The sequence below is a fragment of the Rhinichthys klamathensis genome, unplaced genomic scaffold, assembly GCF_029890125.1.
Source record: "Rhinichthys klamathensis goyatoka isolate OS25496 unplaced genomic scaffold, OSU_Roscu_1.1 h1tg000613l_1, whole genome shotgun sequence".
Classification (NCBI taxonomy): domain Eukaryota; kingdom Metazoa; phylum Chordata; class Actinopteri; order Cypriniformes; family Leuciscidae; genus Rhinichthys; species Rhinichthys klamathensis.
Genome location: NW_026607066.1, coordinates 493,029 through 557,929, shown reverse-complemented (window position 1 = coordinate 557,929; position 64,901 = coordinate 493,029). Strand labels below are relative to the sequence as shown.

At 37.5% G+C, this 64,901-nt stretch overlaps 1 protein-coding gene and 5 non-coding genes across 6 annotated transcripts; 3 read left to right on the top strand and 3 right to left on the bottom strand.

Moving 5' to 3' along the window:
• Positions 1-11,975: 11,975 nt before the first annotated feature.
• Positions 11,976-12,048, top strand: trnav-aac (transfer RNA valine (anticodon AAC)). The gene has a single exon. It is a non-coding gene; the product is annotated as a tRNA-Val (tRNA).
• A 1,061-nt stretch (positions 12,049-13,109) lies between these two features.
• trnav-aac (transfer RNA valine (anticodon AAC)) lies at positions 13,110-13,182 on the top strand. Its single transcript has one exon. It is a non-coding gene; the product is annotated as a tRNA-Val (tRNA).
• A 333-nt stretch (positions 13,183-13,515) lies between these two features.
• On the bottom strand, positions 13,516-13,588 carry trnav-cac (transfer RNA valine (anticodon CAC)). Its single transcript has one exon. It is a non-coding gene; the product is annotated as a tRNA-Val (tRNA).
• A 1,063-nt stretch (positions 13,589-14,651) lies between these two features.
• trnav-aac (transfer RNA valine (anticodon AAC)) lies at positions 14,652-14,724 on the top strand. The gene has a single exon. It is a non-coding gene; the product is annotated as a tRNA-Val (tRNA).
• Positions 14,725-15,242: 518 nt separating this feature from the next.
• On the bottom strand, positions 15,243-15,315 carry trnav-cac (transfer RNA valine (anticodon CAC)). The gene has a single exon. It is a non-coding gene; the product is annotated as a tRNA-Val (tRNA).
• A 10,270-nt stretch (positions 15,316-25,585) lies between these two features.
• On the bottom strand, positions 25,586-61,918 carry adamts9 (ADAM metallopeptidase with thrombospondin type 1 motif, 9). The gene is made up of 28 exons (XM_056240796.1): positions 61,566-61,918; positions 60,457-60,836; positions 58,317-58,476; positions 55,605-55,894; positions 53,603-53,686; positions 53,359-53,483; positions 53,103-53,143; positions 52,865-52,970; positions 49,859-50,005; positions 49,430-49,571; positions 49,069-49,173; positions 46,317-46,462; positions 45,859-46,040; positions 44,415-44,551; positions 44,159-44,276; positions 43,882-43,977; positions 38,928-39,094; positions 38,639-38,768; positions 38,317-38,443; positions 36,521-36,731; positions 36,242-36,403; positions 35,954-36,115; positions 33,301-33,420; positions 31,133-31,240; positions 30,870-31,037; positions 29,115-29,390; positions 27,750-27,911; positions 25,586-26,925 (listed from the first exon to the last, which is right to left on the bottom strand). Exons 1-28 carry the CDS (start codon positions 61,660-61,662, stop codon positions 26,737-26,739), a joined length of 4,338 nt encoding a protein of 1,445 aa, XP_056096771.1. The 5' UTR covers positions 61,663-61,918; the 3' UTR covers positions 25,586-26,736.
• Between the last annotated feature and the right edge of the window lie 2,983 nt (positions 61,919-64,901).

Here is a 64,901-nt window from a genome sequence, read left to right as displayed (position 1 = left end):
ACCAAGTTTGCTCATTTCCTGACCAATAACTTGTGGTTAAGACAATTAAAAGCTTAGCATTTAGCAATTTGAGGCTTGCCCTTTTTCTTTATTTCTTTTTATTTCTAGAAGTAAGAAATGTTCCTTGAGCATCAAATCAGCATATTAGAACGATTTCTGAAGGATCACGTGAAAGGAGTAATGATCTAAAGACTGGAGTAATGATGCTGAAAATTCAGCTTTGACAAATTACATTTTAAAATATATTAAAATAGAAAAAAGTTATTTACAATTGTAATAATATATTGGTTCACATTGTGTTTTTACTATGTTTTTGATCAAATAAATGCAGCCTTGGTAACTAGACTTCTTTTAAAGAAACATCTCAATCTTGAACATGTAAATATTCCTTTCATATTCAGTTAAATGGATTAGTCTGAGACCAAACATCCTTTTGAAAACTATAATGATGTGTCTTACTAGCACCAGTAATATTAGCACCACCGAATAGTCAGAATTCCACTTTCTTGGACACAACACGTTCCATTCCAAAACAATGCTAAACACAGAGACTGTGTTCTGGACTGGGATGTTTCTTTCATTTAGGCTCACTCTGCTTATATTGCTTTCTTTGGAATTTTAGAATAAAACAGATAAAAAAAATACATAAATAAAAGTCACTATTCTGCAATGAACATATCTTCTAATATGATGTGTTTAAAAAAAAAAAATTCTAACTCAACTTTGACTTTTGAGATGACTAAAATTCTTTTAGCATTAATATTTCCCAACCGTTCAAATGTTTGTGGTAAGTTATATTTTAAAGAAATCAATACTTCTATTCAGCAAGGATGCATTAAACTGATCAAAAGTGGCAGTAAAACATTTATAACGTTACAAAAGATTTCTATTTCAAATAAATGTTGTTCTTTGGAACTTTCTATTCATCAAAGAATCTTGAACAGCACAACTGTTTACAACATTGATAATAAGAGGAAATGGCAGCATATCAGAATGTTTTCTGATGGATCATGTGACACACTGAAGACTGGGGTAACACTGCTGAAAATTCAGCTTGCCATCACAGGAATATTTTTTTTTTTTTTTTTTTTTTTATCTTTACATAAATTACAATAAACTTGTTTTAAATTGTAATAATAGTTCTTAATTGTACAGTTTTGCCATATTTTTGATCACATAAATGCATCTTTGGTGAGCATAGGAGAGTTCAGTAAGAAAAATCTTACTGACCCCAAACTTTGAACAGTATAAACACATCCAGTAATGCCAAAGAAGGTAGGCCTATTGGTATGTCAAAACTCCTTGGTTCACAAATGAACTGTGTGGCACCTAAGAAATACACATAACAATTTCAAAACAAGTGTAGGTCATAATCTTACAGAAACTATATCGGTCTTATAAAATTTTAAATAAATAAAAAAGAAGATGTTCTTTGCTTTTTTAGCACCAATGATAGACATGAGTCTATGAGAGAACCACTAAAACTTACATTCACAGAAATTAAAATTGACAGTAATATTTAGAAATAGATCACACACTTACCTGTTGTTTGTCAGCAGACCTGACCAGTACACTTGCATCTTGAAACTTCAACAAGAAATCCTTAGCTAGAGGACGGAGTGCATTTTCCACAATAACCGACACATATCCCAAAAACTCTACTGCCATCCTATGGATACAAGAAAAACTGCATGTCAAGTTTTCTTATGTTTTTTAATTTATACTCATGCTAATTCTGCTAACAATGTTGAAAGAATCATTTAGAGATTTTTGTAACCCTATGTGCATGAAAACACACTCAAACTAAAGATAAAAAAGCTAAATTCTCTCTTGTGCATGACCTCCAAACCAGAGCTCTGTATTTATAACATTGGATCATTTTGAATTGGATTCTTAGTCTCTGCTGATTTCTATGGAGGGATTATTGGGTCAGATTGAAAACTAAAAGTCTAAAACTAAAAGTCTTAAACGAAAACCAAAAGTCTAAGTTTGAAACTAAAAGTCTAAGTCGAAAACTAAAGTCTAAGTCGAAAATGAATTTGGTATTTAGGATTGGGCATTTGGTATTTAGGATAGGGCATTTGGTATTTAGGATTGGGCATTTGGTCATTTAGCCATTTAGGATTTAGGATTGGGCATTTAGGGATTTAGGATTGGGCATTTAATCATTTAGCCATTTAGGATTGGGCATTTGAGGATTGAGGAGTGTATGCAAATAAGGAGGCGTGGCCCAAATACTGGAGGCTGGGTTTGAAATGGCAGGTGCAGATGCACCTTATGGACAGCAGAGGGAGCTCCAGTCAGTCCAGTGCTAAGGAGCACACTGTAATGAAACCAAACAGAGCGAGTGAGCAGGTCTGGAGCGAGGACTGTACTTTATAATGTGATAACTTCAACTTAATGACAGCGTTGTATAGGGGTACTGGAACGGTACATGTATTCCTATTGAACCGAACCGGTAGCCTACGGGCGTCACGGTTCGGTGCACGAATTTACACGGAGAATACACGGTATAAAAATAAATAAAACTCTAAATAGCGATACATTTCGCTCTATTCGCGTTTGGTGTGAACGCAGCATAATAAACAGGCTGCGATATCAAGATTGCAATTGTGGAGTGTGTGTGTGCGCGCGAGAGAGAGAGGGGGAGGCGTGGGCGCGAACGAACTAGGTGTGTGTGTGTGTGTGTGTGTGTGTGAGAGAGAGAGAGAGAGAGAGAGAGAGAGAGAGAGAGAGAGAGAGAGAGAGAGAGAGAGAGAGAGAGAGAGAGAGAGAGAGAGAGAGAGAGAGAGAGTGTGTGTGTTTGTGTGTGTGATTTTGGTTGGGTGACAGTTGTAGGTTACAGTTTGACAAGATTTTAGAGTGTGACAAAAGCACAATGTTGTATTTTATTGCGAGTGTACACAAATATACTGTAGGGGTAAAATCTCTGCGTGGCAGGGGGAGCTGCCACTCGACCGGCCACGGAATTATGCGCCTGCCACTGCGTTATATGCGCCTGCCACCCGACCGGCCACGGATATATGCGCCTGCCACTCGACCAGTCACAGATATATGCGCCGGCCACTCGAACTTACACAATATGTAAGATAGGTTTTCAAACCAAATGCAGCGCATAACCCCTGAAGCCAGCGGGAGACAGAACGGTATGCACTATAGGTCAATATTCACCATTAACCAAACGCTTTTCGCCTGCCTTACAACTACTGTAAGCTACTCGCTTTTTTTTAAATGAGCACCAATCTCGTGACATAGACTTATGCGCCTGCCTTAAAATCTCTCACTGTTTTAATATACCAGACGAACCCACAGGCAGTGCAATAATTATCTTATTTATGTCTAATTGTATCTCTTTTTTATTCGCTCTTTTTGCCCATATAGAGCGCGTCTCTTGGCTCCCGCCTGGACTACTAAAGCGTCACACCTAGGGTTGCCACCTGTCCCGGTTTTACCGGGATTGTCCTTCTTTTTAATAACCTGTCCCGGGAAATTTACGCACTCTCCCGGGACACTGAATGTCCCGGTTTTCGAAAGGCTACGTGAATATGTATGTTCAAACTGTGTAGCGCGCGCAACGGCAGAGAGCGAGAGACCTTGCGTGTGTGTGCTAGTGTGAGTCGAGTCTGCCTCAAGAAGCGCATAAGAAGCGCATGTAATCTGAGTGTGGAGCGCGCTTGCTGCACGAGGCGCGGGCGCGAGCACTTCCGTTTTTCTATCAACAGTGGAAACAACTTAAAATAGGCCTACTACTCTATCATTTCTGGTCATAGAAAATAAACATCATTCGCAACAATACATCATTCGCAACTACTTTTATTTGTGTAAACTCACAATAACAAGAAAACGTTGTGCTTTTGTAAAATAAAATAAAACAATCAGTCGCGCTCTTTTATGGTCTCCGTGAACTGGATCGCGTCTCAAAATAAACAAGCCCATAGGCTAAAGCTTGAAATGTCCACTTTTAAACGAACAAATTCGAATCAAAAGAAAATACAGTCTGATTATGTAATCCATATGAATTTCTTCTCTAAAGGCGCATCTGCTTTACAGCGGAGATGGAGATATGTTGCAGCCGATTTAGAAAATACTAGTTTATTAATAAACAATTAAAATGCCTCGTTACTTTTTCAGAAACATTTATAATAGCCTATAAATCATCTATAGCCTTAGAAATATAGTGTTTGGCCTTAGAAAACCATTTTATCCATATAATTTGTGAATATTTTAAATGCTTATTAAAGGGGCAAAAAAAAAATCATGAACAAAAATCTGAAAATACGCGAATATAGGATATATTTTTGCGCAGCATTTGGTGTATAGGCGGGCCTACAGTTAAAATTTAAATTTTGGTGTTCAACCGTTCATTTTTGGTCTTCAAACACCCCTCTCTCCCCCCCCCCCCCCCCCCCCCCCCCCAGTTGGGCGGGTAATATGTCCCGGTTTTTTATCAGACATAGGTGGCAACCCTAGTCACACCAGCCAAACGATCACACTACCATACGCATAAAAAGAGCGAATAAAATATAAGATCAGATGATAAATAGGTAGATAAGATCTGTATTGCACTGTATGTGTGCTCTCATGTGCCATTAGGAGTGTCTGATAGGTGTAAACAGTTAGAGATCGTGTGGCGGGTATGGCTGGAGCGACGCTTAAAAGAGCCTTGCGAGCGCACTCCCATACGCATAAAAAGAGCGAATAAAATATAAGATCAGACGATAAATAGGTAGATAAGATCTGTATTGCACTGTATGTGTGCTCTCATGTACCATTAGGAGTGTCTGATAGGTGTAAACAGTGAGAGATCGTGTGGCGGGTATGGCTGGAGCGACGCTTAAAAGAGCCACGCGAGCACACTACGATACGCATAAAAAGAGCGAATAAAATATAAGATCAGATGATAAATAGGTAGATAATATCTGTATTGCACTGTATGTGTGCTCTCATGTACCAGTGTCTGATAGGTGTAAACAGTGAGAGATCGTGTGGCGGGTATGGCTGGAGCGACGCTTAAAAGAGCCACGCGAGCGCACTACGATACGCATAAAAAGAGCGAATAAAATATAAGATCAGATGATAAATAGGTAGATAATATCTGTATTGCACTGTATGTGTGCTCTCATGTGCCATTAGGAGTGTCTGATAGGTGTAAACAGTGAGAGATCGTGTGGCGGGTATGGCTGGAGCGACGCTTAAAAGAGCCTTGCGAGCGCACTCCCATACGCATAAAAAGAGCGAATAAAATATAAGATCAGACGATAAATAGGTAGATAAGATCTGTATTGCACTGTATGTGTGCTCTCATGTACCATTAGGAGTGTCTGATAGGTGTAAACAGTGAGAGATCGTGTGGCGGGTATGGCTGGAGCGACGCTTAAAAGAGCCACGCGAGCGCACTACGATACGCATAAAAAGAGCGAATAAAATATAAGATCAGATGATAAATAGGTAGATAATATCTCTATTGCACTGTATGTGTGCTCTCATGTACCATTAGGAGTGTCTGTTAGGTGTAAACAGTGAGAGATCGTGTGGCGGGTATGGCTGGAGCGACGCTTTAAAGAGCCACGCGAGCACACTACGATACGCATAAAAAGAGCGCATAAGATCAGATGATAAATAGGTAGATAATATCTGTATTGCACTGTATGTGTGCTCTCATGTACCATTAGGAGTGTCTGATAGGTGTAAACAGTGAGAGATCGTGTGGCGGGTATGGCTGGAGCGACGCTTAAAAGAGCCACGCGAGCACACTACGATACGCATAAAAAGAGCGAATAAAATATAAGATCAGATGATAAATAGGTAGATAAGATCTGTATTGCACTGTATGTGTGCTCTCATGTACCATTAGGAGTGTCTGATAGGTGTAAACAGTGAGAGATCGTGTGGCGGGTATGGCTGGAGCGACGCTTAATAGAGCCACGCGAGCGCACTACGATACGCATAAAAAGAGCGAATAAAATATAAGATCAGATGATAAATAGGTAGATAAGATCTGTTTTACACTGTATGCATGTTCTCGTGTGAGTGTCTGATAGGTGTATACAGAGAGAGATCGTTTGGCTGGTGTGACGCTTTAGTAGTCCAGGCGGGAGCCAAGAGACGCGCTCTCTATGGGCAAAAAGAGCGAATAAAAAAGAGAAACAATTAGACATAAATAAGATAAGTATTGCACTGCCTGTGGGTTCGTCTGGTATATTAAAACAGTGAGAGATTTTAAGGCAGGCGCATAAGTCTATGTCACGAGATTGGTGCTCATTTAAAAAAAAGCGAGTAGCTTACAGTAGTTGTAAGGCAGGCGAAAAGCGTTTGGTTAATGGTGAATATTGACCTATAGTGCGTACCGTTCTGTCTCCCGCTGGATTCAGGGGTTATGCGCTGCATTTGGTTTGAAAACCTATCTTACATATTGTGTAAGTTCGAGTGGCCGGCGCATATATCTGTGACTGGTCGAGTGGCAGGCGCATATATCCGTGGCCGGTCGGGTGGCAGGCGCATATAACGCAGTGGCAGGCGCATAATTCCGTGGCCGGTCGAGTGGCAGCTCCCCCTGCCACGCAGAGATTTTACCCCCTCTCCAAATATACACACTTTGCAGTTTGAACCTTGCAGCACACACTCCAACATTGCAACCTTGACGTCGCAGCCTGTTTATTATGCTGCGTTCACACCAAACGCGAATAGAGCGAAATGTATCGCTATTTAGAGTTTTATTTATTTTTATACCGTGTATTCTCCATGTAAATTCGTGCACCGAACCGTGACGCCCGTAGGCTACCGGTTCGGTTCAATAGGAATACATGTACCGTTCCAGTACCCCTATACAACGCTGTCATTAAGTTGAAGTTATCACATTATAAAGTACAGTCCTCGCTCCAGACCTGCTCACTCGCTCTGTTTGGTTTCATTACAGTGTGCTCCTTAGCACTGGACTGACTGGAGCTCCCTCTGCTGTCCATAAGGTGCATCTGCACCAGCCATTTCAAACCCAGCCTCCAGTATTTGGGCCACGCCTCCTTATTTGCATACACTCCTCAATCCTCAAATGCCCAATCCTAAATGGCTAAATGATTAAATGCCCAATCCTAAATCCCTAAATGCCCAATCCTAAATCCTAAATGGCTAAATGACCAAATGCCCAATCCTAAATACGAAATGCCCTATCCTAAATACCAAATGCCCAATCCTAAATACCAAATGCCCAATCCTAAATACCAAATGCCCAATCCTAAATACCAAATTCATTTTTGACTTAGACTTTTAGTTTTCGACTTAGACTTTTAGTTTCAAACTTAGACTTTTGGTTTTCGTTTAAGACTTTTAGTTTTAGACTTTTAGTTTTCAATCTGTCCCAATAATCCCTCCATAGATTTCAAGAAGAACAGCAGCTGCTCAATTGTTTAACAGGACATTTGTACCAAATAAGATGGATGAGGTGGATGAAGTTCTGTACTTGCTTGAAAACAAATAGTAAGCCAAAAGGGGTACTACGGTGCCACAGCCAGAAACAGCACACGGTCTGGTGAACTTTCACACATTTTACTCTTATCATTAGTTCATCTGATGTGCATTAGAAGTATCTATCTCCCCAAGATACATTGTTGTCAAACCACAAGAAACTATTTTATCTTAAAAGGAAAAAATTACAACATCCTAATGCAGGGGTCGGGAAATGTTTTGACCAAAGAGTTCTCTTGTGAAAGCACCAGTTTCAATAAAAGGATATGTTTCAACCCAGTCACTTTTTTATACGCCTGGCAAAAAAAAAAGGTTGATTTTTGTCAAAGAGCCAGGTTTGACTCACAAGATATAGGTTCCAGAGCTATAAGGTATAGTTTAGTGTGTGTGTGTGTGTGTGTGTGTGTGTGTGTGTGTGTGTGTGTGTGTGTGTGTGTGTGTGTGTGTGTGTGTGTGTGTGTGTGTGTGTGTGTGTGGTCTAGTGTGTTTTTTTTGCTGATTGAATGGTTTACTGTTGGCTGTGAAACAAATTGTCCCTTGGGGGTAATATGGATGTAATATGGAGCTAGAATATCCAACCACACACATTTTTTGTTTTGTTTTTTTCCCACACACATTAGACGCCAGGTGGAGCTGGACGTCATATGACTCTGCAGTGAGCAGTACTTGGGGCATGTGGTCCATTTAAAGGGATAGACCCAAAAATGAAAATTAGCCCATGATTTACTCACCCTCGATCAAGCCATCCTAGGTGTATATGACATTCTTCTTTCAGACGAATACAATCGGAGTTATATTAAAAAAATGTCCAGGCTCTTCCAAGCTTTTGGCAGTGACCGTTGGTTTTGAAGTCCATTAAAGTGCATATTTGTCCATTAAAGTGTGGACTTTGCACATTAAAGTGCAAGTCCACACGGCTATGGGGTTAATAAAGGCTTTCTGAAGCGAAGCTATGCGTTTGTGTAAGAAAAATATCCATATTTAAAACTTTATCGACTAAAATAACTAGCTTCCGGCAGATGGCCGTACTTACGGTGGAAGAGTAAATGACCTGTTGACCTGACGCATGACGCATTGACGAACGCAGAAGATTGACAGTTTGACAGATTGTATTACAAAACTAAATAGACTAAATCAAAGGAAAAAAGTCATAACTGAAACTACTTTCATAGACTTACAACTTTCCTGAGGTTGTTAATCGATATGCATTTGTTAAAGTCATTGCATTCTTTCAACTTATTTTTTAAAGAATACTTGTATTTTTATTTACCCTACTTATATTTATTTGAGTTATATTTTAAAATAAGTAGTTAGCTATTTTATTTATTATTGGCTACTAATATTTATTATTAGGTTTCTGCGACACTATAGTGACACCTAGAGGAATTACAGAAAATACAGAATATTGTGGAAATGCCTCTTTCGCGGGTCGTTCTTCCTCCCTCATCATTCACTCACGGGTGCTTGTGACGGCATGTCTCAACGTCTCAACAGGTAAATGTAGGCTACTTTCAAAAGAAGGTACAACATATTAAGAATACCTTTAGCTGTTACTATGTGTAATGATGCGAGTAGCTAACTCTATGTATAGAGCAAAATCGAACGTTACTGCATCGGGTTTTTTTTTTTTTTTTTTTTTTTTTGACACGACGCACCACTCGGTTAAATAAGTCACCGCTCGCCACATCATATGCTGTCTTTCTATATATACATAATGTTGTTTTCCAGACTTTACGGGTTGTTAGATTGTCACTTTATTTCCAAATTGTGAGAAAGTTAAAGTTGGAAATTCTGTATTCCTGCTATCTACCTATGGACATCGGGCAGCACTGTAACAATCTCACGACGAGCCTTCATGGATGAAGAGAAATTTCCAGTCTGTGGCTATGCAAATAAAAAAATATACATTTTTTTAATTTAATATAGCAACATTAAAGATTAAAGAACAATAAATGAATGAACAAGGGCCCTGACTTATCTAAAATAATATCTAGGCCTAGCTAAATTTGTGTTAGTTGGGCTTATAATGATCATTTTGTTTAAGTCCACTCTTGTAAAGGTTGAGAGACCATGTGTGTAGTTTCTTCGACACTGCTAATCTTCTCTCCTGCTCAGGTTGGACGGGCACTGTGTGGACCATCAGCCTGGACAACACAAACAAGGGAATGTTGTTTAATAGATAATTAGTGCATTGATATTTATAGTCTTGCAATGAAAGTCAAATGGGTAGCCTGTGTGTGCATGAAAGCCTATTTAACCTAAAATATTCATTTAACCTTTGTTATACATCTTATGTTTTAAATCATGTTTTTTTGTGACATGCACTCGTCAATATTTAATATTTCAATTGCAGAGACACCTGTATCCGAAGACCTCAGAGAAGTTATCTTCTTCAATGTGATAAACTCCTTAGGATTGTCAGAGTTCATCTCTGAACAGTACATCTTAGAAACAGAAGAGGTAAGCAAAACATTTATATTTTTTAAAGTTATAAGTTCTCTTAAATCAGGAATTATTCCTTTCTATTGTGCCATATAACAAAGTTAACTTAACTCCGAAAATGTGTCATTGCAGAGCTGGATGTCATGTCAATAGGAATGCAAATTTTACCTAAAAAGTAATCTTACCTTTAACATTTTCCTGTCTGTTTAAAATTCACTATCAAATATGACCTTTTTGGAGCTGTACATCTCTGCAGTTAGTGGGGAATTGGCCTGAGAATGACAGAGAAACAGTTACTGGTCAAGTTTGATCCGAACTTTTCCTCCGCAAACACATCTTCCTACACTTTTTTTGTGTAAACAAGTGTTTTTCTAGGGTTCACGTCAACAGCCTAGAAGCAACCAATAGATGGTATGCATTGATGTCACTTTACCTCAGCTGGACTGGGTCGCAAAACATCCTGCAACGTAACTGGATTTACTACTAGGGGAAACTGCGAAAACAGGAGTAAAACAAACGATTATCTTCTTAAACTAAGTAGTTTTGGTAAACTCCATGGTGGTCCATGGACATTACACGTGGCTAGGTTTTCTGTCATTTATATGTACTTGATTTCAACACCTGTAAAATACATTTAAAAAACCTGTGTGCGCTATATCTGCTAGACAACACCATAAATACAATATAGGTAGATCTAAATCTTATGATCGCTTATATTATTATTGATTGTCATACCGCCAAGCCCTAAAACTTGTTAAAACACTAAAGCCAGGCGTACCTCGCTCCATTGACAAGCGTTAACTTCCTTTTAGGCGGGTACTCTGTTGAAGTTTAAAACTATTGGATCTGCCCAGAGCCACTCTGGATCTGCCATAACCAATCGCTAACGTTTGGTTGTGACGTATGACGACTCAAACTAGAGCACGTAATGAGCGCACGACCCTCATCGTTTTCAGCCACTCCCTCTGTTCGCTGATTGGACCAAGAAAAAAAATTGACCGAAGAAAACCAAAGAATACACCACAACCCCAGACGTAGTACTGAAGGAAAATGAAAATTGAGCGGAAGTACGTAGGAGGGCGGAGCCAGGCTAGATCTATCAATATTAGTCTATAGCCCAGTGGCTGCAACTCTACTGCGTACACACACACACAAACACACACTCACTCACAATCTTTTTTTTCTTTCATTATAGACATAATTTCTGTAACGCTGCTTGGAAACAATGTGTATTGTGAATAGCTATCTAAACTTGCTTTGTACGGAAAAAAATTTGTTTGTCAATACGTTCAAACTGTCAGTCCAAAAAATACGATTAGATTTAGACCAAGTGTGAACCACCAAAAAAAAATCCCATGAATGCGTTTAAAAAAAAAAAAATTCGAGCTTAATTCATATGTGGTTTGAAAATGTATTAAAATCGCATTTCTGGAAATATGTTTCAGTCTGACCGCTCTGATCAGATTTCGTGTGGTTTATGTGACTTTCTCGTGCCACGTAAAACATGAATGTCAGTTGTTATAGGAAACGTGCTGAAAGTCGCTACAGAAAGAAACAATGTTGTGTTGCTGCAGAGTGCCGGACGAGCAGAAAATGACAATATAACAGACGTTTCTGCGGATGCTGAGAAGAGTAGCCCAGAGCAGCGGCTACACATTTCCATGTTGTAAACACGCCAACATCTGTATTGCAAATCCCTCCATGTTGCTGTTTTTGTTGTTGTTTTTGGCGTGTGCCTATGCAACGTTTTTTTTGACGAGCTTCACATTTAATTTGTCCATTTTTATTTGGTAGAAGAAGATGATATTTCAGCAAAAACAGTTGGCAGGTAGAAGCTCCTGATTAAAACCAAGTTAGAGTCGGTTATTATTACAACATGATTTGTCGATTTAACAACAGCAGACTCAGAGTGCCTTGTAGACTTGTTATTTTCAATTAGAAAGAGTTCCTCGCCTATTTTTTACGAGCATGGTCATTTCAAAATCCATTTATTTAATTATTTTAAATGTTACATATTAATTATCAGATTTCCCCCAAAAAAACAGTAGACGGTGCTCTTGGTAATAGCATGTGTTTCCGTAGTGTAGTGGTTATCACGTTCGCCTAACACGCGAAAGGTCCCCGGTTCGAGACCGGGCGGAAACAAGTTTTTTTTAAATTATTTTTATATAACCTTTGGACAAAAGAATAATTCTCCAATCTGTGGAGAAAATGTTACTCTTTCCGTTTAGAAACAGGGAAAGTAGTTGAGCTTAAAGGTGATGATACACAGGGCAACTTTTTGAGCAATGTTGCTGGGCAATGTTGCCGTCAACGGGCAACCAGATGAGACACAGGGCCCACGACCGATCTAAATTATCCTGATAGAAATGTATTGCCCATTTTCAATGGGAAAGTGCCCAAGCAACAATCGCTCGGCAAGATTGCCCAGCAACATTGCTCAAAAAGTTGCCCAGTGTATCATCACCTTAACTTTTCTCCTTTATTCTCTATGGTAGTGCTTAACATTACGGATGCAATATACTCTGGCCCACAAGTAGGTTTCATGGCACTGTTTTATTATTTCCGTAGCTGGGTATTTAAGTATCTGTCAATCATTCACAGTCAGTACTTGTATTTTATCTTGTTCAGATTTGTAAAACATTTTTATGTTTTTAATATTTATTTAAAATAATTTTTTTAATAACTGTTACTAGTAAACTCTGTTCTGTTATTTAATTTAATCTACATTTAGCCTAGCTAATTTACAGATTGAAAATGTCAATGTGCTGATTGCCTCTTAAAAAAGTAACATAAAAGTTAAGCTAAATAAAGTTAAGCAACGTGATAAAAAAAATACACTACAGAAACCTTGATGGTGAATTTTTTTTTGTGCCCTCTTCTCAGAAAATTGTCCAACGTGAATAGGCGAGCACTCACAAATTTGACACTTTTGGCAGATACCTACAATCACTTTCTACACGTTTTTATCTTAATCTCATTTTACCTCATTTTACTTAGTACATTTGCACACAAATAAGTACAAGTACTAAGTAACAGTAATTTTTCAATAATTAAAAACATTTGCATTTCACACGTAAAATTTTCTATGGTTATAACTTATAGGTCTCTTAACGTAGTTCATGAAGTATATTATTTTTATTTTTATTTTATGAACTCACAAAGCCCTTGAGTTGTTCGACAAATCCCATGGGGGTGTAGCATGGGTTTCCGTAGTGTAGTGGTTATCACGTTCGCCTAACACGCGAAAGGTCCCCGGTTCGAGACCGGGCGGAAACAATTTTTTTTGAAGTTGCTTTGCTCCTGTTGTTGAATTCATTTGGATATATGAGAGTCCTTATCCAGGCCAGGTCATCATGTTGGACCCTGAAACTGTGTAAAATCGACTCTGTTTGAAGAACTATTTTCAGTCAGGTGCTCATTTGAAAAAGCAACACATTGTTTCCGCCTGTGGAAACCTTGATGCTACATTTTTCTTGTCCCTTTCAAAAAAATATTTCAACGTGATAGGCCACTCCTCACCAATTTTACACTTTCAAAAAGCTGCACTTTTTTTGTTTGTTTTTTTAAAAACTGTTTTCAGTGAGCCACTAGTTTCAAAAAGCCACATTTTGTTTCCGCCCGGTTTCGAACCGGGGACCTTTCGCGTGTGAGGCGAACGTGATAACCACTACACTACGGAAACTCATGCAACTCCCGTAAGGATTTGTTGGCCAACTGAAGGGGCTTTGTGAGTTCATGAAATCAAATCAAAATAATACACTTCATGAACTACATCACGTGACCTATAACCAGAGAAAATTAAAAATTGTAATTATTGAAATATTACTGGTACTGGTACTAGTACTAACACGCGAAGGTCCCTGATTCGAGACTGTGCAGAAACAAATATTTTAAAGTTAGCTTTTTAAAGTCTCCTTTTGACGAAAAAGACTGTGACGTGAAAGCCAAATAGGGTAACCCATGCTCAGAATTTGTCCTCTGCATTTAACCCATCCAACTTAGTGCACACACATTAGGAGAAGTAAACAAACTCACACACAGTGGACAGCCCAGGGAGCCTTTAGGTGTTAGGTGCCTTGCTCAAGTCACAGGTGTTGGGGTTGAAAGAGAGTGCTATTCATTCACTCCCCCCAAATACATTTCCCATTCGGTATGGAGAATCGAGTTACATTGAGAATCAAGTTATACTGAGTCTTCGGGTTACAAGTCTGACTCTAACCGTTAGGCCACGACTGGATTGATGGTGTGTCCTCTACCAGGCCAAATTAGTAGTTGTAGTTGACCCCTGGTCGTCATTTTGGACCCTGAAACTGTCAAATAGACTCCCTGTTTGAGTAACTATTTTTAGTATTTTCATTGAGGCACTCGTTTCGCGTGTGAGGCGAACGTGATAACCACTACACTACAGAAACACACACAATAGTATATTCACAGTGCAGTACTCTTTTCAAACTCCGGTACATTCATTAGACTCTAATAGACATTTACAGCAGAAGTGGATAATCTGACAAATCTAATACACTTTTTAAGGACTTTTTGCCACTTCAAGGTGGCAAAAGTTTATCTAGACCAGTGCTTCCTAACTCAGGGTCGCTAAAGATTTACAAGGGATTGCCAAGCACAATCTAGTTTCTAGTGTTAGAAATAGGAATGAAATGGTAATTGGTTTGACGATAAACCACAATACAATTCCTGATGGTTAGTATAACATTTAAGTTTGAACACACATGGCTAGTTTGGCATGTGTTTCCGTAGTGTAGTGGTTATCACGTTCGCCTAACACGCGAAAGGTCCCCGGTTCGAGACCGGGCGGAAACAAGTGTTTTAAAATTGCTTTTTTAAATCTCCAGTTGATGAAAAAAACTGACGTGTAAGCCAAATAGGGTAGCCCATACTCAGAATTTTCCTCTGCATTTAACCTACATTCGGAGCAGTGAGTAGTGAAAATTTACTTCCCCTACCTACATTTTCCTACCAGTATGGAGAATTGAGTTACCTTGAGAATCAAGATATATTGAGTCTTCGGGTTACAAGTCTGAATCTTTAAGCTGGCGTGTCCTCTACCAGGCCAAATTAGTATTTGTAGTTGACTGTGCTGGTCATCGTTATTGAGCCCTGAAACTGTCGACCCTCTGTTTGAAGAACAGTCAGTTTCTCTTTTGAAAAAGCAACAGATTGTTTCCTCCCTACGGAAACCTGGATGCTAAATCTTTCTTGTTGTGGAAGGCAAAAAAGTGGTAGGTGGGCACTCCTCATCAATTTTACACTTTTTAAAAAGCCTAACTTTGTTTGAAGAACTATTTTCAGTGAGCCACTAGTTTCAAAAAGCCACAATTTGTTTCCGCCCGGTTTCGAACCGGGGACCTTTCGCGTGTGAGGCGAACGTGATAACCACTACACTACGGAAACGCACATGGGAATCAATTTTTGGCATAGGCAAAGAAGAGGCTTTTATCCAGCCAGTCTGGTTTTTTTTTTGTGAAAATCAGACCAAATTTTTATGCACTGAAATCTGAGGCTTATCATTTTATAAAACTTTTTTATCGATACTTTATTTGACCATGTAGTAGTAGTACATGTTTGTAGATAACATTGTTATGTTATGAGTTGTCACCGAACCAACACTCCAGCAGTCATTGTTAATGTTATTATTTCAATGTTTCTGCTGTTGTTGCATTTATTAAAAACATAATTGATTCTGTAGTCTGTCATTAAATGAAATGTGTGTCTTGAGTGTATTGGGGGGAGGCCGGTTTGAATGTTAAAATAGGGGTTTCCTGGAAAAAAAGGTTGAGAACCTTTGAGGTTGAGATCAAGACCATTAGTTTAAAAAACAAATCCCAATATGGGTAGAAAATAAAACTACAAGGTCATTCATTGTAATCACTGTGTTGTTGCAACTACTTACAAGAAGGACTGATGCAGGATTTCCATTCCTCAGGTTTAGAGGAGGGACATTTTCAGAAACCTCACCCTCTGCTGATATACACTAGACTCTGTCATCAAACAGCTTGCAGAGCACTAATATACAAAGCAGAGACGCGTGCAAATCTATTTTAAACAGACATTATGGGTTTGGTATAAGAACATTTTTGGTCATTTGTTATAATCTAAAAATATTGTTTAAATTGTCTTAAAATTAGTAGACCTACATATTAACAATTTTATTAAAGCTGCAGTCCGGCGTTTTTCCTCTTTGTTGCCATCTCCGTTCGAAATCTGCAATGGCAGTCATTCGCGGAATTATCAACTTTACGTGAGTTGTACTTCAAGACCCTCGACACGGCACAGCGCAGATGAACACAATGTTTGAGGAGACTGTGAGGCTGTCAGTCACCGCGCCGGTGTGGATACTGGCATTCAGAATCACAGATCTTTTTGGAAGTATGACCAACAATAATTTTTTACCGAAAAATGTCATCTGAACTAGTAAGAAACATCCACCTCTGTTCTGCTTCCGACATTGCAGTAAATCGCGCTGATTAAATCTAACAATCGCTTATAAGTTATCATATCACGCAATTGACGCAAAACCGTGCAAATTATACTTTGTTCTCAAATTGTTAATGTTAACAACGTCAGCATTGCGTGACTACATGTAATGTCCTTCCGATTAGGGATGTGCACGAATATTCGAATTTTCGATCTGTAATTATTATTCGAAAAATAAAATACTATTCGAATTTTACTACGTTGCTTTGCTGGCCGTAAATGCAGTGAATCCATGATAAATCCCAAGCACTAACTCGCAATTATAATTAAATGCACAGGGTGGCGCTGTGGAGTGTTAACAAGTTGTGTGTATTTGATCACATAATGTTGTCGTCTGCCTCGCGAAGTTTGGAATTACTTGAAAATGATCTTACTAAATGGAATTACTTTTGATCAAATTAATTAATTAATCTGAGTTATAATATCATCACCACAATGAGAAATCACATGAAATCCAAACAGTCGAATGAGGAAAGATAGCTGTCCATTCACTGCATTCACGACTGCAGGTAAGCGCAGCTGGACCCCGCGTGATCCGAAATGATAACTCATCTTATAGCAAAATGATTTTGAGACATATACTTCCTTTAAGTTTCGTTGAGGGAGACAGGTTTAAGAACAGAAAACGCAAAGTGCTGTTAGAAACTTAGAACACCGTTATCTTTGTGTCTCTGAAGCGTCTGTCAGCAAAGCGCCTTTTCTCCCTCGAGCATAAATTGATGGCGGCGCCCCTGCATGTGGATATTGTTTTTCTCAATATAAACGTGAAACAATATAAACACGATAATCATATGCTGACTCGAGTGCATGGGCGGCGCTAGGGAGGGGCTAGCAGGTGCTTGAGCACCCCCAAGAAAGACCAAAGCACCCCGATAGCACCCCCCAAAATGTTTGGAATCAATTATATTCAAATATATGTTATTTCGAGATATGAAGTCGTTATTTCAATATAATATCTCGGTATTTCGACATAATAAGGGCACATTTTTATCCCGCCAAAGCCTTTTTTGATCGGTGAGTGATGTAGAATAGAATGACTGCTGCGCTTGACAGGGCGCGTAACGAGCAGAGAGAGAGAGAGAGCCCCGGCCGCGCGCACTCTCACGTCTTCATGCTTCAAACACTTTTCGCGCATAATAATCAAAATCAATTGGCACGATAGTAAAAGGTCGGAAGACCGCAGTTTCACGTGGAGCATTTGGAGATTTGTTCTCCTGAATTACCGCGGTATGTGAATTCAATTGTGCTAAAAAAAACACGTTGCCTATAGCTTATCGTCTCTAAAAAGCGTTCCGCCCATTCAGTTGAACCACATTTCAATAAACGAAAAAACCTATCCAGTGATATGTTTTCTATTGACGCAAATCTTGTGCGATGTCCTAAACTGCCGAGATAATCACACAAGCGTGCCGTAGACGTCCACTAATGACACGTCCGATACGCAAACGAATGACTCATTTTAACCATTCAGTATTAAACAACTGACATGTCCAAAACTGAACTCACGAGACCTCTGAATCGGTGTATAAAAAATCGGTAACACTTAATTAGATTAGTTAACATTTACTATTAATTAACTGCATTTCAGCATTGTTAATGTTAATTGTTTCAATATTTAGAGAGTCAGGCCCACTATATGTGTGTTGTAGCCATTAAATAAGCGCATTTAATTTCATTTTTGTTAAAATATTATAATTTTTTTTTTTTTTTTACATCTGATTATGAAAATTGAACAGCAGGAGTAAGATGCGCGATATATCGGAAGATATGATGGGTCAGACATGATTTTGACCACTAAATTTACATTTACACATTACAAATTTACATTTACAAATTTACATTTACACATTTATATCTTGAGCATGCTTTTATTAATGCTTTTGTTTTTTATATTTTTTGTTTACACATAGGCCTAATGTTACTGTCTAATGTTTTCAACTAAAAGAAAACTTTAACATATATTGTAAGCTTGTTGTGTATATTGCCTAATTGTAAGCGTGTTCAGAAATGGTGACAAAAACGTAAAAAAAAATTAAACTTAAAAAATAACGTCTTTTTCGTTAAACGTCATTTAAATAAACGAATATTCGAATATTCGATTTTTATGAGCCCGAATATTCGAATGCAATATTTTAGAAAAATGCCCATCCCTACTTCCGATATGTATCCTTGTTTTCGCATGGGTCTGGTTGCAGTCTCTTTTTTTCTGTAGCCACTCCGAAGTCCGAACAAAGTCTTTTGCATTTTACAGCGGGTGAATCTGTTGTCACTTGTGATTGTCGTTTGAACCTTTCTGGATCCGCCATCAAATTGATAACTTTAATTATATCAAGTGCTGTGAGAAAAGGCTATAAATCTCCACCTCCAACATCCTCACACGCAATATAGCCTACTAGCCGAGACTCCTTCTTTATGTGTACAGATGTGACGTAATGACGCAAAGACATGCTCGAATCTCCCGCGGAAATCCACCAGTACCACTGGAATTAAAAACATCATTACAAGCTTAGCGCTTTGAATCCAGCTAAGGCAAGTAGAGAGTTTTGAACACTGGCTGGTTATGTATTTTCTCAAATATGTATATTGGATAATTTTTAACCCAAAAAAAGCTACGGACTGCAGCTTTAAAAAAAAAAAAAAAATGCACACTTTACAAATCACATAATCTATTCATTTATTCAATATAAATTGTTATTCAGAATAACTTTGAATACATTTTTGTTAATTTAAAATATCTAATGGAACTTTTAAATTGCCAAATTATTTTATAATATACTTTTCATTAAAAAGTTACCTCAGTTACAAGGTTCCTTATCAGCAGGTTTTCTTTGGTTCATGCAGTACGTGTCATGCACCTCATCTTCATCCTTATCCAAATACATCACTGCTCAAGCCTTGTGCCCTAAACCGCTTGTTTTGCTTCACTGAAATAAAGGATATCAAGTAAAGGGATCAGCAAACTCTAGCAAGCACAATGATTCTTTGATCAGCCAAGCTAAGGAACAAGCAGAAATTTACTTTACAACTGTATGGTCTTGTTTGTGTGCACCTGTCTTTTAAAAAAACTGTAATCATTTGAGAGACACTGCATTTTGGTGGTCTTATAAGTGAAGTTCAGCTTTAGCTATTATTATAAGGAATGATGAATCCTAACCTGGTCTGGAACCCTACTATAGGGTTAACTTCAAATGCAGAGAAAGTAAAGGAAGTTGGAAGAGTGGTACCTGTTTCTGGGAATCTTGTCATATGCTGTACATTTTTGACAGTGAGCAGCACCAAGCTTTGTGCGTGGCCCCTCAAGCATCCGACAGGCAAAGTTAGCTACTCTAATAGGCTCCAGCTGCCTGTGTCTGCTGTGGTGGGGGAGAAGTGGAGGTGTTCTCTAGAGCAGTGCACTCAACTAATTACACTTCTTTTAAGTGCTGTGATTTCATGCTGCTAGATGACCCAGATTTGAGTTTTATGGAACAGTTTTTGTTTTCTGAAACTGTTTTTCCTGTAGACCTGTGGTTCTCAGTCTTTTTGACTCGAAGACCCCCCACTGTCCAACACAATATTCAAAGACCCCCTTTACAAAATAATATTAACATAAATACCAAGTTCTGGCATGAATCTCTATATGGCGCAGGCTGAAAGGTCCTCAACTAATTTGGTAGCGATCACATCGTTAACATAGGACAGCTGATTGGTTGCTGTTGCATCAGCGGTCAATGAGCAGTGGCTCAACATTCAATACCGGTAGTGTTCCTGTTAGCAGTCTGCAGCACGCTTTTAGAAACCCTCCACCTTCCCAAGCTCCACCTGTATAGATCTGCAACGGGGCTATTTCATGTGTTACATGTGCAAGAGCAGCAGCACGTCTTATATGCTAACAGCAATGTCTGAATATATTGGCAGTAGCCAGTCTTGGTAAAGCATCAGTGTAGCGTAGTTTGTTGAAGTCCTTCTGTCGAGAACCACTGCTGTTAGTTCCAGGAATTTAAAAAATGTCCCTTTTGCATAGGAGCGTGTTTGTTTGGTTGTTGATTTCAAATATCAACAGAGTTTCTCAGAAATCGCTTACTGCACCTTTAAGAGTTCTAGATCAGACAGCTGTTTTTCATTTCATCATGATTTTTTTTTTTTTCTGAAATCCTTCTGGGGAGAATTTAAAGGGATGCCTAGTGAAAAATAAATATACTAAAATATATTTGAAATACATTTATTTTATGCTAAGTACATTACAAATACATTTACATATTACATACTTAATATAAATGCCCTGCAATTATACGTTTGGTATAATAAATTGATATACTTAAAGTATGCTAAATTGGAACAACTAATTTTTTACTTAATGCACTTTAGTTATCCAGAAATAGTACTGATGTCCATCTAAAGATATACTTAAGTATATTTGATTGTGCTAAAATGTAATTATTGCAACTTTGCAAGTATATTTTGGGTACACTTTAAATATCTTGCATTTAAAGACTGATATTATACAGAGATGATACTATCCTTACTAATAGTGAAATGAAATGAAAACTGAACTGTTTTAGGCTTAATATTAAGAAATGTACATTGTGCAAAAGTTTAATTATAATTTTTATATCAGTGAAGCGATATGTTAGTAAATATGCTAATGCTTTTGTAGTATACTTAGTATGAGGTTTTTTTCACTAGTGATAGTTCACCCAAAAATGAAAATTCAGTCATCTTGTTTTTCTAAACCTGTATGACTTTCTTTCTTCTGATATTTTGAAGAATGTTGAAATATCTTCTTTCATGTTTCACAGAAGAAAGAAAGTCATACAGTTTTGGAACAACATGAGTGATTAAGTTATGACAGAATATTCATGTTTGGATGAACTATCCCTTTAAAGAAAAAAAAAAAAAAGAATATTTCCAGAACCGTGGATACTAAAGAGTGGGCGGTCACTGTTGTGCGGTATTGCAATTTCCCCATGTCATCTCAGGAAGAACGGTTTGAGATGCATTTTTGTGCACACTAATTTAGTTCTCACTTTCACCTCTTGCCAATCTCGTGTACCCCACCTGTAGAGGAAGACACAATCAGTGACTCGACAAGGCTGGGTAGAGGACGGGCGAAAGAGATGGGAACATTTATACTCCTGTTTCCTGCGCTCGTCACTGACACAAGAGACCTCTCGATGCTTCAGTCCATTTCCACACGGTGATGAACACTACAGAGAGCGACACTGGTAGGTTAATGGAACTCTGTCCATCAATTCTGTATTTCTGTCTTCTGTTTACATACAGTAACACATCAGAGCTGTCGTCTAGTTTGTTCAAATTCTTATTACTTCCAGTGAAAGTCATAAACTACATTCTCTGCTCCTGTAAAGCTCTGGCGGAATCTTGATGCACCTAGAATATGGTGTCTGTAAGATTTATTTTGGAAAAGGAAGGAACAATGCATTAAATTGATCAGAAGTGACTGTAAAGACTTTTATATTGTTATTTCTATTTCAAATAGATGCTGTCTTTTAGAACTTTCTATTCTTCAAAGAAATAAAATGTATTATGGTTTGAGAAAAAAATATTAAGCAACACAACTGTTTTCAACATTGATAATAATAATAAATGTTTCTTCAGCACCAAAGAATGATTTCTAAAGGATCATGTGACTCTGAAGACTGAAGTAATGATGCTTAAAATTCAGCTTTGCCATCACAGGAATAAATTACATTTTAAATTATATCAAATAGAAAACAGTTATTTTAAATGATAATAATATTTCACAAGATTACTCTTTTTACTGTATGTTTTTAAGGATCAAAATCTTACCAAACCCAAATTTTTAAATGGTAATGTGTGTACAAACACACACATGTTGTGTTTTCATGTTTTATGGGGACATTCCATATACATGGTTATTTTTATACTATAAAAACTATACTTTATGTCCCCTAACCCTAAACCTACCCATGACAGAAACCTTTCTGCATTTTTAGATCTTCAAAAAACATCACTTAGTATGATTTATAAGCTGTTTTCCTCACACACTGTAATATATATTGAAGGATCAATTTGACCTCTTCCTAGCACCTCCTACCTCTGCAACACCTTTCCTTTTGTGGGAGGGGCTGGTGCAAGCATGTCTCTTCTGCGATTGGCTGGCCCGAGTGACTGACACAAGTCACATTATTGTACTTGTATCCTCTCCCACGGGATGCAGAGCACTGCAAAAAGGGGGAAAATCTGCAGTGAAGTCCAACTGCTTGATAAACACAAGCTTAATTAGTGTGTCATTTGAGGTGATTATGTGTGATTATGAAGCTGATTATGTCTAAATATGCGAATTGAGGGGTATGTCAAAGTAAACAAAAGAATAGACCAATCTTGTGTTAATTATTGTAATTACTTTCAAATTTATTACCATTTTGACAGCATATCATATTCATGTGAAGAATTAGTATATGGACATGTACAGTATAAAATGCCAACAACATAATACATGATAGACAATGGGAGCAGCATAAACAGGTACTCATTTGTACATGAGACTTTCTATTTATTTGTTTCGCCTTTTGCCTCAAATATAATTTACAGAATAAAAGGAGGCAAGTAAGTGTCTCTGAATCATAATGAATGGCAGTTGCTACATCTGCCTGTTGAGCCAAAGAAACAGTGACATATTTTCTGGCACCAGCTTCACTGAGCGAATGAAGCACGAGGGGAGCTGAAGGGAAAGGAGAGAGAGGCTTCCCTGGATCCAGGATGGGAGAGGAACGTATAATCAAAGGGGCTCGTAGAGAGAGGATGAATATGATGCGACAAGTCTGAAGTTGAACGAGTCCATTCCCAGCATGCATGCATGAAATACAGGAACTAAGAGAATAGAAACTCCCCATTTGGATGTGTTCCTGGGGATAGTACTTTTTCATAAGAGTCTAGCAAGTCAATGTGTCACAGTTGCATTTTAAGTTGTTGGAATTTATTTAGAAACCAGAACAAAGCAATCAGTTTTGAGCAACCAGTTTAACATTCAAATATATATTTGCTTTTCTAAATATTTACAGTACCAAAATATATACAATTGGTTCAACTGAATACATATACAAAATTCAATACCAATAACATGGACAGCTGAAGCAAAATAAAGAAATCAAAGAAACTTCACATAAAATAATATAAAAATGCACATTTATCTTTAAAGCAAGAACACCACGTACCACTTTAATAATTCATCCAAAGCCTTAGATATTGATTCATAATAAATCATACACTTGCTCACTCTGCCTCAGAATTTTACAGTGTCTGTGTGTTTATGTGTGAGAATATGTAACCATGAAAAGGGTTTCATTTTCTTTTAGAAATTCTATATGCTACTGTCTATGCAAGTTACAAGTGTGATCAAAGATGAATACTTAGTTTTGTGTAGGTGCATGAAAAACTGGTCAGGCTGCATATAATATTAAACCTCAATAAACTTACTTGTAATCAACTGTATCACAATCTTGGTGCTAATTTCTCATCAGTTATCTGTTTTTTATATAGGTATTTTATATTTACTTTTTAAATATTTGGCACGCTTTTACATACAGTAATAATATGTGTAAATATTTAGGGGCCATATCAATCATTTAGTTTGTTTTTATATGGCAATGCATTTATTTCGGCCATGGTTAAGCTGCCATACTGTAGTTCAGAGTTTATGTACTTTGTAAAATGCACCACTGATTTAATGAGTGCAAATGACCAACTTTTACACTCAAAATGATACAAAATAAGGGTCATTTACTTAAAAATTCCCTTCATCCAAAAACCAGCCATGATCTTAAAATGCTCAAGCTTGAACTCACTTCCCAGAGTGGATTGTTCAACCAAATTTCATCGAATTGACAATAGAAAAATAAAATAGAAATTATTAACGTGTATTTTTGTCAAAAATAAACAACAAAACATACTCGAGAGAAATTTCCCAATTCCAATTTGAATGCAATCAAAACAGATAAGTCTGACTCTTGTTCATTGGTCAGACTTTTTTTGCTCTTTGGACCATGCAAAATTCCCTTGTCTTTCTTTTAAATTGTTGCCAAAAATGATTAGTCCCGGCCTGGCTAAATACTTGGCCACGTGCCTCACTACATTCCAATGTGAGAATTTCCAGGTTTCAAACTGCACAGAGATATCCAGGCTGGAGAGGCCCCCGTGCTCCGTAAGGGCCTTCGCTCTTGCCACTCATTTTCCCCATAAGAATAAAACTCTTTCTGAGAAGTGTCCATTCTGATTAGATGAGCTGGGAAGGCCGGTAAAGACCCTCCCACAGATCAAAGGCCGTCCTTAACCCCAACCCCCAACCCCCAACCCGTGCGCTTGCCATTGTTATTTTTGATGTATGCTCACTCGGTTGACTGTGACCATATCACCACCATCAGGGCTGGTTAATATCCTGTGGTGTCCAAAAGGAAATAGCAGGAGACTTCCTCTACAGGTACTGAGGTGAGTGAGCACCAAAAAAGACCCCCATCCAACGATCATTTAAAAACAGGTAATACAGACGTCCCATTCAGATGAGAAATGAAATAAAAGCAGCAGGATAACAAAAAAAATAGTCATACAGAATAAAGGTCTGACACCACGAAACAACAGATATTAAGCTCAGTGATTTTGTACCTTATTTCATTCATTAAATATTGAAAATATATGCTCAATTGGCAGTTAAAATGTCAAACATTTTCAGAATAATACAAGACATTCAACATTCAAATTCTTTTTTCTAGTTAACTAATTCATAAATCAACTAGTAATATTCATCAATTACAAAATTTGCCTACTTTTCAAAACATCACCAATAATAAAAAATAACATTTGTAAAATAAAACCTTGCAATTGTTTAATTTGACCATCATCAATAACAGGTTAAAACAAATAATGACAAACATATGGCAGCAAAAATAAATACGAATACATACAATAATATACAGAAATGTTCATGCACACCTCAATACTGCCATTTGATTGAAACCACTTAATTTCAGTCTGCTGACATTAACAGACCATGTCATGAAAGGGAATTGCACCACAGACACTATAGCACCATGGCGTATTTGGGAAAAAATACTCATTTGTTTGTTTTTTGTTATACAGTGCTGTGAAAAAGTAAGTACACCCCATGAAAATTTTCGTTTTTAGGACATACAGGTATTGGACTGGCATTTCATCAATATTAATAGATAAAAGGCACACTTGGAATGCACATTTTATAATGATTTGTATAATTTCTTGTGATGGAGAAAAACTTTTTCACAACACTGAATGTTTCTTCAAATATATACTTATATCCATGCGAGATTATGGATGTTATCATGTTATTCATATCCACAAATATAAAGTGGACGGAAGATGGATATGGGGCACTTCATTGAGAATGAGGTAGACACAAGTAACTGGCCAACAACCAGAATTTAAAAAAAAACTGGCCTTCCCTGGGTCTGAGGGAAATACAATGAGGAATTTTACACACTAGACTAGTACATGTTGTTTGTTGCTTTATACACACAATTGAAATAATACTGATTTTGTAAATAACCCAGAAAAATATTACAATATCAGAACAAATAAACATACATAAAATGAACAAAGCTACATTTGATTTCAGATTACATCACAATTTGTTTTTGTATTTACTTGTACTTCTGTAAATTATCTTAAATATACAAAAATATAGCAACTATAGACATATTTTCACATAAAGTCTCCCTTATACTGAAAAAGCACCATCATGAATTTTAAAAAGGTCAATGGCTAGCTGAGTTCATGTGAGGTATGGTTGGAAAAAGTCAGTTTTCATGAGAAATTAATTATGAAGAGGAACAGAAAAAGTGATTTCAAGGGTTTCAATATAATAAAGTAAACTGCCTATGGCCAGATGTTTCAGATCTGCAGTGGAGCAATACAAGTGTTACTTCCCATGTTTTCTAAATACTTCAGTATATATACAACTGTATAGTGTTTTGAACACAAGTCACAAAAAAGGGCCTCACAAGGATTTGTATTTATCAAAAGTACAGCTGCATTGGAAAAAGAAAATTAAAAAGGGGGGGGGGGGGGGGGGGGGGGGAACAGCATTCAAACATAAACACATCGACCAAAGAGATGCTCACTTTTTCAGTCAGGAAAGAAAACTCGAAAACAGATTTTAACTGCATGTTTGGTAGGTCTACAAGTGCACCCAAAACTCACTATAAGCAGCAAATGTTAAAACCAGATATTTGCTTACTCAAAGATCAAACCAATTGAGTTTCAGTTTGTTTTCTTCATGTCTTGAGTGTAAAGAAACCTCAGCATGTTGCGAGAATGAGGACTTATGAAAGGAAAAAGTTAAAATAGTTATGAGCGTACCGAGCTCCATTGGTCTGTGCTCCAGTGAGGGTTAATAGAGCAGGACTGAGTATTGCACTGTTCTCGGTCGGGTGGTTTGTCAAGAATTTCACAGCTCAGATCGTTAAAGCGCTCCCCGTTGGGCCGCTGACAAGCGACCAACCGGGTCTTTATCCCTCCTCCGCAGGATTTTGAACACTAGGGAGGTAGAAACAGAGTATGGGTGAGAGTAAAAAAAGTGAAAGTCTTGTTTCATTAACATATATCATCTTTGTTAAGACAGCATTTAGACAGCAAAAGATAGGCTTAGACCACATGTCCATAATTTCAGAATGTCACATTGTTTTGCTGAGTAGGGATACATTTGGTTTTTTGTTGTCTGAATAGCAAAAAAAAAAATCCAATTAACCCTACTGCAAGAAATTGATTTTACAAATCAGTTAAGTTGTAAATGTGATTAAAAATGAAAATGCATGATAAAAATGGAGATTGTGTGTAATGTGATCAAAACCTTAGTCTTACTATTTGCTAAGAGCTAATAGATTCCATGATTATATATATATATATATATATATATATATATATATATATATATATATATATATATAAACACGCACAATACACAATAACTTTTATATTTTAATATATTTTAAAATTTTATTTATTCTTGGTGGCAAAGCTGAATTTTCAGCAGCACCATTACTTCCTTCTTCAGTGTCAGATGATCATTCAGAAATCATTCTAATATGGTGATTTGGTGCTTATAAATGTATAAATTATAAATGTGAAATCAACTGTGCTACTTAATATTTTTGTGGAAACCATGATACATTTTTCTTCACGATTCTTTGATGAATAGAAAGTTAAGAACAGTTCTTCAGTAACAATGGTCTTTACTGTCACTTGTTATGTATGTGTCCTCCTTTCTAAATAAAAGTATTCTTTTCTTTCAAAAAAAAAAAAAAAAAAGCGCCCAAACTTTTAAACAATAGTGATTAGATTTGATAAAGTTCAATTCTCACCTCACCCCAGCTGCCATAGAACCACTGCGGGCAGGGGCCGGACTCACAGGAGCGTTGCTCTATGGGTTGTGTGCTTTCATCACAGCTGTTTGCAAGGTAGCCGTTCTCATCCTGACAAACCACCACACGCCTCTGGAATCCTCCGGCACAGGTACTCGAACACTGAGAGGTGTGAAAGAGAAACAGAAGCTACATAATGAGAGAAAGACCACACACACATCTTCCATACAATCAAAAACACTAGCACATTCTCACTGGCCCAATTTCACATCCCATTAGCTTTGACGGAAAATATACGTCGTCAATGCACAAACACTGACCAGCCCAGATTTCTTTGATGAGAAAGATTACAACTGGGAATCAAGGGGAATTTTTTTTTTTTTTTAAAGGCTGGACCCATTGTTTCAGAAATGGTTCAGCATATAAAATACACTTGATGGTCTAGCAAAATAAATGACGTTGTAGGTAAGTTCTGAACTTGCAGTCTGAATTAAATGTAATAAGAGAGAAAGACTGAACGGAAATAAACAATAAATAAATGCATCTTCATTTTGCAGATTGCTGCTTCTTATTATCAATGTTGAAAGGAGTTGTGAAACTGTGATACATTTTTGATTCTTTGATGAATAACAAGAACATATATTTGAAATCTTTTGTAACATTATAAATTCTTTACTGTCACTTTTGATAAATTGAATGCGTCCTGGCTGAATAAAAGTAATAATTCATTTCTTTCGAACAACAAAAAAAATGTCTGACCCCAAACTTTTGAACAGTTTATATAGTGTACATGTAGCATAGACTGAGAAAAAATGACTCTTGTGCTTTTTGAGTTTTTTTTAATGAATCTGTCATAAAGACTCTTGAGTAATCAAATGTCTATAACAACTTGCTGTTACTGTGATATCTGGTAATGGATCGCAAGATTTAAAGTATCATAAATCATGAGCGAAATCCTTAAAAAACTAGAGTCAGAACACAAATCATTCAATTCCTCATGATTACTATCACTCGGAAGGATATCAATTATATATAGCTATAAAGGAAACCCTGTTCAAAAGATCTACAAATACCTACTTTAAGACACAGAGGAAGAGCTTCCCAAATAATGCACAATATTTAGCTTTTCTTTGAATTCTACAGACTATTTAAAGCACTGATATCATGAAGGAAACAGCATCATTTATCAGACAGAGGAAATGATGCTGTCTGGTTGACTTGGAGGGTTCATGTACAACACCTTAGATGTCATTCAGTTCCTGGGTTAGCAAAAGGTCTCAAACAGGAATAGTCTCCGGATATCAGAGACATACAGAGCAGGGAATGCAGAGATGGAATCATTCTAAGATGTTTAGAGGTACTTACCGCCCCCCATGGTCCAGTCCTCCATTGATGCGACTGGGGTCTGCCAGCTCTGTTACGGTCAGTTCGTCCGGTCGGAACATTTTTTTTCCCAGAATCGGGGTTAGGTGAAAAGCCCCCGTGGTTGCTGGAGCGAGACGGACACTGGGGCATGGCACACTCCTGCTCTGTTGCTGGTTGGTCATCTGGGTCACACTCACTCAATTCCACAACTTGATCGCTGATGTTCATACACACTACTTGGCGTGTAGTTGTACCCTGACCACAGGATACGGAGCACTGTAAATACAGACAGATATATTTTTTAATGGAATATTGCAGTTTATTTGAAATCTGTGCACTGTCATTATTTTTTTATATACATGTTCTCTCATAATCTTTCAATCAAAATAACTAACAACCTGTCACTCACATGAGATCGACTTTATGAGTAAGTACACTGTAAATACTTTGAAAGTGCACATACTGTAAAATAAAGTGCAACCAGAATAATAGTCCCTTTAGTTTAGTTTGTTGTACTTTTTCAGATGCTGCAACATGGATTATGTAATGTTGATTTACTGGTTTGTCTCAATTTTAAACCAATGGAAAGCAGGAGACCATTGACTAAAGCAATCCAGCTACTCTATAGTATTTCTTGTCTTCCTGTATAAATGTGAACATTATGCACACTAAACCCCATCTGCACACAAGATCCACAAAATGAACTCTCATCAGTTTCCAATTACAACTGAGCTCTAAACACCAGAATGAGAGCAGAATAATCAAGGTCATTTGTCTATAATGTTAGGCTGCAGAACAGCTGTGAATAAATGAAAATACAAATACTTGCAGTGTTGAAAGAATGCTGGCTAACTCAGTGGCATGTTAATATTGTATATACTAAATAAATACAGTGGGGTCCAAACATAATGTAATTTAAACTTGAAAATAAACTGAGTATTTTAGGTTTTGTTCAAGTATATTTAAGATTCTGCACTATTTTGGGTCACAATTCAAATAAGTAAATTTGTGAACTCTTAGTAAAAAAAAAATTTCTTGCTTCCACTGAAACACAAGGACATTCTTAAATTGTGCTGGATATAACCTGATAATTTTTCAACTCAAATAGTTATGATAAATAAATAAAATAAAATAAATAACTTAAAAGAGTTTGGTTGAAATAAAATAAAATATTTGAGTAATAAAATAACTAAAGTGATTAAACAAAAAGTAATAAAATATTTGAAAACAACCATTATTTTTGAAATTCTGTTTGGTGATGCTAGTGGTGCAGAACTGACAAACTTAAAGGAATAGTTCACCCAAAAATGAAAACTGTACGTCATACATCGGGTCAGAGGTCACCCTTCCGCCGGAACTTGACTCTCTCGTGAACGTAAGCACGGCCATTGGCGGAAGCCAGTGATAATAGTATATAAAGTTTTAAATATGGATATTTTTCTTACAAAAACCCATCGCTTTGCTTCAGAAGGCCTGTATTATCCCCTGGAGTCGTATAGATTAGTTTTATGATGGATGGATGCACTTTTTTGGGCTACAAAAACTAAGTTACCATTCACTCCCATTATAAAGCTTAGAAGAGCCAGGATATTTTTTATAAAACTCCGACTGTGTTTGGCTGAAAGAAGAAAGTCATATACACCTAGGATGGCTTGAGGATGAGTAAATGATAGGATCATTTTCATTTTTGGGTGAACTATTCCTTTAAGCTTTAATAGATTACAACAATAAAAAAAACAGGTATATTTTATTTACCGCAGTCCATTCCAGAACCTTCCACTGCCCACATGCCACTATGGAGCACACCTCACTAGCAGGAGGTTTTGTAAGATGAGCGCAGGCTGAGTCCTCTGCTACTCCACCCTGCTGGTCACGGCAACTTACGTAACGCATCCGGGTGCCCTTTCCACAGGTGGCGCTGCACTATTATAAAGAACAACCATTTTACAATAACATACTACAGAGACAAGCGTAAAAACTATTTAGTATTCATATACATCACATTTTCAGGGATGTACCTGTGTCCATGATCCAAAGCGCCACTGTGTTTTATGACCAGGATGTGACATCACTTTGGTCTCTGGGGCGACGGGGTGAGTCACAGGGCACTGCGAGAGTTCACAGTCCTATGGAAGGGAGGAAGTAGAGAAGGACAACCAATTATCAGTAATGAAGATCCGTGACTCTAGGGGTGAGGCCAATGTGCTTGATTTATGCTTGACTGGCTGGAATCACTTGTTCTGGGTCACTGCGCCTTACGGTAAGAGGATTTTAAACCAGGGGGCCTCCCGCTTTCTTATTTCTCGTATCCCTCCTTTCGGTTCCTGACTCTCTCACACTCCCGCCTACCTACACTTTATTGCCCCTCTGATTCTGCCTTCGCCAATCATTTTACATGTCTTTCTGGAATACTTGATTCTGATAAGTCAATCATGGCACTCTGTGATCAAATCGTTTGTATAAAGACTATATAGTATAGTTGACCATTTTCCTACATAGCAAACGATTTATTGCATAGCTATGTTCTTTCTGCTTAGTTTATATAACTGAATTTGAGCTCAAATCGAGATTTCTTTGGTAAGTATCTGTGTAATATGTGGGATAACGTACAGTCATCCTGGAATTGCTAAATAAACTCCTTCAGGGTGATACAAGATCCTTCTGCTTTGCGTCCGGGTCCTGATCATCCTGTCTGGGCTTATTTTGCGATAATCCGTCTGACTGTACAATATCCCTTATTTATTAAATTCTTTACTCTCTCTGTCTTTTATAGTATATACTGTATATATATATATATATGTATGTGTATATATGTTCCTAGATTTTTATCAACCTGGAAGGCTTGATGGTGGGAAAAAAGGGTTTTTTCTTTCATCTCCTAAAAGCCTCGTGAAAATGAAGCTCTATAAAACCGATGCCTCAGGAAAGTTCATAAAATAGTCTGTGAAACAGCGTTCAGCCACTCCGGTTCTCGAGCACAATTACACTGGAAGAGGGGGAGGGGTACATGTAATTTTTCAGGTATTTGCAGATTGTGAAGGTTGATAAAATCGAGATCCAGATGACTGCAGTTTAACTTAAATGAGCATTAAATATAAATCTGCACTGGAACAATATAGACATAGACGTTATAACCACGGCAGCTTATTATGAAAAAACTAAACATGCAAATGCAAAAATTAAAGGCTCACACACACATACATTTCATTTAAAATTACTTTTCCATCTTTTCAATAATTTATGATTACTGATCAAAGATAAAATAAAATCTAATTCAGATTAATTAATTAATCATTCAGATAGATTTGAGAACCTATTCATCAAAATGAACTGATTCAAAACACACACAAAGGACATCACTAAAATTATTCTTTTGAAAATAAAATAATTATGCTCTTGAAATATGACTTTTAAGACTGTATTAATTGCCACGACTAACAAACAAATTTAAAGTGCCCTGATATTTCCAGATATTCCAAGACCGTGGGAACCCAGTTAAGTTTGATTTCCTATCACTGACCTGATGCAATGTGTGTGTGTGTGTGTGTGTGTGTGTGTGTGTGTGTGTGTGTGTGTGTGTGTGTGTGTGTGTGTGTGTGTGTGTGTGTGTGTAAACCTATGCTTTTCCTTCAGACAAGGCCTTATTGAGTGCAGGTGATAAATATGCTCGGTGGGAAACTTCCTTCCTCCCTTTCAGCCTGTACCTGCACCCACTTTCTTAACTCTTTTCCAGTTTCTCATTCCAGGATGGCATAAAACTACTTAGATATGTATCATAATACTTGTTTTTACACCTCTTTAAAATACTGTGTATTATTTCATACAATACCTAAAAAAATGACTTAAAAACTAAATGTATAACAATGCAAGTGAATCATTTAATATATCAGTGTAACAAATCATAATCCATTTCAAGGCAAAACAGTGTTTGCAATGGAGTCTTAACTGTGGTATGGCTTCAGTTCATAAAAGCAGCGTTTAACCTGCACCCTGGCTTCTTGTTCTTTTATTTCACCAAGAATACCACAATTTGAAACAGGAAGAGTTGTTATAATAGACTGACTGACCCCTTTATGGTTTCCAAAAGTCATATAAAAATCCAACCCAGTTCTTAATTTGCAATCAGTAGTGAGATAGAGAGAAATGAATGAGAGTCAAAGTGAATGTTAGAGATCAATACTCCTACCTGAGTGTCTGTTGGACGTGTTGCTGCATTACATTCTGTGTCATCCATGACAGAGCCGTATGAGCCAACCACACACTTTACAGCTCTCATCTGATAACCCGGGCCGCATGTGGTAGTACACTACATGCACAAAAAAAAGAGGGAGGTCAGTTAGTGACAGTATCTAATTGAATGTTACATAATAATGCCTATGCTTTATTCTGTAGAATAAATTCAGATTTAAGACTGTCCACTATGGCTCGCTGGCATCAGTCCAGCACTGATGTGATAAGCACCCGCATGGGCAACCTGGGACGCGGGCCAGTAATTTGTCCACCTTTCTCCTTTTCTTTATCTCTTTTCCTCATCGCTGACTTGACTGCAACAAGGTCAAGCTTGTGTGGCAGAATTTGCAGCTAGAACGCATATGCTTCAGTAAAGCACCTCAAACATGCATTTATCATGGTTGCTTAATCTATGCAAGAGTGATGTCTAATCTCTATCATACTTTAGGACTTAAAGATAGTTTGCCCACAGAAATGCTGCGAATTCTGTGATTCCCCTGAAGAAACTATGTGCTTTTCTAAAGATAAGCATTAACTGCTCAATTGGGTAGAAAACACACTATCCATGACTGGATGATATTCAAAAGGCTGCATGTTTAAAAGAATGAAAAGTTTTAGGCACGTTTGTATTTTCACCCCCCAAAAAAATGTTTTAAGCCAGTTATTTATATCTATCTATATGTAAGAAGGAAATATCAGTTTACATTTCCAAACATTTCTTTTGCTATTAATTGTAATAATCCAGTGAGATTTTTGTATGCACAAGGGAAAAGAGCACAACGGATCTCACCATCATCGAGTCTGTCTGGGATTACATGAAGAAACAGAAAAAACGGAGACAGACTTAATCCAGAAAAACGGTGGCAATGTCTTCAAGGCGCTTGAAGAAACCTACCTGCAAAGCTACAGTACTGTGAAAAGTTTTAGGGACTGTAAAGTGAGGATGCTTTCAAAAATAATGTCATATTTTTTTTCTATTAACTAAATCAAATCAATATTTGGTGCGACCACCCTTTGCGTTTAAAACAGCTTTTGTCCAGGTACACTTGCACATAGTTTTTCAGGTAGCTTTGCAGGTCGGTTTCTTCAAGCGTCTTTTCTTCAAGTCTCAGTTTGTTTCTGTTTCTTCATGTAATCACAGACAGACTCAATAGCCCCTTTCACACAGAGATTCCGGAAAATACACGGATAAAGCGACCCGGGATTTGACCCGGGTTCGTTTGATTTTGCTTTATTCACACTGCCAGTGATTTGCCGGAATCAGAGAGCGCGTTCACACACAACCCGTGTATGTTCCGGAAAGACACGTGACATCGATGTGACATGTAATGTCTCAGCAACGTGTATAGTTTTAGTTTGCTTATGAGCTGCGATTTCTCTCTGGAGAAACCACGCTTGTGCATTTTTTTCTCTGATTCGATCATAAACTAGCGCATTACGTACCGTTTCACTAGCCTGCTTTCACTTCACTTCAGCGTCATCATTACGACACGGCATTGGTTACGGCTTTTGTTCACACAGCGCGCGTTCCGGGTCTGAACACGGCAATGTTACTAGGTCCCCAACCCGGCATCGATCCCGGCATCAGTCCCGGGTCGTGTTTGCGTTCACACAGAAGGCACTCTGGCAATTTGTCGGCAATTTGCCGGGTTCAAACCGCTGTGTGAAAGGGGCTAATGATGGTGAGATCAGATCTCCATGTGGAGCATGCTGGCTGTTGTCAGACTCCTTGTGCATGCAAAAAATCTCACTGGATTATTGTAATTAATAGAAAAAGGAATGTTTGGAAATGTAAACTGATATTTCCTACTGACACCACAGCAAAATATATAAATAACTGTCTTAAAACCATTTTGGGAGGGTGAAAATACTAACATGCCAAAGACTTTTGAACAGTAATATATATATATATATATATATATATATATATATATATATATATATATATATATATCTCTTAAATATATGTAAAACTTAAAATTAATAAATTTATTTCTATGTTACTTTCAAAAACTAAAGCTTAAAAAATATCTTACCAGCCCCAAACTTTTGAACATTATTGTATTACATATATTGTATATATATATTGTCTATACACCTACAGCAATTAACCTACAGTATATATATGATAATGACAACATTTTTGGTCTATTACTGCTTAAATAGAAGTAGGCTATATCCTATCTTTCAATCAAAAAACGTAAGACCTCTGCGGACAACATTTAAGACTTGTTAGGGTAAGTAAATTACAGATATCTGAATTCTTTTCAAGGCTCCATGGACACCTTATAATAGTATAGTTATCTTTGTTTTGGATGTGCTCACCATCAGCGCAAAAATACGCAATATTGTTCTTTGTCTAGTCCCTAACCTCATCCCATTTTTGTGGTCGATTTCCGCCCACACTGCAGCTGTGATAATCTGTTTACAATATCCAGCAGCAACGACTGCACTCCTGGAAATTACATTGCACTATCACAATGTGCTTGAAATTCCATTTCACTGGCATAAGCATCAAATATTCTCAATGTAATACCTGTCATACCTAAACATGACATGCACCAAAACAATGTTTTATTCGCAGCAATAAAATAAATGGTTGTTCTCACCTGTCCCCATGGTCCAACCTGCCAGGAGGCACATTCTTGCTGTTGGCAGCCCAGTACTGACTCTGGTTTGGATGTGTCACAGAAACGGTCATCCAAACGCTCCTCTCCAAACTGACACCAGGTCTGCCGGTGCTTATAGCCCTTGCCACATGTCACCAGACACTACCAAATGAATCCAAAAGGAGCATATTGGCGGTGGTATAAGTCATGATTGACGGCTAGATTTTTACTTATACATAGTCTGCATAAATCCAGATTACATTTGATCCTGCCCATGTTGGTGTTTACCTCTGACCAGTCTCCAATTTTCCATTGAGGACACTGGAACTCATTACAGGGTTGGACTGTGACCTTTTCTTGTGGGTTGCACTTGCTTTCGTCATCAGCCTCTGCTGACTTTCCACACATTGCACGCCTACGACGCGTTCCTCCTCCACAACTCCTGGAGCACTAAATAACCAAGAAAAAAATCCTCAAAGTAAGTTATACATCACATAAATACAGTCCATATTGTACATCAACACAATTTAGCAAAGACTGATTTGAGGTCAGAGGCATTTCTCGCACCTCAGACCAGGAGGAGTACTCCCATCCACCAGGGTTGCAGTCTCCATGGCACACTTCCTTGTCATCAGGCTTGCGCTGACTGCTGCAAAACCGATCGTCGACCTTCTGGGTCTTTCCATCCAACCTGCTCTGTTTGGTGCAGTAAATCTCCAAAGTTCGGAAGCCCAGACCACATGTGGCTGTGCACTCACTTTTCCGAGCAACGTGCCACCTGTAAATTAACAAAATGCCACCAGGATAAACCTAATTTAGTTCAATTTCTGGTTTCATTACAAAAAAATACACTACTGTTCAGAAGTTGAAAAATACACAACTGAAACAGGAAGACAGAGTGGGACATGTCGAACAGCTCTTACCCTTTTTAAAAAAAGCCAATAACGTTTAGTTTAGTTTATATCACAGCTTGGCCAGAGCTGTACAGCTCGGTAAAGCCACAGTTTAACCGTTTCTCCTCCTAATCTCCTCCATATCCCTTTAAAATATAGCATTCTGTGAAGAATTCAAATGGGTCCGATACGTTTTGTGGTCTGCGCTGACTCGCGCCAATGATCCTCTCTGTGCTATCATGTCTTTGGACCGGAGCAGACTGTGGCAGCGGTTCGTGTGACACTATCGAGAAACCAGACTTCATTTACCCCAATGGAAAGCATTTTTAAACTGTCTGAATCATTCCCTATCCCCTATATAGTGCACTATGTGCCATTCACCATAGGGATGCGGGACGCTTTAGAGTCTAGAGAGCATTTGATTGGACAGAAAAGGTACAGAGTGAGGTCATCAAAATTGTTGATCCATATTGGCGGAAGAGAGAGACTGTTAATTGTAAGTTTTGAATGCTTATATCTTCTAAATGCGAATTTTGTAATTGTTTTGGAGCACACTAGCTTATAGACAACAGTAAGGCTAACATATGCATACTAAAAGCCAAAAAACTTGAAAATAGCTGTGCTTTTAGGATTCATTGATGAATATAGAGCTGGTCAGTCCCGCCCCTTCCGCTTACCCCGCTGGACCTCTAGGTTGAAAAATCGTCAATGCAAGTGAATGAGAGAAAATAATTATTTTCTAATCCCGTTTGAATTTTGCAATGAATGTGAACATATGTTGTCTGTGAATTTTTTATATAAATTTTCGTGTAAAGAATGCTACAATTTAGCGGGTAGAATTTTCATACTGTTAGACTTTGTGTGAGAGCACTTTGTGGACTACAACTCTTCGCTGCTTTCGACGCGTTTGATATACGTCACCACCACTAGCACACGGATCCCGCTAAACATGCCTTTGTTTGAATGGTGACATTTGGGTACAAAACACACAGTCATCTCGATCTAATTCCTTAGATTATCGCACCGTGATTTGTGGAGGGAAAATGTGTTATGCGGTGACGTCACATATGCGATGTGTAGTCTTTCTCGTTATGTCTATTCCACAAGTGCTAGCCAAAGAATCATACAATATACTGTCAAACTCGTTGCATGAGAAATTATATAAAAAATTCACAGACAACATATGTTCACATTCATGGCACAATTCAAACGGGATCAGAAAATAATTATTTTCTCTCATTCACTTGCATTGACGCTTTTTCAACCTAGAGGTCCACTTGGAGTTTTACGGATGGGCGGGACTTACCAGCTCTATTAAGTTCAAAAGAACAGTGTTTATTTAAGATAAAATCTTTTGTTATATATAAGTGTCTTTTCTGTCTATTTTGACCCCAAACTTTTGAACAGTAGTATATGTTTTTGTTAAATAAAACACTAAATGTTTTTGGAACTAGTGAATTGGACATGTACCTGAGTTCACAGTCTGTGTGGCATGGCTCAGTGATCACAGCTGGTTTAGGAGAGCCATGGCACCGCTGATCAGACACCACCACTCGATCCGACTCACGATTGCACAAGATCTTCCTCTTGCGCTCTCCTAATGCACATAACATACAGCACAAGACATACACAAGTTCCAACATATGTTTGTGATCTAGAAAGAAGAAAAGTTTCCCATTCCATTTTCCAAATTTCCAAGAAATACTGAACTGGATGACCCGACAGCATCATATGCCAAATTCTAAACCGACATTTCTGGCAAAAAAATATTTGTTGCTTCTCTCACACCCACCTTGGCACAAAAGACTGCAATCCTGCCACGGGCCGTATGCATCCCAGAAAAAATACTGAGGTTTGTCCTCTATGGGAATGTTGTAGGAATACCTGACATCAGGGTTGTAGAGGTTTCCTACGGATAGCACCTAGTTGGTAAAAAGATCACAATTAGACCAAAAATATCATGCTACAAAAGAGTTTAAAAATTACTGACGTGCTTCTGAACTGTTCAAATGTGAAGTTGTGAGATTTCACAATGTTAAACAACATTTAAATTCAAATTAAATTCAGTAAAGCCATATTACCTGTATAATAATCTCCTCTTCTATGCGCTCAGTGCAGTTGATTCTCTCAACGACATGGTCAGAGCCACTGTATTCAATAACAGCATTCCCTACTTTGACTTCCCTTTTAAACATACTGACCACAAAATCTCCATTGAGTAAATATTCTTCACGGCTGTTGGACAAGGCTGCAAAACAAAAATGAAACAACATGCATGCATGCTTTATTTTCTTTATGTTAAAGCTCAAAATGTCAAAGCAAATTTTCATACATGCCACAGGATAAACAACTAATGTAGTGTCCATTTGTTTTAATCACAAATTTGTCTCACTACAAGACCTGCATGACCTAAGAAATAAAACGTTTTCATTTACAGTCAGATTTAGCAACAGTCAGGGCAGATTAGGCTAATCGGGGTAAAGAAATCCAGTATTCCGTGAAGAGGCCACGTCTTGCTCTACTGAAGTCAGTATGCTTCAAAAATGCACACTAATGTGATTATGTAGCTAATTTCCTGAGTTACTTTCCTCACTACTTCACACATTACAGCTTCCAACCCCTGTTCCCTCTCCCCACCACCTACACACATTCAAACAAACCCTTTCCAAAACATCTACATTCCTGTCTTGGCCTAAACCACACATACACTGTAGATAAACATACATAAACACACACATATACGCCAAATACACAGAAACATGCAAAGATATCAATAAACAGGCACGCACGCACACATGCACAACTCACTAATCTTTTGAAAACAGCGCATATTTCCTTAGGTTTGTAAAGTGCAGGAGCATTAGCACGAAAAAAGTTTATGGAAGCTCTTGCAAAAGCCCTTTGTAAAGCTTGCAATACACTTTTACATCAATTCACCTACAGTATAGCACATTAGCCTACTTTAGCAATGACATTGAATACATTTTAAATTAGGATTGTTTATGAATATGCAAATCAATTTGACAATGTCACAGACATCCCACTTCTCCCGGTAGATCCGGGAGTCTCCCACATATTGATAGCGACTCCCTGATGCCTGCAAATTATATACAATATCCCGGAAATCGAGCGAGCCAAAAAAAAAAAAACGGTATCCATCTGGTATTAAAATACGTTTCAAATGCATCTCCTCTGTGACCACTTGCATTTGGATTTTGTCGAGACCCTCCCCTCTTATTTCGCCACACTCTACATTCATTTCATTTTTGACGCACAAATACTTTCCAATGAACCTGACTTACAAGGCTTAAATATGAATACAATGTTATATAATATAGTATAATATTATGCAATGTCCTGAATTCATTGGTGGTTTGTGTGTGTGTGTGTGTATGGGGGTGATGATTGTGTGTGATTTTAGAGATATTTTACAGTATCGGCCAATGTTGGATATTTGATTGTATGCTCATTTCTGTTATTTTTACATTTAGATTACCTTTGCTGTCATCTAACGATCATTTAATCTTTAAGTAATTAAACTAATCATTTAGAAATACTTTTAAATGGAATCTTTAGCCAATATCATAATGAATATCCATTTTTCATGCGGTACATTATAATGTTGTGAAAAAAATTTATTTGACAAATAGTAGTTTTAAATTCGTAGATAATATTAAAACATTATTTTCAGCATCCGTATTGACCAGAATTTTGCTGGTCAATGCATCTCCAATTTTTACTATAACATATTCAAGTTTTATTTAAAGGGACATTAAGTAAGAATTACTCCCATCTAGCGGTGAAATTGTATTTTGCATTCAAACGAATTGTGCTCTCCAGCGCCTCGCGTTTTCAAATGCGTGTTGCATCTACGGTTGCCGTTATGTACCAAAAATCTATGACAGGATGTCTTCTAATAGCATTCTGCTCCTCCGTTTCTGCTGCTTTCAGTTACGTCACGCTGGCTCTGAACGAAAACGCGTTGTGGAAACGCGTTGGCGTACTTTTTGTCCCTCTCTGCTATTATAGTTTTTCAAGATGGCGGAACTACATGGAAGCCTCCGTGGACTTACCCGTCCCATGTATATAAATATAATAAATTCTTCGTTTACGAGGATAAATCAGATAATTGGCAGAGGTATTTGTACACCATTGGGGACATATTTATGAATAAAAATATTGATTTTAGATTATAAATTACCTAAAAAGTTACTTATAGTCCCTTTAAATCCTCTGAACTACCACTGGACTACTACGGTGGCCCGCGCATGACATCCGGGGGAAAATGTGTTTTGAAGGTGCAGTAAGCGATTTCTGAAAATTCTGGATCAGACCGAACACCACAACACACTTGTAGCCAATCAGCAGAAGGGGGTGTGTCCACTAAAGATGGGGGAGGAGAGAGCGAGAGTGAGAGGGAGATTTGAAGAAAGACTGTAGAAAGAGAGATGGCTGAGAGATGTTACAAAATAGAAAAAGTCAGAGGAATATCACTGGAAAAAGAAGAGAGTCCATGCTCCATACGCGAGTAACATTGGTTTTGAGTGTGTACTGCTGGCGACTAACACTTGCTTGTATATACTCTTCCTTGTCATTTGTTCGTCATTTTCGCTTTATTTTTCGCAGAGCTTTATTTTGCTTCGCTTCTGCTATGATAAAGATACATCCACATGCATTGCGTGTTCGTGCATTTTGGGGGCGGAGCAATACAAGAAGGGGTATGTTTGGGTTGATTTCAAATATCAACAGTGTTCAACAATGATTCTCAGAAATCACTTAATGCACAATTAAGTAAATTGTGTGCATGATATAATAATTCGTTCCCTCGTTTTACTAAATCATGTGCACAATATAATAATTTGTTCCCTGGATTTATATCGAGGTAATGAATAATTATATTCGTCATGCACATTAAGTCCCTCAGACTTAAAAAGAGGGAACGAATTAGTAAATCATGGCCACCAGGCACGTGCACAGGTAGGGCTCAACCTGTGCAGAGCACATGCCCTTTTTGCTCTTACACTCGAAGATCCCCTTTTTTTTTGTGGTGGTGTTTTTTTTTTTCTTCAATAAATCAATGCTATTGGTCACCCTTTACGTCTGTCTGTCTGTTTTAAAAAATATTTAGCCAATAAAAGTTCTTAAAAAGAGCTTGTGTGAATCTTGTTCGATCCTCAAACTGTCAGTAAACCTGATAACTCCGCCCCCTCTATCGTGACTAAATGAACTGAAGCTCCGCAGCGACCGCACAGGCACAGCAGACAGCAGCTGAACGGAGTTTTGCAAGGGTAAATAAGGATCTTGTTGTTTGAATAAGTACTAAACACTTTGTCTATAAAAGCTCATATTTTATTTATTTGATGTCTGACTGAGACATGTGGGACCTGTCACCTGAGAGAGAGGTCTAGGCTAGAATTTGCCATCTAGTCATAACCAATACATAGCCTACACTTAAATAGCCTGTGCATACAGTAGCATTTCATCTTTTATAAAATGCGATTTTGGCCAAATGTATTTTACAACAGGAAAAACTGAGCTCCTATATAGCTACAACAAACTTAACCCGTTGATGAAAATGTAATGTGATGCCGCCGGCGCCGTTTAATGACGGACAAAATGCACATTTGCACACATTCGCTGGTCAAAAACCCCGTAACTGTATTTGAGTTTGACTTTTGTAAAATGTTAACAATATATTCATAAGTAATACAACGTATAACTTGTTTTTACCATCGGAAAATCATAAGCACAGGTGCGCCCCCGCGCTGTTTTGTACTGAAACTACACAAAGCGACTGAGTGATCCTCGTCGTCACCTATAATATATTTTTAAGAAATGTTCTTCTTTGATTTATGATTGCTGATACACTTAATTTATTAACATTTCATCTTGTTATGGCAATAATATTAAATTATGGTTAATTCAAGGCTGTTGATATGCACGTATTCGCTATATTTTTTTTAATCTGGTATTCTATACTCTCCGCTCGTCCTCACATGTATAAATGTAGTAAAACATGGTTTTACTACAGTAATGTTGTAGTAGTAACTAAAAAAAACATTACAGAAATCTATTTTAAACATCACTGTGAAATCTTTATATTTTATCATGCAGAATGTAATTCATGATTTAATTCATTCCAATGCTTAATTTATTTGATCCAAAATACAACAAAAACAGTAATATTGTGAAATATTTTTACAATCTAAAATAACTTCTCTATTTAAATATTTTAAAAAGTAATTATATCTGTGATCAAAGCTGAATTTTCAGCATCATTACTCAAGTTCAGTACTCCTCAGTGTCACGTGATCCTTCGGAAATGCTTTTCACTGCAACTGTACTTTTCACACTATTTTATTTATTTATTTTCATTGCTGGCTTATTTTAGGGAAAGTGTAGTGAACAAGGGACCTTCAAGAGACCAACATTCCTGGTCCTCCACAGTATCAAGTTTTTGCCAGGTAGGCGGATACATGTTGGATATGCTATAGTTGTATGGCTACCATTGTATGGCTATAGTTTCTTATAATCTGGAATTGAGTTGGACATAATTATTTAAATTATATTTCAAAATAGTTTCTCAAAAATACTTGACTCATGTTTATGTGTGACATTGAGAAGAGGGGAAGGTAGAGCAATGTTAACCAAATAATACAAATTAGCTTATGAAACCAAACAGAATAGCTAAAAAATATATATATTTTATTGAACTTTTTGTGTGCAAAGAACAAAATATATATATATATACACATTTTTTATAACTATAACATTTATAAAAAATATATAAATGATATAACTATTTTTTGTACTTATATGAATTCTGATTACATGGTGGGGGAAAAAAGGGAGGGGGTGCCCTTTGTCAGTTTCAGCACATGCCCCTCAAAAGGTCTGTGCACGGCCCTGATGGCCACGATTTACTAAAATGAGAGAATGAATTCTTAATTTGTGGCCACGATATAGGCCTATATATATATTCTGTATGTCATGTTCAGGGCTACAACATATATGCTATTCTATTTAATGTCTCACCGAGGTAGTTATCGTCCTCTGGTTTCCCTGAGTAGCTGTGTTGTCTCACATCTATGTTTGTAGCACCACTGGGAATTCGCACCACAACATTGTAACCTGTAAAAAAAGCAGAAATCAATCAAATATTCTTCCTAAAATATTATTGTTCTTTTAGTCTGAAATCGGGCTGAACTGCATGGAACTGAAGTGAATCATACAGATTTTGAACTAAGCTTCTCTGGGTTACTTTGGCTGACATAAACAGAACTGTACTAAACTGACAGCCTGCGTCACCTACCATAATGCACTATGTTGAATGTTCCTGCAACAGTCTTGCAAGATGAGTTGTCCCCACCACACACCCCACACTTATCTCTCCTGGCCTTGGAGTTCAACACATGGTCACATCCTGCTTGCTGTAGAAACAGGTAGAAACAGGTCTTGCTGTAGACACTTGAACGGGATTATACAGGAATATTCCTTCAGATCATGCAGGATATTTATTGATTTAAGTTGCATTTTCACACCACATACACACACACAAATGCACCCACCCTGCACAGACCCTGAACACAGATGTCGTTGGTGTCAGGCCCACACTGTGTGCCATCAATAACTCTGTCCCTGAGTTGGTAGTAAGCTGTGCTGCCCGCCACACGACAGAATAGCTTACAGCGATCCTTCATCAAAACTACAGCACACAGAGACATCAGAGAGAGAGTTAATACAGTCTGACCTCAGCCCTACTGTATTTAGGACATTGATAATATGTTTCTCATCACAGCTTTGTACAACGCAATTATCAAGTTAATTGAAATTTAATTGTGTTTGGTAATTTGATTTTGAAAGTATATATGGAACCTTTGAAATCATCATCATGTCTCAAATCATGAGGGAATCCTAGGGACTTGTTTAATATGGGTTATACATACCGAAGGCAATTATGTACTGGTTTAACACTGTTTAAACTGAAAAACATGAAGAAACGTATTCTATAAGGACACCCTCAACAAATACTGAGGCCAAATGAGCAGACTACTGGAAAACAGCAAGTGAGAAATGTGCAGTGTTATTTTAATATTATTTATATACTATTATAGCATATTTTTAATTAGCTTTTTGTATTTTTATATGTTAGTTTTAGCAATTTTGTCGGTTTGTCATTTTTATTATTATTTTGTATTTTTTAATTAAATTGAAAAAATTAGGTTTTTAAAAAAGATTTAATTTATTTTAATGAACAAAAACAATCGTTTAAGAGTTTTTGTTTTAGTTAAAAATAAAACTGGAAACACATTAATCTATTAAAGGGATTAAAGTTCACCCAAAAATGAAAAATCTGACATTATTTGCTCACCCTTGTATACGGTTATTGTTTCAGTAGAACACAAAAGGACATTTTTTTAATAATCTTAACTCGGCTCTTACAACATGTCTGTTAAGCTCCCAAATTACAAAAAAGTGCTATAAATGTAGCTCAAATCTACTTGTGAACAGGCCGATATTTCAAAAGTATTATTCACTGAAAGTCTTCTTCTCCAGTGAACGGTTAACTCTGTTAACTGCTGTTATCGGATAATTGAATCAGTGTGTTGAACTTATAAACCGGATCATTGAACAAATCATTCTTTTGAGAGGTTTCTTTCAATTGATTCGTTTCTAAAACCAGACTGAACAATTTGTTCACGCATCAGATTTAGCAGTTTACTGGTGATAAAAATTATTTCTATGGTCTGCGTTTGGTGTTTTGTTTTTGTCTTTTTTGGAAGCTTAACAGACATGGTCACTATAATCTGTCATTGTTTGGAAAAGCCCTGCATGCATATTCTTCAAGAAATATAATTTTGTGTTCCACAGAAGAAAGTTTTACAGGTTTGTAATGACATGACGGTGAGAAATTAATAACAGAATTTTCAGTTTTATGAAAACTGTCCCTCTAATTTGTTTTTTATACAGCCCACGATGTTCCAGTTGCAATCATTGGACTAAATGCCTTACTTCCGCTATACTTTGGCACCCAGCGGACATTTGGAGGTAGACCATTGATGTTGAAGTGTAACCCATCAAAGTTGGCACACTGTTCCTCCCTGAAGTCTTTCTTTTGCTTGAAGCATGGCTCAGAGTTACAGGAACGGAATTTCATCCTTCGTCCAACACAATACTTTCCCCCATTTCTGGGCCTAAATGTCATAAAAACACACAATCAGAGCACATGGTCACATTGGGAAAACTTTATTACAAAATCCTTTCTTAGAAAGTCCCTTCTGTTTTCTTGATCATGTTTCTGTCTGACTGCAATTTAAACAGAGCAAAGCCTGCTGTCTACCCAAGTGCACTTTTGAAGAATATTCTTTTTTAAAAGGATTTGCTGCTGTCATTTGTCAGGGAACATTGAGAAACCTGGTGCCAATTCACAGTCCATTGAGAATGCAAGACTACAAAGAGCGGCAGCTTACACGGGTCGGTTGCACTCGCGCACAGCGATCTTGATTCCCCCTCCGCAGGTCCTTGAGCATGTGCCAAAGGGACTCCACACGCCCCAGGCCCCCTCTATTGGAACGGAATCGTGCTCTTTAGGGATGCACAGGCCATGTTTACAATGCTGCAAGAAGAGAAAACAGAGAAAAGATGATTGCAGAATCAGTCATGACTGCCACTAACTAGAATGACGAAGAATGCTGTTGATACTGAATGCTGTCTATTTTGTTTCACTCAAAAGCACTCCTTGTCCAGCATCTGGTTGGCTGAGTTGTTTAATTTCAACAAACTGTTTAGTCAATTGGAACAAAATGACACGTATTACACGGCAGACGCTTTTATCCAGAGAGCATCCCTTACGAAAAAAAACGTTTATTCAAGTGTTCTATTAGTATACTTCTTTTCAACTAAAAATAAGAAAGCATACTTTCATTCTACATTTTATATACTTCTCAAAAATATACTTGATATACTCTGACTTCTCAGAAATGTACTTAAAATTACACTTAAGGATACTTGACATATACTGAAAGAAAAGTCCAAGTATATTTGGCCTGTACTTGTACTCAATCTTTTGATCGAGATATACTTAAAAGTTTAATTAAATATTCAAAGTATACTTGGCTTGTAGTTGTGTTAACTCTTTTGATCGAGTAGCCTATTAAATATACTTGTTTTTACATCGTTTTTCATATACAGTCTTATGAAACTTACATTGTTTGAAAATATTGATTAAATATTGATATAAAACAGATATGTTTCTAATTCTGCATATCTGAATTTGTGTGTAGGCTAGTCCACTGGTAGTGTGCATAGGAATTTACTTTAATTCTACTTTACTCTTTCCCCACCATTGACTGAATTTTCCAGCTACCTATGACACATCTTCTAGTACAGAATCTCCGGATCAAAACACAGGAGAAGAAGAAGCTGAAACAAGTGATAGAAGATTGCTCACTCAAATGTAAAATAACTTGATCGTCAAACATTAAACAGCGTGTAAATCAAAATTGTTTCCAAATGAAATGAAGCCTAACACATGAAGAGAAAACGACTGTGAAGCTTTGGGGGTGTTGGACTCGATCTTCTCCATCTGTGTTTTGATCATCGTTCTGAATCTGATCAAAGTTTTGAGATTTTCTCAACTTTTTTGTTTAAAATGTTCCCTTTCTTTATTAAACTTACCAACATTCAAGTGTTGATAAAAAAGGATGCATGAAGCTAATAAAATGTTTTTAAAATTAAAGTACAGTAAAGGTATTTTTCAAGTAGCCTATAAAAACATAACATTTAAACATAGTAGTATGAACTAGTTGTGCACTTAAAGTTTACTACTGTTACACTTATAGTACACTTAAACATATACTTTTATATACTAAAAGTGGGCCAATTTAGTCCCAAGCGGTATTAAAATGGTAATAGTAATAAAATAATTTAGTTTGTTTTCTTAATCATACAAATCCCTTTCATATGATATCAATATTTTCAGGTGCAACAAACTTCACGGAGCGAAGCATCAAGCTACAGCACTACTCTGCCATTTCATTGCACATGGGTCGAGCTTTGATTTAAAACAGTTTCACCCAATGATTACCAGACAATCCACATTGGGTGTTCCCATTGTTAAAATCAAAACAAGATGCAAGAGACTGATTCTGTGCATATCTAGATACATTGAGTAGCATGATTCCACAGCAAAGGCATTCCATATGAATTCCGCCATATGACATTCAGAGAAAAAATTATGCATTTGCAGTTATTGTTGAGATACCTTGTAAAACTGCCGTTGAGATGCTATCTGCAAGGCTTTTCATATGGAGGTCATGAGAGATGCAATGCTGTTTACAATCATTACCACTGCACAATTCTGACTAGAGTTCACAATCTGGGAAACATTGTAAAACAAGGGCAAAAACAAAGCAATATATCAGTGTGGACGAGTGTCACTGTGGAAGTGATTTGGTCGCTATTTGGAGGAAATGTGTGCTTGAAGTTACATCGAAGAATCTGCTTTTCATCTGCTTTGCAACTCCAGCATGTGCAGAAATATAATGTGTTTACTGCATGGAGTTCTTTCAAAAGACATAATGCGTATATGTCAGGGTATTGAAATTAAACAAAACTATTAACATACCGTAAACTGTCCACAAGCAACCAGCCTTGTTTCATAATAGGAAAAGCTAGAGGGATAATCCACCCAAAGATGAAAATGATAACTTCAGAAACTAAAATAATTTCTTCATGTTGTTCCAAAACTGTATAACTTTCTTTCTACTTCGCAACATATTTTGGAAGGCATTCAAAGATATTTTGGAGAATGTTGGGCTTCAAAAAACACTGTTGACATTCATTGTACAGACAAAATAAAAACCAGAGACACATTTTTCAAAATATCTTTTTGTATGTTCCACAGAATAAATACAGGTCAAACAGGTTTGGAACGACATGATGGTCAGTAAATGATGACAGTTTTAATTTTTGGGTGACCTATTCTCTTAAATAATACCAAATGTTTCCCAAGAAGGGGATTTCAGATCTTTATGTTTGTCATTTAACAACACCAATTTTTTTTTACACCCGTAGACAAGGGCTGATCGCTGATCGAACCCATTCTGTTTCACTGAATCAGAACCCCTGGCACATTACAAAAAAAGGGGGAATAGGGGAAGCTCTAACACAATTCCAAACACTGTACATGTTGCAGTAAATTTCGTTTTCTGAAGTGCTTGCCTTTCCTGGAGAGCACTCTGTCCCGTCAGCCCATGGCATGTGTTGGGTCCGGCAGCCACGCTGGACTCCTTCTGGACTGGTGCACCACAATCTCCGGCACTGTGTCTGCACAACATCCAAACACTTAAATGTTAGCTTTAACATCTAACTCTTACACACAAAATGTGTAATGATGCCTGTTTTCTGCTTAAGCGTTGAAAGTCACTGGATAACAAGCTCTACTTCATGTAGCCAAAAAAAAATGATTCTCATTATGGTCTTTTATTTAAAAACAGGTCCATGAATAATTTCAGAATAGATAATACACACTAGAAGATGTCCATGTCAGTATGTTATGCAATTCCTTGCGGGATCTTCTCACCATATATGGGCACACCTGTGTTCCAGGCCCAAATATCAGCTCACATTGTTTATTGACGCTATATATCTGTCCAGGCAGCTGCTGGGACAAACTGTATGGCCTAGAAACCGGCTCATCGAGCAAACACTCACCATACCCTGTGCTAATGAGAAATGATAAACGAATGAGCTGAAAGAAAACAAAACAAACAAGAGACAAACAACAGAAATGTTCTCAGTAGGTGATCGAGCACACACAAAAAAGAGAATCTGTTCCGTTTGTTACAGATGACGTTGTTTCCATCTCAGTTGAGAATGTTTAGAATAAAACAAATGCATGCTAAAGCTGGACATTAAACATTCGGTGGTACTCAACTTCAAGAGTCCAAGCCAACATCACAAGCTCAATAACAACCTGTCACTGAACGCAGTGTAAAAGGGGTTTACATACTCGAGGAACTCTGTGATGTATTTCCGACTACATTTGGACCACATCCAAGGATTGGTGTAATAGTTGAGCGTAGGGGCCATCACATGTTGCTGGTTCTTGACTCCATCATCTTTGCATTTGTTACTGTCATCGTGAGGCATATTGAACCTGAGGGCATGATTGAAAACACACACATGCGCACACACAAACAGGACAAGATGATGAGCAGGTTCGGGACACATGTACTGTGATCCACACAGTATCTGTAAGACTGACCAATATCAGGTATTTTCACATTTGTACTATGACCCTATGAAAAAGCCAGTAGAGAGAAGTAGTGACAGGCTGATATATTCGGCAAGCTGATTAATTGGCAGTCAATTTAGAAAAAGAAAAAAATAAACCGATCAATTAAAAAGAAATACATTAAAACAATACAGATACTAATAAACTAAAATAATTTTCATATTATGCAGGATATCTGATTAATGGCTGATTAATAGATTTAATAAAACAACACTTGTTCTAGATACATTTTAAAATAAAAATTAAATACTATTTAAATACTACAAGTGAATAGGTGGTGCGCACCGCATTACACTGTACAGCACCAGGAGTAAATCCGTACTCAAGCGCACGGCACTGATGTCACCACCTGCCACCGGATAAGAATGGAATTCAAAAAGGGAGTTCTTTTAGGGGTCATTTTTCATATGACTGTACATGCGAATTTGGTGTAGATGCATTTGCCAGTATTGTGGGATAAACGATAGCCTGTAAATGAGGATGTTAGCCAAGCTATGACTGAAATAGGTACCATCATGAGACCGTTGTATGTGCCATGATATAATTTATTTAGATTATTTCATATTTACCTTGAAGACTCTATTAAGCTAAAAAAAACACAGAGTATAACTGATAGTTTAGTCATCTCTGCAAAAGACCTTGAGAAGTTGCATATCAGACACAGACACACTGTTATCGAACTGTACAAAAGGCAATGACATCTCCCCCAAACATCCAAAAATGAAAGAAACACTACTAATGTTTTAAAGATAATTTAGTTCTGGGTATAATAAAAGCTCCTCTCAAGCAAAGTCCATATGACAAATAGCATTTATAATGCAGGTGATATTACAGCCCCAAAAAGCCTTTGGACACTTAAGCCACACTTTCTTAACCCGCATCGGCCCGCGAGCGGGCCGTCGAGGGCGTGGCTATACTTTTATTACCTTTTTTAAGCTTTGTTTTATAACAAATATTCATCTGACTATCATAAACTATGCATCATTTGAAAGCTAAAACACTCAAGAACCATGTTCTAGACTTGTTTTTGCAATCAATACACCAGAGAGGAAAGGGTTAAATAAAATGCAAAAGGACTGCTCATTTGAAAATGAGAAAAATGAACCGCTATACTCATCTTTCATCTCGTATGGTTCAGATCAGTTCGGAAGAATCCAAGAAACAACAGCATACATTTCAATGTAAGGGTCCACTCTTCAAAATGCATCCCACTTTTTAATCCAAAACAACGAAAAATAGGGAAAAAAAATGAAATATCCTCCTTTGTTTTCATGAGCGTTTTCGAGATAGAGTTCGCATCATGTTCATTTTCAAAGAAATATCGATTCTAATCCATATTCCAACACTCAAAAGCCATCTCACCCCCGCAGTTTAGACTCTTCCGGATCGAATGATACATCCTACTTCTCTGTCCTTCAATCACAGGCTCTGTTACAGACCAAAACAGTAAGAGAGTCCCTGACAGGCTGAGCGCGCTGTCCATCGCGCAGCTGGGCTTTCGACTGGATAAAAGCCTGGATAATGCTATCCAATGTCCTTTGAGCTACGTTTTGATTGATGGGAGTATTAGCCAACTAAAATCGATTGCAGTGATAGACAGTTCATGCAAGCACATTCGTCAAATTCAACTGCGCAAAGTTTTCATTCACATGTGCGCTTTCGCCACGCGCGCAGCACGCACACACATAGTTAGCCGACCAGAATGTAAACAGACACATAAACGCGATGTTTTGACACATGGAGCTTGCATAAATGCACGGATTTACTCTAAAGCTTATATCTGAGCATCTGTATCATGGATCGTCGACTACAGAAGAGATTTGAAGGTTTTTTTGCAGAAAATGACGAAGAGCAACAGGAAGTAATAGGATATTCATTATAAGTATCAGTTTATTGCAATTTATTTGGGTAAAAACCACGTTTGTAATTACAAATGTTCTAAAACATTTATGTTTTTCTTTTTATATATTTTATACATTAGTTGGAAAATGAACACTTCTGCAATGTCTATACATGTAGTGAGAAATCACTGTTTTTGCTATTAGAATTGTTCAAAATAAAGATAATTTTGGTAAAATGTTCAAATGTTGTGCTGAAATCGTTTTTTTCTTGTGTGGTTTGAAGGGCATAACAGTTCTGAATTGTTGTTGCAGACCTATAGTGTTTACTCCCTATGTAAAGTGTTTGGGTGCCAGGTGTCCATTTGGAGTCTCCAAATTGCATTTTGGAAAGGACGCCTATACTTTTCTTGAATAAAAGCTTACAGAAGCTACATTTTTGGGAGTATCATCCTCAAATTTGAATCTAAACATGGTCAGACATTCAATTTTATCTTTATGGTGTTTTCAGGCCCTTAACATAAAAGTCTGATCATTTTTTCCCTAAGTGAAGTTAATTAAAAGAAATCGTGAGTCACATTCATGTAAATTTTACCTTGTTTTACTCTGTTCCTATGCTACTTTGAGTAATAATGACTCTTGGGTAACAAAGTTTCAAGTGTCTAGTTTAAAAAAAGATCAGAGTTATGAATGTGGACCATAGGGTTTAAGAGCTACAGACATTTGTATTTGGGTATGTCATTTTCAGAAAATTCTCAAAAAATGGGGCGCTGGTTAAGAGGTTAAAAATGTATAACTATCCTTGTGCTACATAGCAAAACATCAAACAAAGTGGCATAAAGCACATTTATAAAGCAAAACATTTCACAAAATCAGTACTCACACATGGCCAAGCTCATGAGCGATGGTGAAAGCAGTACTGAGTCCATTATCCTCATTAATACTGCAACTTCTATAGGGATCACAAACTGTACCCAGCTCAGCAAGACCTAAAAATGCATGAGAGAACACAAAACTAAAGGAATATCAATCATAGCTGTTGCTGTAATTGCCATCGTCGACATCATCCTCATTGTCAACTTCAATAGGATCATAATCACTCTTTTCACACAAAGATTTACCTAAAGTGTCACACTTGTCCCGTGCTCGACAGATGTCCTGCCTAAAAAAATAGAAGAAGGCTTTACAAATTTGTTCAAATACTTGGATACCATTTGATATCACATGTGTCCATGCTGTTACATTCTACTCTCTGCCTTTGTAGCCTTGAAAATTGTAACCCAATTTGAAAAGTTGTTGTTGCACACCAAATTTATGCACACCATAAATCATTTTTAAAAATACAAAATCTAAACCCTCCAATAAAATTTCTTTCACCTTGTGATTAGGATGGCAGTGTCGTGATGTGAGTGATGGTTGTCATCCAGGTGGTTCTGACTCTGCTGCCATATGCAGAAGTTTTTCAAAGTGGCTTGTGCATTGAAAGAGATAGTGGGACCATCCTGCAGAAGAATAAAGACAGGTGATACTGAAACATTTGAATACATTTACCCTTACAGAAATAATTAGGGCTTAACTTTAAATAACTACTTAAGCACATTTAAAAGAGGTGAACTCTTACCAGCTCATTCTTTATAATGACCAATTTCACAATAACAATGTTAATAAGGTTTCCAATGCTGGGATCCTTATAGATGGAGGAAACCTGAGTGAGAGAATACAGACAATTGAAATTCATTGTCAAAGCTTCTAATTACTTCTCAAATTACCAGCCCGAGAGAGTTTCAACAGTTTAAACTTATACCTGGCCGGTTTTGGCCTTTATCCCATAGTTCTTATAATACAGTTTTACGGTATACTGTAATGTTATATATGTTATATATTACATTATAATATAGACTCTTGCCCTAAGCCTCCAAATTGACTCCATCACCCAAAAAAAACCCTTGGTCTTGAGCCACCACTGCAAGGGTCTCATGTACAGGAGTATCACATTGGACACGGCTGCCATGAGTTCCAACAGCTTTTGAAACTGTTTCACACTGACGACCTGGCCTAGCCTGATTCTGCTCACCACTGAGAGAACCAACTCGATACAAGCAGAAAACAGTCATGCCTGCATGGTAACCAAGTCCCAAACTTCTAGAAAAGTTGTCCTCTGAACTGGGAAAGCATACTCTTCTTGGAGTTCAGTCTTAGCCTCAAGCGCCTTATGTGGGCTAGGACAACATCTCCTGTGACTGAACTATTAATAACGAGTCATCGATGCAATTGAGTACACGAATGCCCTGGAATCTCAAAGGAGCCAGAGCTACATCCATGCACTGTGTAAAGGTGCGGGGAGACAATGCTAGGCCGAACGGAAGAACCCGATACTGGTAAGCTTCGAACCCAAAAGGGAACCTCAGGAACTTACTTTGTTGAGAAAGGATGGAAAAATGGAAGTATGCGTCCTTTAGATCTATCATGGCAAACCAGTCCTCGGATCTGATTTGAGTCACAATCGTCAACATTTTCAACCTCTATCTCCTCAGAGAAAGGTTTAACTGACTTAGATCTATGATGGGACGCAACCCCCCATCCTTCTTTGTAGCTATGAAGTATTGGCTGTAGAAATGAGACTCTCTCTCAGAAGAAGGAATACGCTCTATGGCCTCATTCGCCAAGAGAGGCTGAACTTCCTGTTCCAGCACCTGACTCTGCTCAGGGCCCACTACCGTAGATAACACCCCGTTGAACCTTGGTGATCGAGAACCGAACTGGATTCTGTACCCCTTTTCTATTGTACACAGGACCTATTGAGACACATTTGGTAGAGGTTTTCACACTGCTGATCAATTGGCAGATCGATTTCCTGAGGGCTCCATGGAGGAGCGGGTGCACCCGAGCTTGAGAGAGCTCACCCTCAGAGGCCTGAGACTGTAGTCAGTCTCCTCAAGAGAATGGCGGTCCTCAGATCTGCCTTCTCCTGTGGAAGCTTAGGGCGAGAATGCTGTCTCGACCCCCAAGCTTGTTGAGGGGGGCCTCGAGAAGCAACACTTTCCTTCTGTTGCTTTCCATGTGAGGAGCTGTAGGCTTATGGCTGGGGCTGCTCCCTGCCATATTTGTGAAGGCATGCACCAGCCTGACCTGCTATCATGTAAGTCTTGCCCACCAGAGATGATGAAAAGGGCTGGGTCTGTCTCAAACTCCTCCACGTGCTCCATGTGCGACCCCCATGATCTAAGCCACCGCACCGCGGCAGACGCGGGACCCGAACCATGGGGGCCATGAATCTGGCCATTCTCATCAAAGAGGGCCAGGCAGGAGTGGAGCGTTCTTAAAGGGAGAATGGGAAAAATGTTTCTTGGCCATTGAGAACTAGCTTGTGCTGCCAGGTCCTGCTGAGAATGCAGCCTTTGCCAAGATCAAAATATAGGTCATCTAACCTCCCTTTGAGTTCCAATGAAAAAACATCTAAAGCATGCTGTGCATGCAACATACCTGATTTTATTTGTTTTATATTCACATTCACCAAGTCTGTCAGACATATTCACCCCATGCTGATGATCTGTCACATAGACCTAAAGCATCTACACAGACCCATCAAAGCATAAGACTATCGATAACTAGGCGGAACTTACTATGGACATCAGTGTAAGAATGTAGTGCTGAAGGTTGCTTCCATGATGTTCCACCATCTTGCTGTCAGCCACAACCATGACTTCAACAAAACGGGGGTAGGAGAGGAAACGCTTTGATCTCCGGTGTGGCTTGGAGTCACTGCTTTCATTAGCGGAGTTGTGCTTGTTTTCTGAGGAGGGGAAGGGGGCAGAGAAGAGCCTGGAATTAAGAGTCTCCAGGTCGGACAGCATGCTTGAGGGCAACTTTCTCTTCAGTCTGTTCCTGTATCTGTGATGTGGCTCTATATGTCCTGGAACGAAGGAGGAGAACAATACAAATAATATGTTAAATACTACTAAAATATAGCAATTTAAAATAATTGAATTATATAATCTGTTCTATATATAGGAAATAATGAATGAAAGCAGCCATGTGGGCTACTATACTATCACTATATCACAGGGTGATGTCCAGTGATAACCAGCAAGTAATTATGAATCCAAGGAGGATTTATCATGATCTACTGTATGTTAGATGATCAGATGGACTGTAGAAAGTGGCAAACCTCCATCAAGTGAACGTACAAAGCTCTTTTGAACTTTCTATTCATTAAAGACTCCTGAAAAGAAATGCGCCACAAAAATATTAAGCAACTGTTTTCAACATTGATAATAATAAATGTTTCTTGAGCACCAAAATCAGCATATTAGAATGATTTCTAAATAATCATGTGACACTGAAGACTGGAGTAATGATGCTTAAAATTCAGCTATGCCATCACAGGAATAAATTACATTTAATAATAAATTAAAATAGAAAACAATTATTTTAATTTGCAATAATAATTCACAATATTATTATTATTTTTTTTCAATGTACTGCAGCCTTGACTGTTACTACATTAGACTGTTATAGAGCTTCATTTTAATGACAACTTAAAAGCAATAAAATAATAACCTTAATTTTAAAATAGGACAAAAATTCAACACAACCCCGACCTTCTACTCAACATCAAACAATAAGTATTGTTTTTGCACAAAAAATGCTGGGAATCAAAATTAATCATATTTCTTCCACTAGAAAAAAAGAATGCCACAATGGAGTTTTCAATAAAAAGTTCTCCTCCCAGCACTTTTGGGGGCCAAACTTTTCCATTACATAACACAATACCAAATTCAAAAAACAATGCTGCCATTGAGTGTTCTTGATACATAGAAGTGTGCATTAGCCCTATCTAAATTTATTTTTGTAATATTGAATTTCCAAACACTTAAAACTGCCATTGCTTTATTACAACGCAGCTCACCACGTGGCTTTCATGGTATTGTGCCTCTTGAGTTTCCTTATCTTCAAGCTACAGGAAGTGCAAGAGTCAACAGGATTTTGAGGCAGTAAACTAAGATAGGACTGATACCAAGAACTTCCAATGATTTTTCCTGTTCCACTGACTTCTACTCAATGACATTTGAAAATAGAAAAGCAAAGGATGTAAAAGATACCATGAATGTGATACTATGAGTATTTGAAAGTCAATAGCTATGTTTCCATCCAAGGTTGCGATTTTAACAAAATTGGAATATTGCATATAATATTTGCAAATTTAGCAGCATTTCCATTTCATGTTCAAGAGAACAAAATCCTCACTTCCTGGGAAATTTGTACAAAATTGATATATAATAAAAATGGAAGGTGCTGCAATCGGGGAAGCCACTGTGGCTATTTTTTCCTACATTATGAATGACTTGCGTCTCAGAGCGCACAGAAGAAATGCCTGCTGTTTGTGAATGCAATTATTTGAGACACTTCTGGGAGGTCATCATTATACCAAATAATTCTGATGACAGACTTTGCCTCAGACATTTTAGAATGATCAAACCAACATTTGAGATGCTGTGCAATGAAATTTGTCCACTATTTACTGCAGTTATCCAATCACATCCACTGTTGAGACAAAGTCACGTGAGTTTATTGTTGCACATTGAGGGATTTTTTCGGTAAATGTGTTTCCATCATAGTTTATGTGCATGCCTTCTTATCGGATAAAAAAAAGAATCCGCCTCAACTGAGCGCATACGTTTTTTATGCTCATTTTTAGAATTTATGTGCATCTTGGTGTTTCCATCCAGAGTTTTTTAATGCAATATCCGAAAATGAGCATACAAATACTGTAGGTGGATGGAAACATAGCTCATATACTTATAGCGTATCTGTTTCCATGTCTAGTGTGGTTGTGAGTCGTGACACACTCATATAACCATCGTCATATTAAGATTTACAGAATTATAACTGGGTAAATTAGTTATGAGTTAACATATACCATTTTCATAGCTACACAAAAACAATATGGCAATAATTTAATGATTCTTCTTTTTTTCAAAGTTTTAATTTTGTTTTTAGGGTCTACTAAATTCTACTAAATAGGTTTTTATGCTTAAAAGTTCCTCTCTTCTGTCATAACACTCTGTTTACAGTAGTTCCTGTTTCTATGAAGCCCCTCCTTCCGATAGGCGCAATGTGCTCTGACTGGTTGGCTGGACCAGTGTGTTGTGATTGGTCAACTACTTCAAGCATGTTTCGGAAATGTCAAGATCCGGTACAGTATCTAATGTTGAATTTCTGTTAATGTGACTACTACCATCATTGGTTTGCTTTAATGTTTAAAATATATCTAATGTTTGTCATCTTAAAACCTCCTCACTTAAAATGTAGGACTTAGGTGTATTACTGTTTACCTGAAGTTTCACATGCAGTCAGATCATCCACACTCTTTTTTGAGGCATCTTTTCTGTACACGACATGAGGTTTGATGTGTTCTTCTTCAAAATGTTCACCATTGTAGCTGTGAAGGGGCTCCACAAAAAACTCCCCTTCTGGTGACCTGAAAGTGCCAAGCTAAAACAAACAACAACAATGTTTAAATTGGTCCAAGGCCAGTGAAATCTATGCACACATTCTGTGTGTGACTGTAAATTGCCCTTGCAACTTCCCCCTAAGATTTTATTTACGTACAAATCCTAAGTGGCTGATGGAGTGATAAAGTAAACATACATTGCATGCATATCAGTATACTGGCCTCTGGGGGGTAATGAATGCAGAATGTGGTTGATAACTATCAGAAAATTCTGCTACATTTACAAAGTATAATGTTTTGAAATGTGACTTTTCTAATAGATAAAGCCTTCTTCTTTCAGAAGAAGCACATTGCAAATGTCCCCCCCTTATTTTCAAGAAGAAACATACTAAACAGTTTTGAGGCCAGTTATTATATATATATATATATAAATATAAATAAAGATTTTAGACCAATTGTTTGTATAAACCTGTATTGTATGAAGGGATACAAACTGGCCATCACGAACAAGCTTGACTTAATTTACTTATAAAATATTGTATGCATATAAATACCTGTGCAATAAATGTTTATGACATATAAAATGCCATATAATATATAATCTTTGCTACAGGCACTGTAAGCTAATGGGGGTGGTTGTGTAGTTGTTATCTAGACAGGTAACCCACGTCACAGGTTCAAACCCTGAAAGAATGATATTTTGTATCAGATTCGTGACAATTTCCCCAAAATGTAAGTTAAATCAGTTATTTCTATATTTCATTGTTTTCAATGAAAATCTACAACTCCCATGATAGCACATTTCAAAACAAAGACTTATATTGATAATTGTTTTATGACAATGTTTTCTGAAATCTAGCCAGGATTGGGTGTTTGTTAAGGGGACATATAGACCTAACTAATACGTTTATGAGGTTGTGTCCTCCATTGATACTCAATTGTTAAAGAGATTTGTCAACAGTCATTCTTTTGAGTCATGTTTACATTTTTTATCTTTTGAATATTTGCAGGTAAATGCCACCATTATTATGGTGTTTCTCCATTGACGGCTATCAAAAACATCAAAACAAAAGTAACCATATAGCCTCTCCTTACTAATCTTTTTTTTTTTTTAAGAAACACATAAATTGCAAGTATTTCATTATGTTATAGCAGATGTCTTACCAGTGACAGATTGTTTTGGAGGGCTCCTAATAGTGTGAAATTATCATTATTATTTTCTCTCTCTGTTTGCAGAAACAAGTGATCAGTAAAAATCACAAATGTTCCTGGAACTGAGACAGCCAATAGCCTTCTTTCAGTCTACTTTCTAAAACATTTTCAGCAGGGAGATGTAAATTAATTTCAGTGTTGTTTCGTGTAAGTGATAGGTTCTTAATGAACTAAATCATGGCTGTATGCAACAGACTGTATTATGACACATGAAATTACTACTTCACTTTTCATTTCTTTTTTTTTAAAGTGTTTTTATTGGAATGATTTAGACTTTGAGCATGCATTGCTGGGATGTCAGAGACCACGAAACGACGAAAGAACCGCTGAATACGTTTTTGAACAGGTTCTTTAAAAATAACCTCGAATCACTGCACTAGTTCCCACGATTGCTTTTGCTCTGTGAGAAGAAACGGTGTTACATGGCGCGAAATTACGTTCAAATCAGCAAATGACATCTGAGTCCCATATATGGACTGCCGTTGACGTCAGCACACTTATGCCACTGATGATGAGTGTGCGTCACCAACTCATGTAGCGCAATTTTGTACGATCGATGATGTAGCCTACCAACAAGTTTGAGAAAATACTTTCTAATTGACCTGCCTCAAAACTGGTGCGCATGTATACTAAATAACTGTTCAAGTAGGCTACGTGAGTAATTATGTAGCCTAATCACATGCTTACATGAACATTTGCAAAGTTTCCGAATGCTTAGGCTACTGCATACCGCAATTGCATTTAGCCTGTGATAATGATAATCGTTATTATTAATATAGAGATAATAATAGTACATCTTTTAAACTCACCAAACCGGAGCAGAGGCTGATTACTGCAGTATGCTCCTGCCCAGCGTTCACATGTCCTTTATAAAAGCAGTGCTGATACTCCGTGTCCTCCTCCCCCTCTTCTGAATTATGACCTTCACTGGATGCTCCGAGTATCGTGACAGTGTAAACTGGGGCAATAAATCCCGACTCGAGCGTAAGGTTAAGGTAATAGTCCTGCCCAAAGGCAGATATTTGATAATAGACATGTGGGAAGGTCCAATGATGGGAGATGTTGCCGGTTATTGGGCCGGTACTCCGCTTTCTCCTCTTGAAGTGCACGCCCGTTGGCAGTTCGTCACCGGCTTCATTCACTCTGGCCGGAGTTACAATCTCATACGCGCCAAACTGCGGTAAAATCGCTGTGGACGAGAACAGAGATTGAATAGTCAAATTCCGTAACAATGGGGCATTCTATGAATGTCGTTTGCTGTGTAGCCTAATAATATTATTGTCAAAGCACATTTTCGTAACATTTTATACCTAATGAGCGTAAATTGCACGGCACCATCTAGGCTAACAGGTAGCCTAAACTGAAATGTAACAGGGTCGACAATTTTACAATTTAATTTAACGTAGCCTAGGCTATACTAGCCTAGAAGATAAACTACAATTAATTGAAAGACAATTTAATCGATATTTCTATAAAAAATCTGCTATTTAGTTATCAATAATCATGCAACAGGGTTGACACTGTACTGATAAACATACAAAAGTGATGAAAAAGGATACCTTTTCATACTTTTGTTCACTTCTTGAAAAACAGTTATAAGAAATAAGTTTGTGTTACTCAAATTAGGGAAATATGAAGGTAACAGTGTTGATGCACACCTTAACAAACCTTCACGACTTCTTTAACAATTCATCCATAGCCTATCCATGCAACAAATCGCTACCAAACCTGTTGTCATATTCTAACAGACTCCAAAAGATTAATCAGGTGTCAGTCAGTTGACGTTTCAAACTATTACTCGAAGACTCTTCAGAGTGCTCGCTATGAGCTCTGAAGCAAGCGAGGAAAGTCATTCATTCTCTGCGCCTCAAGGTACTGAGTTGAATGAGAGAGAAAATAGCACGAAAAGAGTTCTTACCTTTCTCTGAATCTCGCGGAATCCCTGTTGAAGTTAGTGCATTCATGAAATGAGAGAAAAATACAAAAAAGCTTAGTCCCCAGAAGAACAAAAACATGATTGTCCACGTTAAGAGAAATGAATGCAAGCAAGCCCGAATACAGTATTCCGCTGTCCCTTGAAGCCGCGCTCAGCCGGGCTTTCTGCCGTAGCCTACGGTTGGCACATTCAAAGCGTTTCTCCTCTACTTTACAGAAGTGACTTCCATGTCGCTAACAAGCGCTCGGTCGGAGCTCTTGGTTTGCATGCATAATAGCAGAAAGGGGGTCGATGCAACTGTGGTGGTCTCCAGTTTGCTCATTACTTTAGCCGAGACTTGGGCGTACTCTAAGAGACACCCCTCTCTTAGAAAGCCACTCCTGCCATATGTGTCGCTAATGTAGCGTGCAGACTAAACTTCTTTTCAAAATAATAACTTCTTTTCACTAAACATATTACTCATAATGATCGTCCATACGTGCGTTATGTTCTTGTTCCAGCTTCAGATTGTGCTGTTAAACTGTACAGTCAGTTAGATAAGCACACACCGCTGCTTCTCACTTAAGTTAGTTCTTAGTCAAATTAATGTTTACGTTAATACAAACAGCATTAAAATAAGTAACAAGTCGTAAACTTCGACTTTTAAAGAGTAATGAGCATTGCAAATTTGAACACCTGAACTGAAACATATAACCTTGAACAGAATAACATTACTGGTGAAGTCCACTGAGGTTTCCCTATAGGACAACCCCTTGTATATGGTAATTTCCCTCTTTTTAAGCATTTGTGTCTGTCCCAAGACATATGTCCCATAAATGTGCATTTATATGGATTTACTGGCATTTATATGACTGAAGTGTTTTTCAGTGACCGTTGCTGCAGTGATTAGAAAGCAGGTTGGCTGAAGACTAATATATAATTCTGATATATGTGATATAACTTAAAGCAATTGAGATGCATCCCTATGCATTTTGCGTAATATTCACTTAAATATGATCAATAATAAATGTTACTTTGGACTCTAATTGCTAACATCTTAAGATCTTAAGAAGACTTTGATGAGCTGATTTTTAAAATCACTGCATATGTGCATTTTAAAGATCTTGGGTCGATACACATTGCTCCTCAAAGCCACAAACTCTTATACTGTTGCAGGTATTCTCTATTTACAGTTACACTATCTTCTCTGAAGTGACTATAAATCTGCCGCTTTATGGGATTCATTGGCTTATAGATTTGGACAAAGCAGAGTACAAACGGTTTTCCATTACAGCTATGTTTTAGGTTTAGATGAAAGGAGTTGGAGATCCTATCTACACTGTAGGATTTCCTGGAGTGTATGTGGATTTTACTGTGCACCAGCTGTAGGCTCCTCAATGGAAAGTATGAATGAGGGAGAGAGGCTGACCATAGCGTGTTGGACTTGTAGTGTAGGGTGACCTCAAGTCAGTGTAAACTTCACTTCCTTTGATGAGATGATAAGAACTAGAAAGCTTGAATGGACGCTGAAAGTTGGCTTGAGTGTTCAAAGAAGGGTCAAGATGAGACACTGAAAGTCCCTGAACCACCATACTGAACTTTACCTCACCAAACTGACAATTAGATATAATGTCTAGATTCCCAGGTTCTGGATTGCTCTTTTCTATATCCTGCAGTTCAGGCAGAATCTTGTGCATTCTCGTGAGAAAAAAAGGGTGGAGAGAAATTTTTCAAGTTATGATCCAATTGAACACAGGTTGCTAATAGATTGCGCACACAAGTTCACGTTTATTTCTAGAATGCTGCATTCGCAACACAACAAAAAGACTTAGCAGTCATTCTGAAATGTATGAAAGCCTATTTCCTACGGTGGCCCTCTAGTGCACAACACAACGAAATTTAAAAAGTAAACATAAGTTCACAACAAAACGAAATGAATCCACAACACAACAGAAATGAGCCACAACACAACAGAAAATGTACAACTCAACGGAAATAAGCCACAACACAACGGAAATAAGCCACAACACAAAGGAAAATGTACAACACAACGAAATAAAGCCGCAACACAACGGAAATGTTCCCGACCAATAGAGGGCTCTCAGAGCGGGATAAAGTTAGTTTTCCATCCCACTGTTATAGAGTCAGCAGTCTAAAAAATATTTCAACATCACGATTAGTATGTAGCTAATCATTGTAGCCTATATCGACATTTATTAATTCAAAATCACCTACGTGCATTATAGCTGCTGATCCCTAAGGGAACGTCTGCTAATTTCTTCAAGTTGTTAAAACGTATAATTTGTAAGTGTCACCGGCCCACCGGTGGGCCCAAATCCATTACATTTTTAAAACAGTAATATCCTATACTAAACCTAAACTAATCTAGACAAACTATATATCATTTGAAAGCTTACAATCTCTAGTTTCCATATTTGGTGATTGATTTTCAAAATCAATTACAGAGGAGCCATAATTTATCAATTTGCAACAAGAGTATTTTCATACTTCTAAGGCGTGTTTAGACCTTTATTTTGAAATAGTGATGAACATGAAAAATCATGAAAGAAGGGTAGAAACCTCAGTTTGTTTTCATGCCAAGAGTTAAAAAGATAGCATCCATTCAATTATTTTAGAAAAAAAGGTCTGATTTCTTTTTAAATATAAAGAAAAAAATTATAGATTCACCATTTGTGATGTGGCAGGAAGCTATAACGCACATACTTGTTCGTTTTGTGTTTCTTAAAGGTTGAATTCATATCAAAATCTGCCAAACTTCTCATATTACTTCTGAATAGGATGTCTACTTCATAAATTGTATGAAAATTGTGGAAATAATGGTTCATATCACTCAAAACACACATGGCCGTAGCCAGTTATGAGGTCACCGAGGTCCGGACCTCGGTCATTTTTTTTACATTCAAAAATAAAATGTCAAGCTCTCTGAATGATTAATTAGCCGTGTTTAAACCACCTCATATTCGAGTGTTTGCAATTCATGTTGTTGCTGCGATGAACGGGGCTTGAGAGCGCGTTGTGAACGCGGGTGCAGCCTCCGTGTTGCCGGATCCACCTAATGGAAAGGTGGCAGTAGTCTCCTGACCTGGACCTGTTTTTCTGATTTAATGTGACACTTTAGGAAGTTATTAAAGTGGAAAGTTGCATGTTAGGTTTAGTGATATATTAATATTATTTCCAAAACACAAGCTTTGAACTTATTTTTGATTATTATTATTATTTTGTTTTGTTTTGCTTGTTTTTCGTAGCAATATCTGGCAACATTTTACTGTCAGCATTAATAATTTTTTTAAAAAAAGCTTATAGACAAACTGTAATTGC

Excerpts from the sequence above, each read along its gene's own strand:
- adamts9 (XM_056240796.1), bottom strand. The coding sequence starts at position 61,662 with ATGTTTTTGTTCTTCTGGGGACTAAGCTTTTTTGTATTTTTCTCTCAT. Across the intron at positions 53,484-53,602 it reads TCATTATAAAGAATGAGCTG|GATGGTCCCACTATCTCTTT; the intron begins GTAAGAGTTCAC and ends ATTCTTCTGCAG. Across the intron at positions 46,041-46,316 it reads CGCGAGTGCAACCGACCCGT|GCCCAGAAATGGGGGAAAGT; the intron begins GTAAGCTGCCGC and ends TATGACATTTAG.